This window comes from Oncorhynchus masou, chromosome 23 (genome assembly GCF_036934945.1).
Source record: "Oncorhynchus masou masou isolate Uvic2021 chromosome 23, UVic_Omas_1.1, whole genome shotgun sequence".
NCBI lineage: Eukaryota > Metazoa > Chordata > Actinopteri > Salmoniformes > Salmonidae > Oncorhynchus > Oncorhynchus masou.
Window position 1 is genome coordinate 41,552,832 of NC_088234.1, and position 54,349 is coordinate 41,607,180.

A 54,349-nucleotide genomic window follows, 5' to 3' on the forward strand; every position below is an offset into this window, starting at 1 on the left:
GACTGAAATCATGACTTTGTTTTAATGACCCTCTGCGTCATAACATCTCCAAATTCCAAAGCTGTATTTCCTTCCAGATGAATGCAGCCTGTTCAGAGTAGTCAACACTGCGTGGTAGTGTTTAGGCCCGGCACCATGAGATAAATGTGAGATTTAATTCATTTGCGAGACTGCAGAGGAGGAGAGAGAGAGGCAGACAAGCTGACTAATAACATAGGACTCAAAGGAAACTATTTCTCAAAGGAAACTATTTCTCACTCCAGAAATACCCATGTCCCTACCAAAAGGACTTTCATCCCGTTGCAGGGGGAGGGTTTCAATTCATTACTAGCTTTTCTTGCTCCAAAACTGGAATAAAAAATATATTCATTGAAATAAATGACGGATTAACATGTAAGAGAAATGTTGACTGTGAAGTTATAAATAGGGCTGTGGGTGAAATGAAGTATTTGACCTCGGGAGGAATGGACATTGCACTAATCTTCAATATCATTCTATGCCAGGGCAGACATAATGTACCTGACCTTAAAGGGGCGCTATGGGATTCAAAAGACACCCCGCCATTTTGATTAAACAGCTGAGGAATGAGACTGGAGAATTGCAATCACTCTCAAATTCGGAGACAGATCTATGGATGAAAGGACTGACCATCCATGATATCACAATTATAGTTTTAACCATGTTTTTGGGCTATACAGTGTTTGTTTACAATTACGTCGTTTACAAACAATGGGAGTAAAACAAGCTTACATTTTGGGTTCTGGTGGTGTACGACTGTTGAACTAAGCACACGAGGCACATGAGGCATTTCTAAGTTATATTGGGTATATGTCATCACACCCATTATACCAACAACAAAAAATAAATTCCTGAAATGTATGTAGCAATTCCAGATTTCCCCTTTAAAGACATACTACTATGTATATCGACTTGGGAAAGGGTTTTAGTATTATTAAGGTAGGCCTATTCAGTATTTTTTAAGTCACATGCGTCATTTGAGACACCCTTGAGTGAACCACACTGTTAGAGACAGGCAGTGTCATTTTCACAGCACCGGTTATCAGAATAACTCTAATGAGGCTATTTTTGACACCCTTGAGTGAACCCCACTGTTAGAGACAGGCAGTGTCATTTTCACAGCACCGGTTATCAGAATCACTCTAATGAGGCTCTTTTTTTAATCACAGCACTTTTAACATGTACTGTTCTTGGGGTGTTTACATTAGCTAAATCCAGTCTGAGTAAAAACCATCCATCATCACTATGACAGCCTAGATTACAATGAATTATCTCGCAAGAGCATCAATAGGCCTACATTTGGCCACAATGAACAATAGTGATTGAGATGACCATATCATTTATAAGATACTATTTAATATGGAAGAGTTTCAATTTATTTACACAAACCTTTACATTTGAAATGGTATGTGATGTATCCAATGTATTTTTGCTCCACTGCACACAACGAAACAGCTCTTTGCAAGCAGCACAACAACATCACCAGATCACCAGTCCTTCACAAATGAGCTATCCTTGTGTATCCAACTGACATTTTTTCTTCAAATTAAAAGTCAGCTATTTTATATATAGTCTCTTGTGTCAGCACTATCTTTGATTGAATATTCAACATGCAACAACTTCAACTGTATTATATTATTGTCCCCATCCATAGTTGTTTTGTCCAAGAAAAGGGCTTTGGTAGTATCACATGTCCAAGTCCTAATTGTAGGCCAACGTGTACTGTCAGGCACCTGACTCCATCTAGTGATCATTTCTAAGTATTGCTGAACGTAATGCACAAATTCAAAGATAATTCAGTAAGAAGGCACACTGTGCAGTGTGCAGACACACTGATGTGATCACATGTAGTACAGGCCTAGTTTTGAACACATTTTCTTATTTAGAATTTCCTACAAATTACAGGGGAGGTCTTTTCTCCCAATTCCCCTTCCTTGGCATAGATACTTTTTGTTCAATGTCAAAATACTTATTTTCCACCATAATTTGCAAATAAATTCATTAAAAATCCTACAATGTGATTTTCTGGATTTTTTTTACTTCTCATTTTGTCTGTCATATTTGAAGTGTACCTATGATGAAAATGACAGGCCTCTCTCATCTTTTTAAGTGGGAGAACTTGCACAATTGGTGGCTGACTACATACTTTTTTGCCCCACTGTATACAATTGAAATAAATTGTATCTTATTATTATTATCTCTCTCTGATTAAATCAGGTAGCCTAGTGGTTAGAGAGTTGGGACAGTTACCACAAGGTTGCTGGATTGAAACCCTGAGCTGACAAGGTAAAATCTGTCGTTCTGCCCCTGAACAAGGCAGTTAACCCACTGTTTCCCAGTATGCAGTCATTGTAAATAAGAATTTGTTCTTAACTGACGTGCCTAGTTAAATAAAGGTTACATTTTATTTTTTATTTTTTATCCTTGACTTCATTAAATACTTGAAAGGCTGCTCATCTTTCCAAGTCGATAATTTGACCCCAGCAACTAACAATACCAGTACCCAGGAAACAAGAGATGCAGAACAGTTATACCTGCCTTGACTTTGTCATAGTTAACCAACAAAGGCTCTGTGGCTCAAGCGAAAGTGGGACTAATTCATGTTTTCTACCGGTCTGTCACCCGGTGTCTGACTTGATCGATGCCTGGAGTGTGCGTTCCATCTGCGCCATCCTCTGCGGACTCGCACCAGATCAGACTTGTGCGATCAAATGTAAACTAAGCTGGTGCGAGATGGATGCAGAGGCAAAGGAACTTGTCCTCGATGGGACAATATGACTTTAACAGCTTACTAGAAAAACCGGGTAGTACATTCCTGAAATTCAACCCACTGGTCCAGCCATCTGCCCGACAATGCTCTCTTGGAACCTTTACGAGATGAGGTCTCTCTGATTGATTCATGCGATGGGCATCTAAGGCTGCGTTTACCCAGGCAGTCCAACTCTGATCTTTTTTTCCCCTCACAAATCTGACCAATCAGATCAGCTCTGAAAAAGATCTAATGTGAAAAGATCTGATGTGATTGCTGATCAAAAGACCAATTAGTGGAACAAATTGGGCTGATGTACAGGGGCTGAGGTGGATTTGGCAACTTAAGGAAGATATCGATTTATAAATATCCCTTAGAAAGGCCCCAGACACCCCCAGTCAGGCCATCATAGGGACTTGCGACCTGTCAGAAAACAACACCTGGACATAAAATTTGAATTTAAAGAAATTTAAGGCTAAATGTGAAGTACACTTATAAGGCTGGTAATTACCTACCCATAGGATTTCTCAAATGTATTTATTTTTGTTATTAAGATTTTATTATATGTACATTCAACATTTCACTGTAGCTTTTGCCAAATAGGCTTACAGTTTCCCACACTTGAATAGCCTATAATGTCGCTATGCAATCTGGTCTCAAATAATTTCATTTTATCCCGAGACACTCCATGTAGTATGCAATAGCCCATCCGTGACAAGGATTGACGAGTTGTGCATTCCAAGGTGCCGTTCTGCACACCACTGTTGTACTACGCCGTTATTTGTCTGTTTGTGGCCCGCCTGTTAGCTTGCACAATTCTTGCCATTCTCCTTAGACTTCTCTCATCAATAAACTGTTTTCGCCCACAGGACTGCTGCTCACTGGATGTTTTTTGTTTGTCAAACCATTCTCAGTGAACCTTGGACAACTGTTGTGTGTGAAAAGCCCAGGAGGTTGGCCGTTTCTTCGATACGGGATCTGACGCGCATTACACCGACGATCATGCCGCGCTCAAAGTTGTTTAGGCCTCTCATTTTGACATTCTAACGTTCAATCAAACAGTATCTGAATGCCTCGATGCCTGTCCGCCTGCTTATGTAGCAAGCCACGGCTACGTCTGTAGGAGCGATCTATTTTCGTGGAACGGGGTGGTGTACCTAATAAACTGTCTGGTGAGTGTAACTAGGAATTAAATGAAACCGCAACAGGATAGACAATAAACAGTAGCAGCAGAATATGTGATGAATAAAAAAAAGTTAGTGCTAAAAGGGTCAATGCAGGTACTATTTAATGAAGCTGCCAGTTGAGGACTTGTGAGGCGTCTGTTTCTCAAACTAGACAATCTATTTATCTCGTTCTCTTGCTCAGTTGTGCACCGGGGTCTCCCACTCCTCTTTCTATTCTGGTTAGAGCCAGTTTGCGCTGTTCTGTGAGGGGAGTAGTACACAGCGTTGTGCAAGATCTTCAGTTTCTTGGCAAATTATCGCCTTCATTTCTCAGAACAAGAATAGACTGACGATTTTCAGAAGAAAGTTCTTTGTTTCTGGCCATTTTGAGCCTGTAATCGAACCCACAAATGCTGATGCTCCAGATACTCAACTGGTCTAAAGAAGGCCAGTTTTATTGTTTCTTTAATCAGAACAACTGTTTTCAGCTGTGCTAACATAATTGAAAAAGGGTTTTCTAATGATCAATTAGCTTTTTAAAATTATAAACTTGGATTAGCTAACACAACGTGCCATTGGAACACAGGAGTGATGGTTGCTGATAATGGGCCTCTGTACGCCTATGTAGATATTCCATAAAAAATCTGTCGTTTCCAGCTACAATAGTCATTTCCAACGTTAACAATGTCTACACTGTATTTCTGATCAATTTGATGTTATTTTAACGGACAAACACATGTGCTTTTCTTTCAAAAACAAGGACATATCTAAGTGACCGCAAACTTTTGAACAGTAGTGTGTATAATTTTGAGTTTGTTTTTAGGTTCATGTGTAGGCTAAATCAGTGCGTCTATGGAATAGAGAATGTGTCTCTTAGTGTGACTGGGCTTGCTTTGGTGTGGGTCGTCTTTACTTCATTGCTGTGATGAGGCGGGTCCCAAGAACATGTACAGCATAGATACAACGGGAAATGACTACCCTTGGCTATGCAGCAGACCTCCTAGCCCCCATACACTCCCACAGCACAGTATGTATCTTCATGTTGTACCTTCACTGATCATTATACACCACACTGCCCAATATATATACAGTATATATTTTTTCACCTTTATTTAACCAGGTAGGCTAGTTGAGATCAAGTTCTCATTTACAACTGCGACCTGGCCAAGATAAGGCAAAGCAGTTTGACACATACAACAACACAGAGTTACATATGGAATAAACAAGCATACAATCAATAATACAGTAGACAAATCTATATACAGCATGTGCAAATGAGGTAGGATAAGAGGGGTAAGGCAATAAATAGGCCATAGTGGCAACGTAATTGCAATATAGCAATTAAACACTGGAATGGTAGGATGTGCAGAAGATAAATGTGCAAGTTGAGATACTGGGGTGCAAAGGAGCAAGATAAATAAATAAATACAGTATGGGGATGAGGAAGATTGGATGGGCTATTTACAGATGAGCTATGTACAGGTGCACATACCTACAGTGGGCTACATGCGATACTTAAATAATGTGCAAATGCACAAAACTTGATTCTCTAGCATTTTTGTCCCAACCACCCCACCATCCCTTGAGACAATTGAGACATGGATTGTGTATGTGTGCCATTCAGAGGGTGAATGGGCAAAACAAATGATTGAAGTGCCTTTGACTGGGGTATGGTAGTGGTTACCAGGCGCACCGGTTTGTGTCAGGAACTGCAATGTGGGTCAGCTTTCAACACCGTGTAGAGGGGAGTGCAACTCAGTATTAGGAAAGTGTTCCTAATGTTTGGTATACTCAGTGTATGTGAAACAAGTGTATTCCCCCCCCCCATTCACATTGGACAAGGCTTACCACTATAATCCATTAGAGGGCATCCTAAACTCAATAACATAATGTGCCTCAGGCTATGACTATGACTGTAAACCCCAGGGCATCCATGGACTTGCTCAGGATTGCACTGACAAGTCCTTGAAAACAAAATGAACGTTTTTAGGAGTGTACAACCAGCTTGTGAGGGACCTATGGTACCTTTATTGCACAAATTGATATTGTGTTTTCCCCTTGAGCTATATCAGTTCAGAACCACGGCAAGTAACAGAAAATTATGTTTTTATTTCAATAATAATCCTGCAAAACATCTATACATTTTCTGCTTGAAATAAATGAATAACTGCCGTAGGTTATTCTGACAGGTGTGATTCCAAATTAGTTCCGAAGTAGAAACGACAAACGTGAAATGAAAATAACTTACATTAATGTTTGTTAGTGAACTGTGGAAATTATGTCTCAAATAGAGTTTACTGCCTTCCTTTTAATCTGAAAAAAGCCATATTACAACCTGTGTGTGGTGATAATTGCGTTGTTTGCTCTATAACCTGCTACTTCATATGCCTTGCAACTGTGATATATACAGGCCTAAAGGCCGAGACAATAAGATGACACAATGGCAAAGTAAATTCAACCACACCTTTGTTTTATCACAAAACCGGATAGCACCCTCTGCCAGTGAAGTCCACAAAGCATATTGCATGTACAGTAACAGACAGCAGCTGCCTCCACTATTCCAGTACCATTTCAACAACAGTGACAACTAAAAGATACCATAAACAAGCTAAATATGATGTGGCTCTCCATGGGTCTGATTTGTATGTGTGTGTGTGTGTGTGTGTGTGTGTGTGTGTGTGTGTGTGTGTGTGTGTGTGTGTGTGTGTGTGTGTGTGTGTGTGTGTGTGTGTGTGTGTGCGTGCATGCGTGTGTGTGTGGGCATTCAGGAAAGTAAAAAACATGTTGACTCACCCTACTTGAAGAGAAACACCAATGCCATCCTCCTCTCTTTCATGTTTTTCATGTTAACAAAACAGTCTTTCACAGTCTGTCATACAGTACATGCTTTAATTAGTTGTTGTCCTAGGCTACCTGGCTAAAATGCTTGCTCGCTAGCCTAACTTCGATTCATGGGCAACGTTAGCTTTTTAACATTAGCCCTCTACATCTAGCTACATATTGAACTTCCATCCTCTCAGGCCAGGGACACAACAATGTATGAATTAATGGTTGGATCAGAATCATTGTTATAATCATTTGCCAGTACGGAGAATTAAGTAAAACCACAAGTCCAAATCCCTATCTCCATCCATGGCTAATTTAGGAAAGGGACAATTTTAGCTAGCTGGCTAGCTAACCACCAGAGGACAACAGCACAACGAGATGCAACAATTCAACTGTTTCTGTCACTGACGTATGCTCTCAATGGGATTTGATAGGAGTGATGCCAAATCTGAGTTGGCTTCCCTTGACACTTTTTTCTAGTGTGCCAGGACCAATCAGCCCAGAGCTGATTGGCACATTTTTTATGCTTGTTTTGTTAATGGAGGCCAGATGCTCGCTGGCTTACTTTGTCTTCAATGCTATGGGTGGCAACAATGTCATACTTGTTTGGACCAGACTGCATCAGATAGATGGCATACAGGTACAGTAGGGAGACAGAGGGGCGCTGTTTCGCTCTCTCGGATGCTTTCTCTTGTGATACATTCAACTTCTTGCGAATTGAAGATAAATTATGAAACAGAGAGAGAGACAAAAAATACATTATTATTATGAATTATTTTTTTTTACAATTTTTTGGGGAAGCCTGGCTTCTCTTGGCATCCATGAATATAAGCCACTGGATCTAAGCAGCTAGCTGCCAGTCGTATCACACAGTTTTTTGGAATCCACAAGATTGGATCCTACATGGCTACTTCTTTATCTAATGGAGAATTTGTATATTGTCTCAAGTTTTCCAAGTCTTGTCATACCATAGCAATTAGCACAAAGCAGATTTTGGATTTCAGAATGTTATAAATGTTTTCCAAAGGTTCTCCGTGGTGTTTTTATAGCTTTCATAGTAATGTTGCCAGAACACAATCTGGATGTTATGTACTTGAGTGAAGACCCAAAAGCGGTTTTAACAGAAAACAGAGTTCTTTAATGAAAAACAGGAATGGCATAAATCCTCTTCCAACGTAGTCAATGGAACAAAAAGAACGTTAGTATAATGCAGGATGCACCTGCCAGGCGGACTCCGACAGGATAGGACAAGGTGGAAGCAAACGGGACGACAGCTTGCTTCTGGCATCAAAAACACAAACAAGAATCAGACACTGAAAGTAGCAGGAACAGAGAGAGAAATAGAGACCTAATCAGAGGGGGAAGAGAGAACAGGTGTGAAAGAGTGAATGAGCTAGTTAGGGGAGATGTAGAACAGCTGAAGAATGAGAGACAGAGAAGGTAACCTAAAAAGACCAGCAGAGAGAGACAGAGTGAAGAGAAAGGACAGGAACAGACATAACAAGACATGACAGTACCCCCCCACTCACCGAGCGCCTCCTGGCGCACTCGAGGAGGAAACCTGGCGGCAACGGAGGAAATCATCGATCAGCGAACGGTCCAGCACGTCCCGAGAGGGAACCCAACTCCTCTCCTCAGGACCGTACCCCTCCCAATCCACTAGGTACTGATGACCACGGCCCCGAGGGCGCATGTCCAAAATCTTACGAACCCTGTAGATGGGTGCGCCCTCGACAAGGATGGGGGGGGGGAGTCAATCAATGACAGCCTGGACCTTAGCGGGATCCATCTTAATGCCCTCAGCGGAAATAACGGAACCGAGAAAAGGGACAGAGGCGGCATGAAAAGTGCACTTCTCAGCCTTCACATAAAGACAGTTCTCCAAAAGGCGCTGGAGGACGCGTTGCACGTGCTGAACATGAATCGAGAGAGACGGTGAAAAAATCAGGATATCGTCCATGTAAACGAAAACAAAAATGTTCAGCATGTCTCTCAGGACGTCGTTAACTAGTGCCTGAAAGACAGCTGGAGCGTTAACGAGGCCGAAAGGAAGAACCCGGTATTCAAAGTGCCCTAACGGAGTGTTAAACGCCGTCTTCCACTCGTCCACTCCCCCTCCCTGATGCGCACGAGATGGTAGGCGTTACGAAGGTCCAATTTGGTGAAAAACCTGGCTCCCTGCAGGATCTCGAAGGCTGAAGACATAAGAGGAAGCGGATAACGATTCTTAACTGTTATGTCATTCAGCCCTCGATAATCCACGCATGGGCGCAGGGACCCGTCCTTCTTCTGAACAAAAAAAAACCCCGCTCCGGCGGGAGAGGAGGAGGAGACTATGGTACCGGCGTCGAGCGAAACCGACAAATAATCCTCGAGAGCCTTACGTTCGGGAGCCGACAGAGAGTATAATCTACCCCGGGGGAGTAGTTCCCGGAAGGAGATCAATACTACAGTCATACGACCGGTGTGGAGGGAGAGAAGTGGCCTTGGAACGACTGAACACCGTGCGCAGATCGTGATACTCCTCCGGCACCCCTGTCAAATCGCCAGGCTCCTCCTGTGAAGAAGAGACAGAGGAAACAGGAGGGATAGCAGACATTAAACAGGTCACATGACAAGAAACATTCCAGGATAGGATAGTATTACTAGACCAATTAATAGAAGGGTTATGGCGCACTAGCCAGGGATGACCCAAAACAACAGGTGTAAAAGGTGAACGAAAAATTAAAAAAGAAATGGTTTCGCTATGATTACCAGAGACAGTGAGGGTTAAAGGCAGCGTCTCACGCTGAATCTTGGGGAGAGAACTACCATCTAAAGCGAACAAGGCCGTGGGCTCCCTAACTGTCTGAGAGGAATGTCATGTTCCCGAGCCCAGGTCTCGTCCATAAAACAGCCCTCCGCCCCAGAGTCTATCAAGGCACTGCAGGAAGCAGATGAACCGGGCCAGCGGAGATGGACCGGAAAGGTAGTGCGTGATCCAGAAGGAGAGGCCTGAGTAGTTGCGCTCACCAGTAGCCCTCCTCTTACTGATGAGCTCTGGCTTTTACTGGACATGAGGTGACAAAATGACCAGCGGAGCCGCAGTAGAGACAGAGGCGATTGGTGATTCTCCGTTCCTTCTCCTTGGCCGAGATGCGGATACCCCCAGCTGCATAGGCTCAGCATCCGAGCCGGCGGAGGAGGGTGGCAGTGATGCGGCAGGTGGCAGTGATGTGGAGAGGGGAGCAACGGAGAACGCGAGCTCCTTTCCACGAGCTCGGCGACGAAGATCAAACCGTCGCTCTATGCGAATAGCGAGAGCTATTAAGGAGTCCAGACTGGAAGGAACCTCCCGGGAGAGGATCTCATCCTTAACCTCGACGAGGAGACCCTCCAGAAAACGAGCGAGCAAAGCCGGCTCGTTCCAGTCACTAGAGGCAGCGAGAGTGCGAAACTCAATAGAATAATCCGTTATGGATCGATTCCCCTGACATAGGGAAGACAGGGCCCTGGAAGCCTCCTCCCCAAAAACAGAACGGTCAAAAACCCGTATCATCTCCTCCTTAAAGTCCTGATACTGGTTAATACACTCAGCCCTCGCCTCCCAGATTGCCGTGCCCCACTCACGCGCCCGTCCGGTAAGGAGAGAAATGACGTAGGCGATGCGGGCTGCGCTCCTGGAGTAAGTGTTGGGCTGGAGAGAGAACACCACATCACACTGAGTGAGGAATGAGCGGCACTCAGTGGGCTCCCCAGAGTAACACGGCGGGTTGTTGATCCTGGGCTCCGGAGACTCGGAAACCCTGGAAGTGGGCGGTGGATCGAGGTGGAGTTGGTGAACCTGTCTTGTGAGGTCGGAGACTTGGACGGCCAGGGTTTCAACGGCATGTCGAGCAGCAGACAATTCCTCCTCGTGTTTGCCTAGCATCGCTCCCTGGATCTCGACGGCGGAGTGAAAAGGGTCCGGAGCCGCTGGGTCCATTCTTGGTCTGATTCTTCTGTTATGTACTTGAGTGAAGACCCAAAAGCGGTTTTAACAGAAAACAGAGTTCTTTAATGAAAAACAGGAATGGCATAAATCCTCTTCCAACGTAGTCAATGGAACAAAAAGAACGTTAGTATAATGCAGGATGCACCTGCCAGGCGGACTCCGACAGGATAGGACAAGGTGGAAGCAAACGGGACGACAGCTTGCTTCTGGCATCAAAAACACAAACAAGAATCAGACACTGAAAGTAGCAGCAACAGAGAGAGAAATAGAGACCTAATCAGAGGGGGAAGAGAGAACAGGTGTGAAAGAGTGAATGAGCTAGTTAGGGGAGATGTAGAACAGCTGAAGAATGAGAGACAGAGAAGGTAACCTAAAAAGACCAGCAGAGAGAGACAGAGTGAAGAGAAAGGACAGGAACAGACATAACAAGACATGACACTGGATGTTTTTAGGGCCAAGTCTCTGCGTCTTTTTGTTTTTTCCTTTCAATTAAGACCTAGACAACCAGGTGAGAGGATTTATTTAGTAATTTGTGACCTTAATTCATCATTCAAGTACAAGGGGACAAGCAAAAACACGCAGACACTCGGCCCTCCGTGGAATGAGTTTGACACGTGGTTTAAGAGATAGTGCGAGATTCTGGCAATTAAGCCATTGTTCTACTTATCCAGAGCATGCTAGCAGTACCCATAGACGTCCAGTCATTGTGCTAATGCTAGTTAGCATTGCCGATCGAAACTACCTCCAACTTTCTTCAAACTGCACGCAGAGACATACAAATGGTATGCACAAGTTCATCTGACTCTGGGTATGCAGAAAAATGGCTTAATTGCAAGAATCTTGCACTATCCATTTAATGTGTCCCCAATATACCTATAGAAACCATTTTTCCGGGGGTGGTTTGTAAAAGTTTTTTTAAACAAGTTTTTTTTTTCATTTCACTTCACCAATTTGGACAATTTTGTTTGTGTCCATTACATGAAATCCAAATAAAAATAAATGTAAATTACAGGTTGTAATGCAACAAAATAGGAAAAATATCAAGGGGGATGAATACTTTTGCAAGGCACTGTAGAGCTCACCAGTAGTGGGTTTGGTGTTGAAAAGAGGAATCATATACAGAAAAGAACCCCATGCCTACTGTAAAATATGGTGGAGCTTTGAGGTTTTGGGGCTATTTTGTTTCCACTGGTGAACGTTACCCATTACCAGAACATTTTAGCCAAAAACTTGGTTGTGTTTGCCAGGAGCCTGAAGCTTGGCCACAAGAGGATCATCCAGCAAGACAATAACCCCATGCACACATCAAAATCCACAACGAAATGGTTAATTGTGTCACGCCCTGGTCGAAATATATTATATTTATCTTCATTTATTTGGTCAGGCCAGGGTGTGACATGGGTTATTGTGGTGTGTTTTTGTCTTGGGGTTTTAGTGGGGCGTATAGTATAGTCTATGGCTGCCTGAGGCAGTTCTCAATCAGAGTCAGGTGATTATCGTTGTCTCTGATTGGGAACCATATTCAGGCAGCCATATTCTTTGAGTGTGTCGTGGGTGATTGTTCCTGTCTCTGTGTCTTCACCAGATAGGACTGTTTAGGTTTTCACGTTCCGTTTGTTATTTTTGTATTGTTCGTGTTTTTTCGTTCTTCATTAAACATGTCTCATAAATACCACGCTGCATTTTGGTCCGCTCCTCCTTCATCAGAAGAAAGCCATTACAAATTGACCACAAAATCTAAAATTGCACTGGCAATGTTGCCTTCTCCAGACTTGAACCCCATTGAAAACCTGTGGTTTTTATTGGCAGTCCATAATATACCAAAGGATATCAAGGATCTAGAAAAATGATGTAGCCTATATATTCCCATAGATTTACAAAGTAGCCTGCTAATTACCATAATTTCCGACAATTCCTGTAACTATGGTCAATTACCGGGAGTTTTGCAAACCTACGATTGCAACATTTCCTAAACAAAAGTGGGTTCCTCAAATGTCTATATTAGTCTTTCAGGAAAATTCATAGTCCATTGTTCAGATGAACTCCATGTGAAGTTTTGCTTCCCATGTTTCTGTTAGATCAACTGTACAAGTTAACACTTGTCAGCATTTGTGTCGCTTTGGAAATACAGTTGGTGGCTAGCACATGACAGTGTCGCCTAAAAGACTAACAACGACAGTTGTGACACAGGAAAAACAATGGTTGACATTAGCACAGAGGGAGCAGAACCACACCACGAAAAGAAGGAAGTCTGGGAGAAAAATCAGGAAGAAAGAATCATTCATCATACTGCCAAACGTATCCAAGTTGTTTAAACGTTTAAGCGTTTTTTAATACTTATACATACTTTCAAACTTTATTCATAGTGACCAAAACATGTATGCACTTTGTATGTGGAAATCAACATGAAACTCAGGTACACAAGCTTAAACTGTACTCAAATGACAAAAGAAGAAGGCCTGAACACAAATAATGATTAGGATTGGAACCTATATAGAAGTATCAAATGGAACATGTATTGCACACTTTAGGCTACAATTATAAATAAGCAGAGGAAAACCATCCCCCCAAAGTCAGGGAGTCTTGTGTGTTGTCGAGGATGTAAAACCTGTTTCCTAGTTGGGCCCCAGTTGAGCGAATTTCACCGGCTTTTGGAGCACCTCTCTCCAGATGGTTGAATCCAGAGCAGCTCGTGGTAATGGTGGTTTTTCACAACCCAGATCCATTTTCCTGGTGCCCGACACCCTGTGAGATCTGTTTCCTCTACTGATTAAGCTGGCCTCCCATCTTTTTCCCACAAAACGTTATCAGATGACTGATTATCAACGCCAACATTCAGAGGCCTCTGGACTCTGGCCTATACTGTTGTTCTGATGTGCTTTTCCCCTCCAATTCTTTTTACAGTTTTGCTCAATTGTGTACAAGTGAACAATGTTGTCGATTTTTTGTACCAAAACACAGAACTCTGTGGCTTTTTGCCAAACAGTAAATGCATTTTCAAAATGTACAGTAGTTGCCTTCACAAAACATAAATGCATTCATGAAAACTACATGATATCATGTAAAGAGCAGAACCAACTCACCTGCTTTTTACACTGATTTGACTATTGGATGTGCAATATTATTTTGGGGGAAAAGGAATTACAAAGGAATACTTTTACCACGTTAGAGTTCAGTTCAGGTCACAGGGTTGACCTTACACCTGAGATGTCAATGTCCAATGTTGGTGAAGTGAGGACTGTAAACTTAAGATGAACTCCATGTGAAGTTTTGCTTCCCGTCCATCATAACAATTGATTATCCCTTGAATTGTGCAACATTTTAATTTGTATGGTCAGAAAGAGTCACAGTTAAGGGAGTATGTGTTAGCATTCTGCTGTTAATATTATTTATGCTCTAAAACTAACTGCCTCGGTGTTGATGTGTTTCACAGGACCCTTCAGGATCGATGGAATCCTCCCGCTCATGCTCGCACTGCACCCCTGTCCAGAATGGTGACCACTGTGCCTCCACGAAACCCATTTATGCACCCCACACAACCAGTGTTTCCTATCTAATGCTTCCTCAAGAACACATGAGAAATATTAAACAAAGCATATGAGAAAGTTTGGAAGGTGTCAGTGGCTCTTTTATGCCATCCAATCTGTATGTGTGAATAGATCTATAATGATGTGATGTAAATGACTGATTCTGGCTGAGTTGGAGAATAATGAGAGGCCTCATTGGCATAATATCCCTGATTTAGATGAGTGGTTTTGTGAATTCAGGGCTGTGAGATTTTTCCCATCTTTTTCCCACAAAACGTTATCAGATGACTGATTATCAACGCCAACATTCAGAGGCCTCTGGACTCTGGCCTATACTGTTGTTCTGATGTGCTTTTCCCCTCCAATTCTTTTTACAGTTTTGCTCAATTGTGTACAAGTGAACAATGTTGTCGATTTTTTGTACCAAAACACAGAACTCTGTGGCTTTTTGCCAAACAGTAAATGCATTTTCAAAATGTACAGTAGTTGCCTTCACAAAACATAAATGCATTCATGAAAACTACATGATATCATGTAAAGAGCAGAACCAACTCACCTGCTTTTTACACTGATTTGACTATTGGATGTGCAATATTATTTTGGGGGAAAAGGAATTACAAAGGAATACTTTTACCACGTTAGAGTTCAGTTCAGGTCACAGGGTTGACCTTACACCTGAGATGTCAATGTCCAATGTTGGTGAAGTGAGGACTGTAAACTTAAGATGAACTCCATGTGAAGTTTTGCTTCCCGTCCATCATAACAATTGATTATCCCTTGAATTGTGCAACATTTTAATTTGTATGGTCAGAAAGAGTCACAGTTAAGGGAGTATGTGTTAGCATTCTGCTGTTAATATTATTTATGCTCTAAAACTAACTGCCTCGGTGTTGATGTGTTTCACAGGACCCTTCAGGATCGATGGAATCCTCCCGCTCATGCTCGCACTGCACCCCTGTCCAGAATGGTGACCACTGTGCCTCCACGAAACCCATTTATGCACCCCACACAACCAGTGTTTCCTATCTAATGCTTCCTCAAGAACACATGAGAAATATTAAACAAAGCATATGAGAAAGTTTGGAAGGTGTCAGTGGCTCTTTTATGCCATCCAATCTGTATGTGTGAATAGATCTATAATGATGTGATGTAAATGACTGATTCTGGCTGAGTTGGAGAATAATGAGAGGCCTCATTGGCATAATATCCCTGATTTAGATGAGTGGTTTTGTGAATTCAGGGCTGTGAGATTTTTGCTATCATTGTCCTCTTAGATTCCAGTTTGTGTGTGTGTGTGTGTGTGTGTGTGTGTGTGTGTGTGTGTGTGTGTGTGTGTGTGTGTGTGTGTGTGTGTGTGTGTGTGTGTGTGTGTGTGTGTGTGTGTGTGTGTGTGTGTGTGTGTGTGTGTGTGTGTGTGTGTGTGTGTGTGTGTGTGTGTGTGTGAATGCGTATGTATGTGAATGTGTGTGTCTGTCTGTCTGTATGCCTGTCTGAAAAATAATAGCGAGGGAGAGAGGAATAGGAAGATTTTTTTGTTGTTGCAATTTCCTTATCCTAATTGTGGGGTGAAACCAAACGCATTTAGCCTACATCATGACAACATCACATGTAACATGTAGCCTAGCCATGTCTACACATTGCATTTAGGCAAAACCATCTGCGTTTAACCATAAATAACATGCAACTGTTGTTTCCCTTCTCAATGATCATACAACACTGAATCATTGATTAACACCTCATTGCAATTTGCCATGGTAGCCTGTTCCACCTCTGGGCAGCCTAACTAGCACATGTGCAGAAGGTACAATTGTTTAGCTATCGGGAAGAGGCACCCAGAGAATACAGTCAACACAGCTACTCAGAATTGGGAAAAAACGTTAATGTCATGTGCACAAGTACAGTGAAATGCCTTTCTTGCAAGCTCTTAACTCAACAACTCAGTAATAAATGTCAGTGTGGTATTAAAAATAACATAAGGTAGAACAAAAACACACAAGAAATAAAAATAAGAAATAAGAAGAACACTAAAAAGTAAGAAGCTACATACAGGATCAGTTCCAATACCATATGTACAATGTGCAGGGAAACTGTGGATATCAGTGGAGGCTCCTCAGAGGAAGGGGAGGACCATCCTCCTCAGTGAATTTCATAAAAATAGTGAAATATTTATCCTTTTTAAATAAAAGTATACTAAATATATTCATGTCACCAAATAATTGTTTTGCAATGAAAGTCTACAGTAGCCTCAGCAGCACTCTGTAGGGTAGCACCATGGTATAGCCGGAGGAGAGTTAGCTTCTGTTCTCCTCTGGGTACATTGACTTCAATACAAAACCTTGGAGTCTGATGGTTCACACCCCCTTCCATAAACTGACACAATAATTATGACAACTTCCGGAGGACATCCTTCAATTTATCAGAGCTTTTGCAGCAAGAACTGACATGTTGAGAAAGAGAGAGAGATTCCTATTTCGTAGTATATTTATTTTCACTTTCACTTACTTATCTACCATTGGATGCAGCTACGTGTGATCAAGGGTGTATTCGTTGCGCCGATTTTGTTTGAAAAATGTTTCTTAAACGGAAACAAACAGATTGAAACAGGGATAAAAATACCTGAATTTGTCCAATAGAAACTCTAGATCAGCTAGATGCAGGCAAGAGTGTGCAAGGTGGTACTGAATGTGTCACTGTCTGTCACCTTGATTACTCAAAATCCTCTTGAACTGTGCACCTACGTTGTAAACTTTCATTCATAGGCTAGGTTGTAGCAACCTCATAATGGGTTCAGGGAAAAATTGTAGTAGCCTAAACCTATCAATATTACATTGAGCTGGGTGTATGGAATATGAATGACAGTCATCCAATAGGCTGTAATAGAAATAAGACCATGTTAATTAATAAAAATTATATTCCTCCCTCATCGTAATAAGGATCTGACCATTTTTTTCAATTTTCGCCTAAAATGACATACCCAAATCTAACTGCCTGTAGCTCAGCACCTGAAGCAAGGATATGCATATTCTTGATATCATTTGAAAGGAAACACTTTGAAGTTTGTGGAAAAGTAAAAGTATTGTAAGAGAATATAACACATTAGATCTGGTAAAAGATAATACAAAGGAAAAAAACATGTTTATTTTTTATAATCATCTTTGAAATGCAAGAGAATTCAATTCAGATAGTCCGTATAACCATTTTGTTAGCTATTTAGCAGTCTTATGGCTTGGGGATGAAAACTGTTCAGGAGTTGATGCACCTGTACCACTTGCAGTGCGGAAGCAGAGAAAACGGCTTGGGTAGCTGGAGTCTTTAACAATTTTCCGGGCCTTCCTTTCACACCACTTGATATAGATATATAGTGAGAACACTAACCAAGACTCAGTTCTTTAGGAAGTGTGTCGTCTTCAATGACATCCCCAAAAGTGATGACTTGTACTGTAGGTATATCATGCAGGCATACCACTTATTCGGTTAAGAGTGATACAAGGATAGGGGTTAGTTTTGAAGTGCGTGCAGTAAGATGAAAAGGAGACAGAGTGCTGGTGCAGGTTCGTGTGTTGACAGGAAACTGGGATGTGCTGCTTTCCTGTCTCTTCTCCATTGTCTACCGTATGTTTCTGCGTTTAAAATCGTCTTGCCAGGATTTGACTTAGTGAGAGTGACTCGAATGTGCATGTTGCTACGTCTCCAAAGTAGTCCAATCATCCAAAGCAGTCTGTTGCACAGGGGTAGAAGAAATTATAGGAAGGTTTTGAAGAAAATCACTGGGAACGCACCCCTAAAAAAATTGAGAACTCACCATAAAAAACAACACACTTTTACACATCAAAATGATTTTACTCAGTTTCTACATGTTCTGCCTCAATACCACCCATGGTTATGCTCCATAATAAATTAAAATGTTTTTCTATTCAATAATCAAACAGTACACAAGGATAGTTTTTGATTTAGATCCCCATTAGCTGTTGTACATGCAGCAGCTACTCTTCCTGGTGTCCACACAAAACATAAAATACATGACAGAGTAAAATAGTTATAGACAAGAACAACATAAGATAATATTACATTAAATAAAACATTTCAATATTTTAAGGATTCATACATTGATTGTACAAAACAATAGGAACCCATGAGATGATGCCATAATGTGACATACACTGAGTGTACAAAACATTAAGAACACCTGCTCTTTCCATGACATAGACTGACCAGGTGAACCCTTCGATCCCTTACTGATGTCACTTGTTAAATCCACTTCAATCCGTGTAGATGAAAGGGGAGGAGACGGGTTAAGGAAGGATTTAAAATACTTAAGACAATTGAGACATGGATTGTGTATGTGTGCCATTCAGAGACTAAATGGGCAAGACGAAACATTTAAGTGCCTTTAAAAGGGGTATGGTAGTAGGTGCCAGGGGGCAATGGTTTGTGTTAAGAACTGCAACGCTGCTGGGTTTCTCAGGCTCAACAGTTTCCTGTGTGTATCAAGAATGGCGCCGGGGTAGATGGCTGCCGTTTTACGGGCTCCTAACCAATTGTGCTATTGTGTATTTTTTAGCGTTATTTGTAACTTATTTTGTACATCACTTTCTGCCACCATCTCTTATGCCTGAAAAGAGCTTCTGGAAATCAGGACAGCGATTACTCGTACTGGATGAAGATTGTTTCTTGAACGAGTCGGACACAAAGGAATTACTTCAGACACCGGACAAGGCCAAAATCTCTGTCATTCACAAGAAGAAGAGACAGAGATATCGGGGACGTAGGTTGGGGTGCCTTGTAAGGATCTGACGGCGAGTGAGTAATCCACCTCTACCATCAGTCCTATTAGCCAACGTGCAATCATTGGATGTTAAAATGGATGAGCTCCGATCAAGACTAACCTACCAACGGGACATTAAAAACTGTAATATCTTTTGTTTCACCGACATGACATGTTTCACCGACACAGACATGGATAACATACAGCTGGCTGGGTTTTTCGTACATCGGCAAGATAGGACAGCTGCCTCCGTTAAGACAAGGTTTGGCGGTCTGTGTCTATTTGTAAATAACTGCTGGTGCACTAAATCTAATTAAGGAAGTCTCAAGGTTTTGCCCGCCTGAGGTAGAGTATCTCATGATAAGCTGTAGACCACACTATTTACCAAGAGAGTTTTCTTCTATATTTTTCAGTGCTGTCTATTTACCACCACAAACTGATGCTGGCACTAAGACCGCACTCAACGAACTGTATAGGCCATAAGCAAACAAGAAAATGCTGATCCATAGGCGGCTCTCCTAGTGTTCAGGGATTTTAATAAAGGGAAACTTAAATCTGTTTTACCTGATTTCTACCAACATGTTATATGTGCAACCAGAGGACAAACAACTCTAGACCCCCTTTACTCCACACACAGAGACGAGTACAAAGCTTTCCCTCGCCCCACTGACCAGAATTCTATGCCCCGAATTCTATGCGCCGTCTGGAAGAGCACCAAGTCTTCCAGACGACTGTGTGATCAAGAGCTCCGCAGCCGATGTGAGTAAGACCTTTAAACAGGTCCACGTTCACAAGGCAGCAGGACCAGACAGATTACCAGGACATGTACTCCGAGGATGCGCTGACCAACTGGCAAGTGTCTTCACTGACATTTTCAACCTGTCCCTGACCGAGTCTGTAATACCAACATGTTTCAAGCAGACCACCATAGTTCCTGTGCCCAAGAACACCAAGGTAACCTGCCTAAATTACTGCCAACCCGTAGCGCTCACATCTGTAGCCATGAAGTGCTTTGAAAGGCTGGTCATTGCTCACATCAACACCACTATCCCAGAAATACTAGACCCACTCCAATTTGCATACCGCCCCAACAGATCTACAGATGACTCAATCTCACTCCACACTGCCCTTTTCCACCTGGACAAAAAGAAAACCTACGTGAGAATGCTATTCATTGACTACAGCTCAGCGTTCAACACCATAGTGTGCTCAAAGCTCATCACTAAGCTAAGGACCCTGTGACTCAACACCTCCCTCTGCAACTGAATCCTGGACTTCCTGACGGGCCGATACCCAGGTGGAAAGGGTAGGTAACAACACATCTGGCACGCTGATCCTCAACACGGGGGCCCCTCAGGGGTGCGTGCTCAGTCCCCTCCTGTAAACCCTGTTCACCCATGACTGCATGGCCAAACACGACTCCAACACCATCATTAAGTTTTCCGACGACAAAACAGTGATAGGCCTGATCACCGACAACAATAAGACAGCCTATAGGGAGGACTTCAGAGATCTGGCAGTGTGGTGCCAGCATAACAACCCCATAACAACATGATCAAGACAAAGGAGTTGATCATGGACTACATCCCCCCTTTCTACGGGGCTGTAGTGGAACAGGTTGAGAACTTCAAGTTCCTTGGTGTCCACATCACCAACAAAATATCATGGTCCAAAGAGGGTAGTGCGTACAGCCCAGTACATCACTTGGGCCAAGCTTCCTGCCATCCAGGACCTCTATACCAGGCGGTGTCAGAGGAACCCCCTAAAAATTGTCAAAGACTCTAGCCACCCTAGTCAGAGACTGTGCTCTCTGCTACCGCATGGTAAGTGATACCGAAGTACCAAGTCTAGGTCCAAAAGGCTTCTTAACAGATTCTACCCCAAGCCATAAGACTCCTGAACAGCTAATCAAAACGGCACACATACTATTTTTATTGACCACCCCACCCCCACCTCCATTTTTACGCTGCTGCTACTCTCTGTTTATTATCTATGCATAGTCACTTTACCTCTATCTACATGTACATATTACCTCAATTACCTCGACAAACCTGTGCCCCCGCACAATGACTCTGTACCGGTACCCCCTCCATATAGCCTCGCTGCTGTTATTTTATTGTTGCACTTTAATTATTTTTTTATTTATCTATTTTCTTATTTTACATTTTTTTATTTGATTTATTACTTCAGTTAATGTTAGTAAATACTTTCTTACACTTATTTATTTTTTAACTGCATTGTTGGTTAAGGGCTTGTAAGTAAGCATTTCACTGTTGTATTCGGCGCATGTGACAAATAAAAATGTGATTTGAATGGTCCACCACCCAAATGACATCCAGCCAACTTGATACAACTGTGGGAAGCATGGGAGTCAACATGGGCCAGCTTCCCTTTGGAACACTTTTGACAACTTGCAGTCCATGCCCGGACGAATTGAGGCTGTTCTGAGGGCAAAAGGGGTACAGCTCAATATTAGGAAGGTGGTCCTAATGTTTTGTTACACTCAGTGTATGCTTCAAATGTATGCGTAGGTAGGCAAAAACACTTGACCAATATTGCTAGCCACATGTACTGTAGGAATGGCTATAAACTCTTCCCGCAATCTCTGATTCATAGCCTGTTGCTACTACAAAGGTGGCATTGTAAGTCTGAAATTGATTGGTCGTGTCGTACCGGACCAACTTCCTCAATGCAATTAACTGTTCTGTTTCCCTTCATCATAGTGACATACAGACTTTGTCCGAAATCTGGCTTGCATTCTCCTTACTTAAACTGCATACTGTGTACTAATTGTACTACATACTATTTAGCACGTCATGTTTATAAAATGATGCAGTATGCCAAAACGAAAACAAACGAGATCAGACTGGGAAAAATCTTGACATCGGTGTCATTCAGGTTGGAAAAGTCGTGGCTTTAGGATGATGCCCGAGTTTCTGACCCAAGATTTAAGTGCATTTCAATGGGGTATGGTAGTAGGTGCCAGGCGCACCGGTTTGAGTGTGACAAGAACTGCAATGCTGCTGCAACGCACACAGTTTCCCGTGTGTATCAAGAATGGTCCACCACCCAAAGGTTATCCAGCCAACTTGACACAACTGTGGGAAGCCTTGGAGTAAACATGGGCCAGCATCCCTGTGGAGCGCTTTCGACACCTTGTAGAGTCCATGCCCTGATGTTTGGTATACTCAGTGTACTGTATATTGTCAAGGCATCAAGACAGAACAACAACAAATGTCTTATACACTATTCATATAAACATATTCATACAGTATTAGATGTTTAGAAAGAGGAGAGGTGCTGTGATACAAGTGCTGTTTTTTTTAAAGATACACTTCCTTTTTGTCTGAGTAACCTCTGGTGGCCGAGCATTCCATGATGTCATGTCTGATGAGGTATGTCTGTTTGAATTGTATGCAAATAGATTATACAAGTGGTTAGGGATTTTCAACACACAAATGTTTTTCAAAAATATTCCAAGGGAAGTAGTCCATTTCTCCTCAACCCTCAACCAGGAAAGACATCCATTCTCACTGAGACAGTGTTTCCAAACCCTGGTCCTCGAGCACCCCCAACACACACAGTTATGTTGTAGTCCTTGACAAACACCCCTCATTCAACTCATTGAGGGCTTGATGATGAGTTGACATGTTGAATCAGGTGTGCTTGTCCGGGGTTACAATAAAAATGTGTACTGTTGGGGTTACTCGAGGACCAGGGCTGGGAAACACTGGTCTATATCATGCTCACACTGAGGTAGCGCATGTATCTTAGTGTGAAGACGGGTGGGTCCTTAACCGCTTGACCAGCCTCAAGCACTTTTTGTCTGTATAGACTTTTCATTCAACATTCCCCATTCACCCTTGTGTATACTTGTTACTGAGACACTAATCTTGGTTAACCCAGAACTAAGATCTTGCGGAATTTGGTCAGATGCTCGATTAAGGTACCAGAATGTTTACCTAGTCTGTCCACCAGAGATCACTGAGGCAGCGAAAGCAAAAGTCTTCCTCTGTGCAGTCTTCTGTGCTTGATGTTAGTTAATAGCTGTGCCACTCTGGGTGTGGGCCTGTCTGCTGGACAGTTAATTGACACGTTTTAGCCATCGTTCAACTGTAGGGTTCTGCTCTGTTTCTGTCTTTGACTGAGGGAATCAGATGTCTCTGACTAGCCTGGTCCCAGATCTGTTTGTCTTGCCAACTCTTATGGTCATTGTCACAAACAGACCTGGGACCAGGCGTCTTTGACTAATCAATATAGCTCAATGTCACAAGTATCAGTCTATCTTACTTGTATTTGATAGAACCGCCTACCAATCACAATTTCACAGCTAGAAATGTAAAGTTTTGAAATGAAAAGTTGAAATGAGTTTCGACTCTGTTTTCATACCCAGTTTTTTTACTGTGCAGTTTGTTACCAACCGCCATAGTAGCAGTTTAGCAGCAGACACTACAACTTTCCTAAGGCTTCATATACCCAGGCATGCTTGAGAGGCTGTGTGCTGAGATAATAAAAGCCCTCCAAAATTGAGATAAAAAAAAATATCAACATGCCTCTTCATTGCCAAGGAGCATATTGATATTTGTGCTTTAGATATAAAAACAACATTACTTTCCCACAAGGTTGCCAATGGACTGAATCTCATTATTGGTCCTCTTTTCAAAACAGGGTTACAAACACAATGACTGAATCACCCACTATCATTCAGGATCTCCTCAATGCCTGCCTAGCCAGGAGATTCATTTCTCTAACCTCATGTACATTTTTTTTGTCTTCATTTCTCTATACAGAGGCTAAATGTCAAGCTTGCCTGACTCCTTCTAGTGACACATCCATTCCAGCAGATAATTACCAAAAGGAAAGTGATGCTTTAGTGTGCCGAGGGGAATTTAATTTACTCTGAAATAAAGAGTTTTTCACTTTCCAATTGACGTTTTAGATACATGTGACTATTTAATTTGATTAACGGTCTTGAACATCTTTGACTTATTAAGGTGTTGAAACCAATTAAGGGCTACATGCTGTTCGTGCTTCCAGATTATAAACTGTGAATACTGCTTAAAGATCCATGAAATAAGAAACAGGCTGAATATTTTGTTCATTAGTCTGTTGGCCACATAGAGATGCAGTTATTATGAGGCAATCCAGGTAATGATGTTTAATTACAGCAAAATGCTTTATAAAATGTTGAAGAGCCTAAAGCAGTGTAGGATTGTGTTTGGTGTATATCGTCAGGTCTATGATGATCATGTATGTTAATGAAAGCCACTGTGTGAAATAAAACATTGCTATGAATCAGGGTTTCCCATTTGGCAGCACATGGTTCAAATTTGGCCCTTGGGTGATATTATTTGGCCCCCCAAGTTTTCTGAGCAAAAAAAAAATATAATTTTTTTTTTTACATCGTTGTACACCAACAAATCAGCTCCAAGTGATTTTCATTTGTAAATATTTTCCCAAGGATACTAGAGAGATACTGTATATGTGATTGTATACAAATGTAAGCAAGGTTTGAAATGATTGTGTTTTAGTGAAATATTATAACTGTTTGGGCTTCTTGCGGTCAATTTGCAGTCTAAAATTTTTGGGGTAATTATGTTCCAGGCCACTGACCATCAGCGCAAGAAAAAATCATATTGTCACGTTCTGACCTTAGTTCCTTTGTTTTGTCTTTATGTTATGTGTGTGCGTTTTAGGTAGAGGTGTGTCTTTTCTGGACTTGGCACCCCTGTGTTTTGGGTGGTCACTTTTACTGTCCGCGCCCTGTGTTGTTGGGCTTGTCTAATTTGGTGTGCCTTATGAAAGATCACTTTTTTCCCAGTGGAACTCTCTGCGCCTGACTCCTTCCTCACCCACCGAGCCCCGCGTGACACATAAGGTATAGAAAATGTTTAACTGACTGAAAAGGGCTTTTATCCAGTCAGGATCAAAAAAAAATTTAAATACCCATGCTTATTCAAAGTCTTTACAATGCATTATAACCCCATCATAATGCATTATACCTGTTGGCTTTATTAATGTTACTGAAAGTTTCAAAAATAGTGGTGTTCGAAAACAAAACCGTACCGCCTGCAAACATTGTGACACAACATAAAGCACCGTTGGATTCAACCTCTCTTTAAACTAGACTGTGTCCTTGTGTCCTGGTGTAAGCCCCACACACGTTGAGTGAGAAGATCTGCTGTGTCACTGGGATAGGGTGGTATCTCTACGGCTGGGAAGACCATGCTCCTCTGCTGGTTATGATTGGAGCGTGCGTTGTCATGGGTCACGCCTCTGATCCAGGATTCCCTCTGTCTGGCCTCAGGTCAGGAGTTGGGCTACGGGGGGCCTTTAACGCCATGACACAACTATTAACATTGGCTTCTCACTCACAGTAAGTTCCTTACTTGACCTGTACTGTAGCTAAAGATACTTTTATAGAGGCTGGTTCAAGATAACTCTTTTGATGACTTTGTAATACTGACATGTGGAAACAGCAGACCAAAAAACACACTCCTGCGAAAAGTTCCTCTTTTGCACCATGACCAGACCAACTGCCTGTGAATGTTATGCTGTTTTGTAGATAAGGGCTGCCTTCCACTGTAGGTGACTCAGCTATCCAGAACACGCTGCATCTCCACAGATAATACCACTCAGAAAGGTCAGAAAATAATGGGATAATGGGGAACAACTGTCGCTTTTCTCCTAGCATACTTGCAGCAAAGATTCCCTGTCCCCGAAACGTAATTTAAGGTGTTATAATGACAAAACATGGCAGACAAAATGAGCCCACTTGTTTGAATAAAATAAGAGGTACATTACTCATTATTTATTGACAATTTCTATCATTATTAATCCACAAAAGATTTGGATTTGAATAATTTGAGGCAATATCCAATTTGTGCATTCAACACTGTAATAAACCAATGTTCTGAACAACAAAAAATATACATTTGACAAACTACTATGAATTCTGAGAAAAAGAAGAAAAGTTCATGGGCCCTAAACTATGTTGGCTGAAATGTTTCTACTATGTTGGCAGAATATGAATTCAATGCACTAGAAACAAAACAGTGCAATTATTGAGCGAAGAGAAAGGCAGTACTTCAGGAATTCATTCACCCTTTTGTGCACAGTCTGCCTGTGAAGGGACATGCCGAGGTATCCCTCAACAAGGACGCAGCTGATTTACAGAGACATAGTATCATTGCGTTAATGGGATGCTTGTCTTTAAGAGTCTGATTAAATTGTAATTAGGTGTTTTCGCACGTTACTTTTCTTCCCGTTATTCTAATGGCAGTGCTGCTTGGAAATAAATCATGTCAAATGACACTTCTAGAACAGATCATTGTCCTCAAACCCATCGCCTGATCTAGACAGAGCTCCCTTTTCTCTCTTTTCCCTATTTTACCAAAAAAGCATATGTCCTACAGAAAGGATGTAAACAACGTGAAAACTTGGGTGATAGCCTTTTCTGGCATATAGGCCTATTAGCTTACGTTCCCGAAATGTCATTAAATTATGCATTTTTTAAATAATGAAATAAGTGTTCAAATAGTATACAAGTATAGGTAAGTATATGAGACTGTATTCATTTGTTGATACATATGCAAAAGGAAGGATGCAACTTTCTACAATGATTTTCGGCTGTTGTCAATGTAAGCAGTCACCACAGTTGTTCGAATATAATCGGGAAACCAACACAGTTTGTTATTTTAGTCGCACTGTGGCTATTATAGCATGCCAGGACAGGTGACTGAAGGGACGCTGCCAATGCAAGTGAGGAGTCCCCATCCTTCTCTACGAAGTAAATAAATAAACAATGAATCGTCCAGTCTCCTGTGCGCCCAGCCTGGTGCGCCTCATCCCATCTCATGCATGGCTGCCAGTAATGGTCTACTGGGTGTCAGCTTTTATTTTGCAGGACACAAAGCAAGTGCCAAGGGCTGCTGCATCGACTCCCCGAGCAGACTCGGCCTCTGGATAAAAGCAAGCAAAATGCTTCAGTCGAGCACAGAAACATAGAAATGTTAGGCTGGAAAGAGGAAGTACAGTGGAGAGGGGAGGGACCGAGGGCAGAGTTCCATGGGGCTGCCGCGGCGCTTCGAACTTCTGCACATGGAGCGGGGGGGAGTTGGAAGAACTTCATATTGCAAACTCAAGGAATAGCAGGTAGAGTAACTTTCACGATGCTTGTTAAGTTCAATGTCATTTAAAGTATTTATTCGTATTTCTAAATGGTAAGAAATGAAATATCGTTACTCTTTAAAAAATGAGCTATGTTAAACAGATTGGAAAACATTGTCCTGACGTCTGGGGCAGGTGCGTGAGTGTGAGCGTCTGAAATCCTGTGACGCGAGTGGTGAATGTAACCGAGTTGACTAAATTAAGGAACATTTTAATGTTACATGAATGTTATACAATTTTGATACGCATTATAATTAATATCGAATGTATTTTCTTTGGAAAATAATGGAATAATGGAATATTTTCCTCCTTTCCCAAACAAATTTTAGGAGATCACAGGAATTGCTCACAATTATCTTAACCATATCGAAGCAGTAGGCTATATGTCTTGTCATTGACAATTAAGCCTATTAGAATTAGGCTAAACATAAAAACAAAAAAAAAAATACATTTCCTTGGTTTCAAAGTTTTCTATAGACTCGTTTCACTTTTCGTGCCAGATTGCCACCTGTTGCAACTGTGCGCATCCAGAATGAATATCTGAAGTCTACCAACCATTTTACATCATGACATTCAAGCTGGAGTTCTTATTTCAGAAGTTCACTTTCCATTATTACAAATGAAACCAAGTCAATTTAAATAGCATGTATAAAATTGATCTGAACAGTCCTCAATGAAAGCGACAGGAAATAGGCTATAACTGCGTTGCCGAGAGTATGAAAAACGTAATCTGTTTCTATACCCTTTTCAAAGTTACATGAAAAAGACACACACTTCAAAATTCCTTTTCAAGATAGCCAAGACGGTCTGAATTATTGGTTGATCTGATCCGAACCTGACATGTGTGTTGATAGTATTGGTGGGCAGGGCTCAAGTATAGCCTACTGTTAACATGTTGTGAAACTGACATCAACAAGAACACCATAGAATATTAATTGTAAGAGAAATAATGGGGAAACAACTCCACAAAACTTTCCTCACACATTTGTGCGCTGGGACAACATTTTACAAGCTTCAACACGTATGATATTTTATTATTGTTATGTAGAACTATAACCATAAACAATGAAAAATCCTACTCAAGTCGGCTAATTAATTTGGTTAATATGGAATAATAAGATATCATATTTTCATTACTGCATTGTCTAGATTGTCCTCACAAAACTTCAAAAGCAATGTTGATCTTGTTTTAACTTAATTTTAATTTGTTGTTAACAATAGTATTTCCATTTTGTTGACAGTCCAAACTGCCCTACAAAGGCCAAACGCAGTAACTACGTTTTTTTATTTATTTTCTACTGCAAATCTGATTTCAAAATCTTTTTATGTCTAGACAGACAGCAGTTCCATGATATATTTTAATCAACTGGCTTGTTCTAGTGTCAGGAAACTATACACCACATGAATCAGAAAACACCCTTGGCCATTTCTGAACAACTCAACATTTATGACCAAATTCGTAGTTACTGCGTTTTGCCTTTATAGGGCAGCATAGCCTACCTCCTCATTCAGTATTGACATTGACAAGGTTAGGCTACTCACCTTTTTATATATATATATAGGGCAGCCAAACACTTGCATTTCAATTTGATAGCAAGGTTTGCTCTTTTCAAGCAAACCACTGCCACCTCAAAGGTTTCTGTTCTACGGAAAAGATGAGAAAACAATGTGAAAACTTGGGCGATGGGCCTTATTATGGTAGGAATGTGATGAGTTATTTTTTGAATGAAACGTTCATTTTAAAAACGAATCCAAAATTAAAAACACAGCAACCTGTACAAATGGACTCACCCTCAAGAAAAAAACATGATATATTTCAATTACTATTGGTAAATTAAGCAATGAATTGCAACCCACCCCATAGCACAATGACATTTGATGTATCTGCTTCTTCCTATTGAGGAGGGTTGGAATGCTGCAAATACACGTTTGTGGACACATCAGCATCCTTGTTATTAGCATAATGAGGAAGGAGACAGAGAAAGAAAGGCTGTATTTAAAATGATTCTCACTGAATACCGGTGTAATGAAGTGTGTCAGATGCAAATGAGGACAGTAAGGAAATTCCTTTCAATGCCCCTATACTGTAGCCCCTCTAACCCACAATAGGTGCCAAAACATCAGCTTAGTACGATTATCATCTTTCAATTTATGGCTGCACGTTTCATTAATTGCTAATGACTATTCTCTCTATAATTTTCAGATTAAAAAAAATGAAAACGATGACTGTTTTGAGTGTTATGTTACGTGGTATAATGTAGTAGGGCATGGTTCCCCAAATGGTGGTTTGGGACCCACAGGTGGGTCGTTGCTAAGGCATGAGTGAGTTGTGGCACAAATACTGTTTTGTTTCACACTGGAATGAAAGAGGTGGGTCTCAATACACAAAAAGTCATTAATATTCATTTTTACATCTCAGTATCAAAATATATGTAATGAATCAAGTTGATTACATTATTTTGGGGGATAAATTAGAAACAACAGTCACTGTTCTTAATTTGTTGTCCAAATTAATGATTTTCTGGAGAAACAAATTATGATTTTCGAGTACCGTCTTTAATCACACTTCTCACAGAAGCAGCATATACTTACAATAGCTTGAGGGGGAAAAAAACTTTTCAATAATGATACCTGATATGATATAATTCTTGTTTGACTTTACTTTGAAAAAAAGTTATTAGAAACTTAGCCTAATGTTCTATATCACCCCTCAGATTGTATTGATTTTCATATGACTGTTTTATTCATTCATATAGACCCCATATTATTCACATATGTTTTATGTTGATATTCCTGACATTTAAGGAGAAATATGTGTTGCCAAATTATAGTTTACATTATAAAATCCTGTCAGTCGGTTTTTACTTCCTCCCAGTATCCAAAGTTTGCTGTTGTTGTGCACTTTGTCTGTTTAACGGTTTGACTGTTTCAGTCTCCACCCTGCTCCCTGTCGTGTGTTCGCACCCTGCTCTGCACAGCCCTTCCACCCCACCCGCCATCCATCCCACACACACACACACACACACACACACACACACACACACACACACACACACACACACACACACACACACACACACACACACACACACACACACACACACACACACACACACACACACACACACACACACTCCCTTGAGTTAGGACTGGGGGTGTTGTGAACCCACAGCCCTCATCCTGCCTCTCCTCCCCTTACTGAGCGCACTCAGAACCACTGCCATGACACTTTCAGAAAGCAGGTGTTGCCCTTAGTGCCTTGTTTTGTCATATTTGACTAAGGTGGTGTCATTCTGAAATAATGTCTGAATGAAACCATCCACAAAACACAAAATATATTGAGAATTGTCAACAAGAAAAGAACTACAACATAACATATCATTAAGATATCCAACTAATTGGGTTTTGTCACAAACACCTGTGGTTTATAATGAACCAGGAAACAAAACGATGATAAAATATATATATATATTAAAAAAATGTAATCTAGCTTAACTAAGAGTAATAACAGTGTTACTTTGGGTGAATATACAGCTTCCTGAATGCCTTAACAACTGTGTTGTGGTTAAATATGGGAATGCATTTCTCACTTCTGTGAAAGTCCCCCACCAACACGATCAGTATTTCCCTTCGCACCATCCGCCCAGAAAAAAAGGCACATGAGAATTACCACCCCCTCCCGACCTCCAAACTCCAGATGCTAAAGAATGATGGTGGCGGCAGAGCCTCCTAGTCCTGTATCGACACACCAGCATGCAACACCCACTGTGCTCGCTGCGCCAGCATCTTCTGCACCAATGACCCCTGCCCTTCCTACCCCCTCCCCAACCCACCACCACCTCCCCCACTTGGGTCCTGGGTGTTCGTGGGTTGTCGAACCTCTGACTTGACTCGCCTGTCCGCTGAACATTGGGCGTTGCGACCGCAGCAGGGGCTGCTTGGTGGCTTCCCACTATTTGTTCCAAATGTGTGGAGCCATCTGTCAGTAAAACAGGAAGGCCTAGGTTCCCCTTCTCCCTCGGGCTCGCTTCGCTATTTTAGGGAGCTTCACTTCTCCCTGTGTGGCTGGCTGGGCCGGGAAAGCGGCTCCACCAAGGGCCTTCTTGAAGTGGCGGAGCCGAGGCTGAGGCTGTTGTGCCCATCTGCTGCAGGCTTGAGGCGGATGCATTATTAATGGGGCCACGCGCACTGGTGACTCCTCAGATATGCAGCAGGCCCCTGGCCAGGGGATGTGCTCTTCTTCACTAAATTCCCTCCTCTTGTGCGAAAGAAACTTACTTTGGTGCCCCTTGGCCTTCTCCTTCCTCTATCTCTCTCTCTGTCCTCTGGTTCTCTCTCTTTACTTTCGCTCTCTGATACACTCCCTGTCCTTCTTGGTTCCCTCCCCTCTCTATCTCTGTATCCCCCCTCTCTCCATCTCTGTCTCTATCTCTCTCTCGGGGTCCCTCTCTTTATTATCTTTCTCTCTCTCCTCTCTCTTTGTTTCTGATGGTTGCACCTCTCGCACACGTCTTTGCTCGGGTAGTGGCGCGCTCAGCGGTGCATGCTCAGTAAATTAGAGTGAACATGAGCGTCGATCAGCTGGGCACGACAAACAGCCGTATCCTCAGTGACCTTGGGCCACTGAATTTTCTGCTTAATTTTGCGGCAGTCAGTATGCGTTTTTGGATGATTAGGTGGCAGGAAATTAACAATAAATAACAAATGTGGTCTGAAAGCTCCTCATCACCATAGCCCGTCATGCAGGGCCAAGCCACTCTCCCAGCCCATCCTCTCTGTCAGACATGTAATGAAAATGTCTGTAATTCGTTGTAATGTAATGGGACAGCGGTGTGTCTTTTGGTGTGACAAAAGGGATCTTGCCAGGGTGACAGAGTTGTAAAGAGAGAGGTCATAGCTTTCGTCAGTTGTGGCTTTTTATAATGTTGTCTTTTTCAGCCCTGCTGTGCCGTTGATACAATTGAAACACATCTACATCTCTGTCTCTCTCTATCCCATTAGAGTACCTGCACCGAATGGAGACGGAGGAGGCACAGGAGATGTCTCAGACGCCAGGTAAAAGCCACTGTTTTCAGACCTCAGAGTGAGTTGCACAGAGCCCAAGCCGAGTGGCACAATTCACAGTACATAAAATGGATTATAGATGATTACAGTTCTACCATATGAGCAATAACGAACCATGTTCTGGTGACTAATGGGTGTTTTCTGGTGTTTACCCATGCAGGCAGGGACAGCCCCCCTCCCAATGATGTGTCTGAGGACCAAGACGAGGCCATGCCCGTCCCAGAGGACCTGTCTGCCAGCTCCAATTTGCAGCACAACAATAGGGGTGACAAAGGAGGCATGGGTGAGTGACAGTTCCTATAAGTCTGTGCCACATATGTTTAAATGTGCCACTCCCACATCAGTAGGCCTATAACCAGTTATTACACCTAGACCAGTATAGCTATCAAACCTTCACCCGTGTGCCCCAAAACCTAGCAGTTTCCATAGGAACTTCAGAAATATGTATACCGTCACAAGGACAAAAGCAGTAGTATGGTCCATACTACTCATAATGAAAATGAAATGATTTAAAAAGAGCAATTATCATAATATATTAATAAATGCCATATGATGAATACATCATTTACATTTACATTACATTTAAGTCATTTAGCAGACGCTCTTATCCAGAGCGACTTACAAATTGGTGAATTCACCTTCTGACATCCAGTGGAACAGCCACTTTACAATAGTGCATCTAAGTCATTAAGGGGGGGGGGGGTGAGAAGGATTACTTATCCTATCCTAGGTAGTCCTTGAAGAGGTGGGGTTTCAGGTGTCTCCGGAAGGTGGTGATTGACTCCGCTGTCCTGGCGTCGTGAGGGAGTTTGTTCCACCATTGGGGGCCAGAGCAGCGAACAGTTTTGACTGGGCTGAGCGGGAACTGTACTTCCTCAATGGTAGGGAGGCGAGCAGGCCAGAGGTGGATGAACGCAGTGCCCTTGCTTGGGTGTAGGGCCTGATCAGAGCCTGGAGGTACTGCGGTGCCGTTCCCCTCACAGCTCCGTAGGCAAGCACCATGGTCTTGTAGCGGATGCGAGCTTCAACTGGAAGCCAGTGGAGAGAGCGGAGGAGCGGGGTGACGTGAGAGAACTTGGGAAGGTTGAACACCAGACGGGCTGCGGCGTTCTGGATGAGTTGTAGGGGTTTAATGGCACAGGCAGGGAGCCCAGCCAACAGCGAGTTGCAGTAATCCAGACGGGAGATGACAAGTGCCTGGATTAGGACCTGCGCCGCTTCCTGTGTGAGGCAGGGTCGTACTCTGCGGATGTTGTAGAGCATGAACCTACAGGAACGGGCCACCGCCATGATGTTGGTTGAGAACGACAGGGTGTTGTCCAGGATCACGCCAAGGTTCTTAGCGCTCTGGGAGGAGGACACAATGGAGTTGTCAACCGTGATGGCGAGGTCATGGAACGGGCAGTCCTTCCCCGGGAGGAAGAGCAGCTCCGTCTTGCCGAGGTTCAGCTTGAGGTGGTGATCCGTCATCCACACTGATATGTCTGCCAGACATGCAGAGATGCGATTCGCCACCTGGTCATCAGAAGGGGGAAAGGAGAAGATTAATTGTGTGTCGTCTGCATAGCAATGATAGGAGAGACCATGTGAGGTTATGACAGAGCCAAGTGACTTGGTGTATAGCGAGAATAGGAGAGGGCCTAGAACAGAGCCCTGGGGGACACCAGTGGTGAGAGCGCGTGGCGAGGAGACAGATTCTCGCCACGCCACCTGGTAGGAGCGACCTGTCAGGTAGGACGCAATCCAAGCGTGGGCCGCGCCGGAGATGCCCAACTCGGAGAGGGTGGAGAGGAGGATCTGATGGTTCACAGTATCGAAGGCAGCCGATAGGTCTAGAAGGATGAGAGCAGAGGAGAGAGAGTTAGCTTTAGCAGTGCGGAGCGCCTCCGTGATGCAGAGAAGAGCAGTCTCAGTTGAATGACTAGTCTTGAAACCTGACTGATTTGGATCAAGAAGGTCATTCTGAGAGAGATAGAGGGAGAGCTGGCCAAGGACGGCACGTTCAAGAGTTTTGGAGAGAAAAGAAAGAAGGGATACTGGTCTGTAGTTGTTGACATCGGAGGGATCGAGTGTAGGTTTCTTCAGAAGGGGTGCAACTCTCGCTCTCTTGAAGACGGAAGGGACGTAGCCAGCGGTCAGGGATGAGTACATCTACAATAATACATGCCTGTTACAGCTGCCTGCACTAGATATATACAACAGCAAAAGTTCCACCCCCTTATTTTTTTAACGGTGAAATAAACCAAAACTACATTTCATAAAAACAAATGTGTCGGTAACTTAACTATTTTCTGTTAGTAAAATAACTATTTTGTAACGGTATCCCAACCAGTAGTTAGCACATGAACAACAAATCCCTTAGTTCCACTCATTAGCTGCAATCTAGCGCTTAATCGAGCTTAGTCCTTTTGAACATGTCGTCTTGATGCATTTAGGTCATTGGCAGGAACGGTTGGACATTTCTCTCATCCGTCACATGATGTGCAAAACCTTAAGGAATGGCTAATGTGGCCTTGATATGAGGATGTAACTAAATTAAGCCAGGGAATACCATTATCTGATCTACAAGTTAATTGAAACTCGGGACATGACTGGCATGTCAGGGGACACCAGGCAGCATTTACCAGATGAAGTTTTGAAATTCTAATTTTTTGCTTCATGAGAACATCTGTGAACCCCCCCCCCATATCATGTTGTATAAGTAAAAGTACAGCATCTCATACAACCAATATCTATGGTAGGTTTATGGGACGTGTTCGTGGTTGTGATAACTAGAGTACACGATAAGTGTTACTATAATTTGTGGTGTAGAAATGGAACGTCCTTTCATATTAGCTCCAGATAGCTGTGTGGTGTAGTTTACCCTTGTGCGTCGAGGCTGCATTTAGTCAGAAACAACATGTCGGAGCAGAGGAAACTGAAATAGGATGTGCAAGAGTTTCCTAAGAAGAACTTGCCATCAGGCAGTTTCAACACTCCAGGAGATAAAGACTTCAGGAGCAGAGCCAAGATCGGAGATCAGCATTGCACATCACCAGTGCATCTCACCACCACACAGCCAGCGCACCTGCAAACACACTCACCACTTTCACTTCAACTGTCAAGCTTTTAACTCAGCAGCACACATAAGGAACTCCAACCCTCGCCAGCATGCCATAGTTTACGACATGCGCCAGGAATCTATTGTAACTGCCCTGCTCACCATGAAGTGCACATTTATCCTCATTAAAAGTCACTTAGTCAATGTGACAACGTCTGTCAGCATTGAGGTGAAATTATCGTAAAATATTTTGAGGCTTTCACCTCCTGCAGCTGCAGTTCCAAGGTTTATCCATGAGCCACCAATTGATTGACTTTCTGAAGCATCACATGGACTATACTTATTTTGTTTATCATAAATGCTCCTTTTTTAGGGCTTTGTGCAAGTTTGCAGTTGAGCTAGCGCTGGAAGAGGAGGCCATAGGTTCAGTCCAGTCAGGCTGTTCTTTCTCCATATGACTGTCTTTGTGGTTGAGCCTATGATTAGTCATTTCACTCGCCCAGATTTGACATAACTAGGGAAAACTGCTCAAATGACTAAAATATTCACTGATGCACAATGGGGACCATGCCATAGGGATTTCAGTCAGACAGTCAACATTTTTTACATGCCTAAGAAAAATGAATGACAATTGTCAATCAATTCGGGAATGTGCTTACAGACATTATTCCATATTCCATCAGAAATAAAATGTTATAGTGTCTTCTTTAGCGAGTTAGTTTTTTAAGGATGTGTTGTATGATTCCTAACCTCTTTATCTGGTCTTATAGTATTTTGAAACACAGGAAGAGGTCCTGAATCAGGAGAGAGGTCTGCAGAAACATAGACAACACCGTGTGTGTGTGTGTGTGTGTGTGTGTGTGTGTGTGTGTGTGTGTGTGTGTGTGTGTGTGTGTGCGTGTGTGCGTGTGTGCGTGTGTGCGTGTGTGCGTGTGTGCGTGTGTGTGTGTGTGTGTGTGTTTGTGTGTTTGTGTGTTTGTGTGTTTGTGTGTTTGTGTGTGTGTGTGTTTGTTTGTTTGTAAGTGTTTGTCTTCGAGTGTGGGTGAGTGTAAGTGTTTTTGCGTATGTGTTGCTCTGCACTCCCTAAAGATCTAATCACCACTGTGAGAGGAAGTGGCTGTTATGCTGTATCTATGCAATGCATCACTGGCTCTCTGATAAACCCCAAATGCATCAGGGAGTTATTATTATCTGTTAGGATCATGTGGTACAAAGGCTATTGGCCTGAAGTACAGGACGCAAGCAGGACTGTGTAACTGAGACAAGGAGGCTGCAACTATAACGGAAGCTCAATATCTCAAAGCCAGGTTGTTTGTTGCAGTTTTCCATTCACTTTTCAATGCTAACATATTGTAGGTTTGTCCTACACAGCTTCTCTAGTTTCATCCTACACAGCCTTCATCATACGATTCAAAAAGCCCCAAAAGGATTTCCCTTGTGTGGGAAGGACAAGACACATTGTCACAAAAGGTTGCCTTACTGAATGAAATTGTCTGAAAATATTTTTTGTCAGTACAGTCACACAGACACCTAGTTTCCTGAATCGGGGTCGCAAATGACATGTCACAGTATGTCTGTCCGGTGACACAATTTCTCTTTCAGTAGGTATGAGTAATTAGGTCTGTCCAGTTTTCACTACAATCCTGTCTATTTCAGACTGAAGTGGTAAGCTTTTGAGTTCCCGAAAATGCTAGGTTAGAGTTTCGAAAGAGTGGGGAAAAGTACACTTTGTTTTTGGGGCTCCTTCTCGAAACCGACACACCCAATGGAATTGTGTTCAGTATGGCGTCTACGTGGATTTACACACATGTGGTTGGTCCCACAGCGGAGTTAGCACACACTGGGCTATTTTCATCAGACACTGAGAAAAGCAGCTCCGTTGCAGAAACCTCCAACAGGCTCTTTTTAACTTCCACACTGCATAACTGAGCCATCATCAATGGCTTGTTATCAGTTACTTGTGTTTCCTTTTTTTGTTGTTGCTAGTTCTGTCAGAGTAGATTGTGCGTTTCAGTGGGTGGTCTCTTTTGTACCTGTGAGTCCAATCAATGACACTGGAGCTGTCACTAAGTATATGGTAGCCTACAATGTTGAAAATGATGTCTTTAGTTAAACTTTTTATTTATTTGATTTTTTTTTTTACTTCCAAGCAAAGTAAATAAGCCTAGGGTTTTGTCACATAAGGTCTCTGTGGAAGATTCTTCTGTTTCAGTGGTTGACACCAACGCTCATGTTGTCATTCTGGCCCCTCTTTAACCCACCTCTTCATAGCTGAGCTAGACAGCATTGACATCGGCAAGGCCGAGGGAACGACTGCTGCTGTGCTGCAGCTTCTCATGGATATATGGGGAAGTTGTGACTAAATTGGGGATGGGAAGAAGGGCTTGTACTTTATATCATGCTTGTCACACATCCTGATTTACTCGTTTTGGGAAGCAAGTGTCAAATCTCACAGGAAAGGACCAAACAAAGAGGTAGAGCAATAAACCAACAACAGTGAATCACTAGATCCGACTCTCGATTTCAACGCCAGACATTTAAGTCGAATGAACGATCCGTTTTTTACTATGAATAATATTGAACCAAAAGGCAACTGAAAGTCTCAGTGAGATTCTAAAGGGTAACACCACTGCAACAAGAGCACTTTCTGTGAGTGAAATCTTTTTTCACTCTCATTACCGTAATCACATAGACGTTTAAAAAGAAAATGGTTGTGTTCATGTTGTAGCCAAACAACCCAGTAATCCTCAGGTCTATGATTCTGGCTGACCAGTAGGTCTAACATGCTTGGGGAGATGCAGGCCTTAACTCAGCACCTGTGGTCAGTGATAATATGCTCTTTAAGGTTATCAGTTATCAGGTGTTCTCTCTATGTCAGTAGTAATCTGTGCCTTTTCTGCTTTCATCTAGCTAACTTCCTTTGTGCCGGATGTGCAATTTCTATAGGCATATGGTTTGTGTTTCCTTCATCTCGCCTGCTCGACAGAAAGACATGTCGTGGTCTATGTGTCCACTCACAAAGAAAAGTCGCAACAGGCAAACAGACAAAATGTTGTGTGGTGAGGGAGGAGCAGTTTTTTTTCTCACAAGGCTGCCCTGGACCTAGAGTATTTCAGCAGTTAGCATAACGTAACTAATTCTCAAGTTATTCTGGTCTTTGGTCTGTCCACTATCACCAAGGTGGCGCTTAAGTGTATTATTTGAGTAGTTAGCATAGTACTGTATACCCAAAGGCTGATTTTATCCAGTATCACCAAGATGGTATTCAGTTAATGCTGAAGTATCATCTGAGAGCAACAAAAAAAGTCCAAAAGAGTTCACCCAAGTTGCCTTTCCTATCTCACTGGATGAATCGTGCACTACGGGAGCTTGTTCCCTAGGAGTGTCAGTGAAAACAAGAGTCCCCACAAAAGACGGTTTCAGTTACACTGTTTTACAATTCCTTGTCTGTGCTTCCCTTTCTGTCACTTCACCATAATGATTGGTATTTCAGTTAGGTAGGCCCTGTGTCTGAAGCTTCTTCTATTTCCCTATAGATTCCTATATTTCATTATTTCCACTCCTTCCTCTTCGGGTGTACAAACAAGTTAGACACATGAGGAAATCAACCATCATGACATGCAAATCACAGGCTAATAGTTGAGGGATTGTCGAGGCTTTAAGTGGTTAAAAGTAAAGTCCAACAAATTGAGGAACCAGTCACTTGACCTGATATCCCTCCAATACTCAATCAGATGCCTGTCATCACATTTCCTTTACATCTGCTACTTTTTTATAGTTGTGCTTATTGAGATGATAGATGTTGATTAAATTATGGTTAAACAAAATATTTGTGCAAATGGATTGTCATGCCATAGTCTGGTTACAAAGTTAGTGAAAAGAACAGTTCCCACTGGACAAAAAAACTGGTTGAATCAATGTTGTTTCCACATCATTTCAACAAAAAAATTGAACGTGAGGATATTGAATCAATTGTGGGAAACGAATTGAATTCGCAAAATGTTAGCAGCGTAAGGGCATTTCATATTTTTTTCACCCAACTTTTAACCTAAATCCAATGACATGGTGAATTTCTTTGTTGATTTCACAGTGAATTCATGTTAGTTGACAATTAAACCAAATGTAAATCAAAACTAGATGTTGAACTGTGCCCAGTTAGTTATATCTATAAACCAAACATTGATGGTGTTACACTTAGAATGCAAGCGTTTTTGGATTATCACTGACTTGTGTTACATTTATTATTTCTCCCTTAATTGTTTGGTGTGCGAGTGTTAGTGTTTGTGTGATTGTTTACCGTAGTTTGTTGGACTAGTTTACACCGCTGCCATCCCTCGTTTCACACAACTTCCTGTGTCTCTGTTTCCTGTTTATCTTGCTGTCATTTTCACAGTGTGTGATGATGAGAGATGCAGTATGAGTTTCCCTATTTCCTTTAGCAAAAAGTAAAAATAAATTATATATATATATTATCCATCTGTTATGATTGATCTGGAGCACTGATCACAAGAACCCACTGCATGAGTTCACCAAATTTGTTTCAAGGTTTTGCCCTAGTGTGCTCAGCCAATCAAGTTGAATTGAGGATAGCTGCACAGAAAGTGCTGATTTACATGCTCTCACTCTGAAATTAACTTTTGCTATCAGTAAGGTCATTGGAGGTGAGGCCTACCATCACAGATACATATTCATAGACTAAAACAACCATTCAAGTAGAGGGAGAAACAGACACATGCCCTTAAACGAATAGTCACATATTGACCCATACAGTCAAAGATATACATGTACTCCAATAGTAACATAGTAATGTACTCATATTTCTACACAGTAATGTAGGCTATAGTCCCCCAGAAACATGCTCCTATTCTAAACAGTGGCCCACTGCCCTCTTTTCCAGCCTGTAACATTAAAGTTGAGGCTCGCAGTGACGAGGAGAATGGGCTCGCCTTTGACATGATGATGAATGGCGAGGAGGAGGAAGAGTGTGCGGAAGACTTGCGCGTGCTCGATGCCTCGGGGGCCAAAGTGAACGGCTCCCATGCAGGCGGCCCCGACAGCAAGGGCCCCTACTCCTCGGCCGGGGGTATTCGCCTGCCCAACGGGAAGCTCAAGTGTGATATCTGTGGGATAGTTTGCATTGGCCCCAATGTGCTGATGGTGCACAAGCGAAGCCACACTGGTAAGCCATCTGCGATACCCATCGCCCTTACTTTGCACCCACGCTCACTGGTAGGTAGCCTTACAGAGAGAGATCATGTGTATGTGGAGTGGAGAAGCTGAGATGGATTCTGTGTCTTTATCTTCACTTCAGACACTGAGAGCAGTAGACAGAGCACCGTTAGGGTAAATCTTTGCTCAAAAGTTTTACTCCAAAGTTGTCCGCAAAGCATAGGCTACAACACAATTCATTGGGTTTTCACACTATTTTACAGAAATGAATTACATGCTTATCACCTAATAAGTATGTTTTTGTATTTTGGAGAGCTAAGCACCACTAAGTAGGATACCATGCTACAGTGCTAGGTATCCACCGATTGTGTTGAATTCTGTAAAATAAGGACCTGGAGGTGCTAACTGTTACCATGTACTTTCTCAGTAAGTGAGGTGCAATGAAGCAGTTGAATACTCATTTGGTAAAAGTTATTGCTTAACCAATAGGAGTTAATTGATGATGGAGGAGCTTAACATGAGGAGATCAATTCCATTTAGTTGATGTGGATAATATAGAGCTTTCATTGGTTTATAGTGGTCCAATGGGTTTCAGAGGTGTATTTTCACATAGTTACTGTGCTATAGTCAATATATTGGTCTGTAATGTTGGCAACAGGAGTTTTAGAGTAAAATATGGAAGTATTAGTTAAGTACGTCATGTGTCATGTGTAGTATCTAAATATTCTGTATGGGTGACATTTGGGTGACTCATTCTCTGAGTGTCCTTTTAAATTATTATAAGAGAGAAAATGCTTGTGGTCGGTCTATTTGTTGTGTGATAAAATAAAAAAGTAAGATGAATATAGTCCCTAAACATGACCTTAAATCACAGTTGAAAAACAGGATATCAGCAGCAATGAAAAGGAATCTCCACAAAGTGGCAATTATGCAAGTATTACAACTTTTTCAAAATTCAAAATTGATATTCTATTGAAATGAACCCAAACCAGTGGGGGGGAACACTTTTTAAAAAGGCACTTAACTGCCAAGCTTTAGAAACTAATGAAACCCAAAATGGAAGAAAGGAACACTAGACTAAATGTAAATGCAAAAAAACGTATAATAAAATATATAATGAAGTGCCTCCTATTTAAATAGAAAATATTCTGTGGTGAGTCTGCTCCTGAAATGCATTTTTAATGAGTTTCCTTTTTTCTATATTTTTGCTGCTTCACTGGTGAGTCTTATTTTATGGGGGCCTTTTGAGAAAAAAAAAGCCATATTAAAACCTTCTCACAGAATGCCACAACACACGGAGAGGATGGATATTGGTTTATTCCAGAACCACTGATCAGGAAGACTGGCTCTCAACACAAAGTGTTTCCTTCGCTTTATTCAAATTAGCTTGAATTTGCATTGTGATGGGCCGCTCTTATTTTAGAGCCAAAGAAGAGGAGGAAAAAAATGAGATTTTCAGATCAAATTGACCCAGGCACTGGTGCATTACGAAACTGGCAGCCTTAGTCGGAAAGGCTCTTGTTCGATCAGAGTGGTACTCGGCTCTGAGGTGCAGGGCCAGGGAGAGCACGGAGAAATGGAGTGTCACTCCGCTTTCAAACCCTCCTAGGCTGGTTGATTGGGTTGTGCTCCGAGTTCCTCCATCATCCACTGTGTTCAAGTACTGGGGATTCTTTTAGTACAGTGACCCCGAATTCACATCCACATCCATGGCGCTATTTGGGATGCTTTAGTTCCTGCATCCACATAGAAAAATTCAGACAATGGCTTTTATACCTAGCCTATTATTGTCTGAGGAGTATCTGTTCGCGTTGAGCTGAGCTGACATTGGTGTATCTCAAAGCAAACTAGAAACTCCCAATGGTTGATAAACTGATGCAAACTACAAATTGGTCCATCTCATGCTGTAGGATGACAAAAAAGAAAGCCCATTCATACATTCACCTTACACTGTCAACACTCTGCATTAACCCTCGTTTATCTAAAACAAACAGAATTCCATTCATATAGGCCGACTCTTACAAATAAAATACTAATTTGCTATATTATTGTAATTTTGTGTCTGAGCTCACAACACAAGATTTTGCTGAAAATGTTCCTATTTAATGTTAGCACCTACATAACTTACAGATGCCTATACTCCGGTTGTGTGTTTGTGAGATTACAAAAGTGTGCTTGTTAGTGAAAAATATCCAAACACTCATTTGCAATCTGCCAATTACATTGAAAGTGTTGATACTGTAGATGAGTGGCAGCTGTACCTGTGTGAGGGCCCTCACAGCATGCTGTGTGGTGTTTCGTGTCCTCAGGAGAACGTCCGTTCCAGTGCAGCCAGTGTGGTGCTTCTTTCACCCAGAAAGGCAACCTGCTGCGCCACATCAAGCTCCACTCAGGAGAGAAGCCCTTCAAGTGTCACCTGTGCAACTACGCCTGTCGCAGGAGAGATGCCCTCAGCGGTCACCTGCGCACCCACTCTGGTGAGTTAGGAGGGTAGGAGAAGTGGTCAGTGTGCTGTGGAAATGGGCTGTGTTCATTAGCATTTTTAAAACCATTTTGCAACAGAAAATGAATTTCTCTTATTGGACAAGTCAATGTAGTCCCTCCCTGTTTCAGTCAGTTTTCTTCTATTTAGGGCCAAATTAACACAGCCATGGTAATTACCAGGTGGAATTGTGAGAGAACACCTGCAGTGTACTCTGAGATGGATATCTTGTCTTATTGTGGAGTGGGAGACATATCTGTCATCTGCAAAGAAAAGATTGTAAAACCATTACATTTATCATGTGAATGAAACATGTGCCTGGGTGTATTGGGGAGTGAAAAACAACCCAGTCATAACTCAAAATACAACATACAGTACACACCACTCCACAATATGGACAGTACTATGGAACTGCTCACATGCACTTGAACACCGCTCTCAATGCATTGCTGCCAGTGCTCACCGCTCTAGCAATGTCACACCTTACAGTTGGAAAGCCCCACAAGTGTGCCTACTGTGGGCGGAGCTACAAGCAGCGTAGCTCTCTGGAGGAACACAAGGAGCGGTGCCACAACTACCTCCAGTGTATGGGGCTGCAGAACAGCATCTATACAGGTTAGTGTCTGTCTCTCACCTCCGCCCACGCTGTTGACCTACTGTGCACTGTAGTTGACTCAGGACTCTCTCTGGTAGCAACGTTAATGAACCAACAATGTTGCAATTAGAACAATGCTCCGAGCAGGTCAGGACAACATTTTATGACATGTATCTGCACGATAAATGCTGTATCTCTATCAGTAAGGCTTCCATAATGCATTGGACAAGGGCTTTTGGCTGTTTCTGTTGACTCATAACCCAGTTATTCTAAAAGGGGGAAAAAATAACAATAATTCAGTAAAGAATACATTTTCTTGGATGCCGGATAGGGTCTTTTAGTTTTACTACTTCATTCTGTGAATGAACGAACCATAAATAAGAGTCTGACGTCTTTTCCCTTGTAATTTTTTTCAGTTCGTGTTTTGTAAAAATAAATAAAAATGAATGGACAGTTCTGCTTAAATCTAATAATAATTTCCTGAATGTGGAACACGGCTTAAAGTTAAATATAGTGAGAGAACGTCGCTTTTGCTCACGTTAAAATACCTCTTATACAAATGATCCATTGAAGGTGGATGTACATGTAACCTACTGATCTGACAACATTAGGAAGTGGGCCGAGAGAGCAGAGGTTTGTATTATTATAAGAAGAAATTATCAGACAGGTTTATCACTCTCCTTTGCTTAGTCAGTGTGTGCCTTCAGAAAGTATTCACACTCCTTGAATTTTTTCACATTTTGTTGTTTTACAGCCTGAATTTAAAATGGATTAAATTGAGATTTTGTGTCACAGGCCTACACACAATACCCCATAATGTCAAAGTGGACATTTTAGAAATGTTTACAAATTAATCAAAAATGAAAAGCTGAAATGTCTTGAGCCAATCATTTGGAAGGTGTATCAATACACCCAGTCGCTACAAAGATACAGGCATCCTTCCTAGCTCAGTTGCTGGGGAAGAAGGAAACCGCTTAGGGCCAATAGTCCCTTTGAAACAGTTGCAGAATTTAATGGCTGTGATATACTATTCTTGAGATATACAGTTCGACATATTCTATACATATACTGTCCATATTATCTATACATCCCATCACACACACATATACAATGCATTCGAAAAGTATTCAGACCCCTTGACTTTTTCCAAATTTTTTTACATTACAGCCTTATTCTAAAATTGATTAAAGTAATGTTTTTCCTCATCAATCTACAAACAATACCCCATAATGACAAAGTGAAAAACGTTTTTTAAAACATTTTTGTAAATGTATTAAAAATAAAAAACAGAAATACCTTATTTACATAAATATTCAAACCCTTTGTTATGAGACCTCGGAATTGAGCTCAGGTGCATCCTGTTTGCATTGATCATCCTTGAGATGTTTCTACAACTTGATTGGAGTCCACCTGTGGTCGATTCAATTGATTGGACACGATTTGGAAAGGCACACACACCTGTCTATATAAGGTCCCACATTTGACAATGCATGTCAGAACAAAAACCAAGCCATGAGGTTCGAAGTCTGAGGTTCGAATTGTCTGTAGAGCTCTGAGACAGGATTGTGTCAAGGCACAGATCTAGGGAAGGGTACCAAAAAATGTCTGTAGTATAGAAGGTCCCAAGAACACAGTGGCATCCATCATTCTTAAATGGAAGAAGTTTGGAACCACCAGACTCTTCCTAGAGCTCGCCGCACGGCCAAACTGAGCAATCAGTGGAGAAGGGCCTTGGTCATGTAGTTGACCAAGAACCTGATGGTTACTCTGACAAAGTTCTTCTGTGGAGAGGGGAGAACCTTCCAGAAGGACAACCATCTCTGCAGCACTCCACCAATCAGGCCTTTATGGTAGATTGAATAGATGGAAGCCACTCCTCAGTAAAAGGCACATGACGTGCCAGTTTGGAGTTTCCCAAAAAGCACCCAAAGGACTCCCATACCATGAGAAACAAGATGCTCTGGTCCGGTGAAACCAAGATTGAACTCTTTGACCTGAATGCCAAGCGTCATATCTGGAGTAAACTTGGCATCATCCCTACGGTGAAGCATGGTGGTGGCAGCATCATGCTGTGGGGATGTTTTTCAGCGGTAGGGACTGGGAGACCAGTCAGGATTGAGGGAAAGATGAATGGAGCAAAGTACAGTGAGATCCTTGATGAAAACCTGTTCCAGAGCGCTCAGGACCTCAGGCTGGAGCGAAGGTTCGTCTTCCAACAGGACAACAACCCTAAGCACACAGCCAAGACATTGCAGGAGTTGCTTGGGGACAGGTCTCTGAATGTCCTTGAGGGGCCCAGCCAGAGCCCGAACTTGAACCCAATCGAACATCTCTGGAGAGACCTGAAAATAGCTAGGCAGCAACCATCCCCATCCAACCTGACAGAGCTTGAGAGGATCTGAAGAGAAGAATGGGTGAAACTCCCCAAATCAAATCAAATTGTATTAGTCACATGCGCAGAATACAACAGGTATTACAGTGACGAGCCCCTTACGAGCCCCTAACCGACAATGCAGTTTCAAAAAATACGGACAAGAATAAGAGATAAAAGTAACAAGTAATTGAAGAGGAGCAGTAAAAAAGAACAATATATACAGGGGGGTGCCAGTACAGAGACAAATACAGGAGTGCCAAGCTTGAAGTGTCATAACCAAGAAAACCTGAGGCTGTAATCGCTGCCAAAAGTGCTTCTACAAAGTACTGAGTAAAGGTTCTGAATACTTATGTAAATGTATTCCCGTTTTTTTGTTGTGGGGTATGTCCTTTGTCATTATGGGGTATTGTGTGTAGATTGATGAGGATTTTTTTATTTAATCAATTTTAGATGAAGCTGAAGCATAACAAAATGTGGAAAAAGTGAAGGGGTCTGAATACTTTCCGAATGCAATAAATGTATTCAGTATATACAGTACCAGTCAAAAGTTTGGACACACTTACTAATTCTGGGAGTTTTCTTTATTTTTACTATTTTATACATTGTAGAATAATAGTGAAAACATCAAACTATGAAATGACACATATGGAATCATGTACTAACCAAAAAAGTGTTGTGTACTAACCAAAAAAAACAAACCTAAATATAGATTTTAGATTCTTCAAAGTGGCCACCCTTTGCCTTGATGACAGCTTTGCACACTCTTGGCATTCTCTAAACCAGCTTCATGAGGTAGTCACCTGGAATGCATTTCAATTAACATGTGTGATTTGTTAAAAGTTAATTTTTGGAATTCATCAGTTGTGTTGTGACAAGGTATGGGTGGTATACAGAATTTGGTAAATGAACAAGTCCATATTATGGCAAGAGCAGCTCAACCCTGGAATGAGTAGGTGTATCCAAACTTTTGACTGGTACTATATATATATATTTATACTCTTACTTTTTAGATTTGTGTGTATTGTTGTGTATTAGATATTACTGAACTTTTGGATCTAGGAACACAAGATTTTGCTACACCCGCAATAACATCTGCTAGATATGTGTATGCGACCAATAAAATTTTATTTGATAGGAGAATACAGAGGATGGACTAACAACATTGTAGTTACACCACAATACTAACCTAAATTACAGAGTGAAAAGATGGAAGCCTGTACAAAATAAAAATACTCCAAAACATGCATTTTGTTTTCAATAAAGCACTAAAGTAAAACAAAAAAATGTCCTAAATTTATGTCCTAAATATACAACGCTTTATATTTGGGGCAAATCCAACATATTATATCACTGAGTATCACTCTTCAAATGTTCAAGCATTGTGGTGGCTGCATCAGGTTATGGGTATGCTTGTCATCTGCAAGGGAGGTTTTAAGGATGAAAATAAACCAATAAGAGCTAAGCACAGGCAAAATCCCAGAGGAAAACCTGGATTAGTCTGCTTTCCATCAGACACTGGGAGACAAATTCACCTTTCAGCAGGACAATGACCGAAAACGCAAGGCCAAATATACACTGGAGTTGTTAACCAAGGTGACATTGAATGTTCCTGAGTGACCTAGTTAGTTTTGACTTAAATCGGCTTGAAAATCTACAGCAAGACTTGAAAATGTCTGTCTAGCAATGATCAACAACCAACTTGAGTGAGCTTTAAGAATTTTTCTAAGTTGTAAATATTGTAGGAACCAGGTGTGCAAAGCTCTTAGAGTCTGACCCAGAAAGACTCAAATCTGTAATTGCTGCCAAATGTGATTCTAACATGTGTTGACTCAAGGGTGTGAATACTTCCAGTTGAAATCGGAAGTTTACATACACCTTAGCCAAATACATTTAAACTCAGTTTTTCGCAATTCCTGACATTTAATCCTAGTAAAAATTCCCTGTCTTAGGTCAGTTAGGATCACAACTTTTTCACAAACTGTAGTCTGGTGTTTTTATGGCAGTTTTGGAGCAGTGGCTTCTTCCTTGCCGAGCGGCCTTTAAGGTTATGTCAATATAGGACTTGTTTTACTGTGGATATAGATACTACTTTTGTGCCTGTTTCCTCCAGCATCTTCACAGGGTCCTTTGCTGTTGTTCTGGGATTGATTTGCACTTTTCGCACCGAATTAAGTTAATCTCTAGGAGACAAAACGCGTCTCCTTCCTGAGCGGTATGACGGCTGCGTGGTCCCATGGTGTTTTTCTTGCAGACTATTATTTGTACAGATGAACATGGTCCCTTCAGGCATTTGGAAATTGCTCACAAGGATGAACCAGACTTGTGGAGGTCTACAATTTTTTCTGAGGTTTTAGCTGATTTCTTTTGATTTTCCCATGATGTTAAGCAAAGAGGCACTGAGTTTGTCAGTAGGCCTTGAAATACATAATATGTCTGTAAAGAATTTTTGGAAAAGTTACTTGTGTCATGCAAAAAGTATATGTCCTCTCCGACTTGCCCAAACTATAGTTCGTTAACAAGAAATTTGTGGAGTGGTTGAAAAACAAGTTTTACTTGCTCCAAACTAAGTGTATGTAAACTTCCGACTTCAACTGTATGTAAATTTGATATTTCTGTATTTAATTTTCAATACATTCGCAAAAAAATCACTTTGTCATTATGGGTTACTCTGTGTTGATGGGTGAGATCGCTATAATCAATTTTGAATTCAGGCTGTAACACAATAAAACGTAGAATAAGTCAAGGGGGATAGATACTTTCTGAAGGCACTGTACACCAACTGTCTCTCAATAAAAGCATCCTCATCATTGCGCCCTGTAAGAAATCAACTTTCAGGGATGCATAAGCCAATATTAGCAAGATCCTGTTATACAATAATCCTACATTTGATCGGGTCAGATTTTACTACTTTGATTCTGAAACCTAATTTTCTGTCTTGCTTTCCAGTAGTAAAGGAAGAAAGCAACCAGAATGAGCAGAGGGAAGACTTAAGCCAGACGGGATCTGAGAGAGTCTTGGTGCTAGAAAGACTAGCTAATAATGTAGCCAAACGTAAGAGCACTATGCCACAGAAGTTTGTAGGTAAGGGATATAGTCTGCTTCCTTTGTATACCAACAAACATTGCTTTAACTGCAAAGCACACGACTTCGGTTCCAAATGTGAGAATTGCGTATTTCAGTTTGATGCATTCTGATTTGCCACGATTGCGCTGCAGAATATGCTATTTAATAAAATAACACATATTCAGCATGATCACCCTTGTGCCTGGAATCTGTTATCATTAGAACAATGTTTGAGCTTTATTTAAGTTGATCAAACATAATATTTCCATTGAATTCAATTTTAACGCTTTGTGTATTATACATTTATTTGAAGATGACTCTTACTTAAATTAAATTAAGTAAATATATTAATAAAAATATGCTGACAAAACATGTAAAAAATTACAACAAATAAAACAAAGTAATCAGCCAAGAGACACTAAGGAGAACAATGTAAAGAATTGAAAACTCGAAATAAGGAGAATCACCAATCAATATCAGTAAAATTGTGACCAAACCATTTTGGGGTGGCAGGTAGCCTAGTGATTAGAGCATTGGACTAGAAACCGAAAGGTTGCAAGATCAAATCCCTGAGCTGACAAGATAAAAATCTGTTGTTCTGTCCCTGATCAAGGCAGTTAACCCACTGTTCCTAGGCCTTCATTGAAAATAAGAATTTGTTCTTAACTGACTTGCCTAGTTAGATAAAAACTAAAAAACTTTGATCCCTAGAACTACAGAGAAACATTAGTGTTTGATATAAGGGATCTGAGGATTTTATATTTGAATTGTAACATTGGTAATTAATCTGTTTTCCCTTTCTAATCCTCAGGTGGGAAGCGTCTCTCCGACCTCTCCTTCGAGGGCAACCCCGGGGAACTGATGCAGCCTCATGTCATCGACCAGGCCATCAACAGCGCCATCAGCTACCTGGGTGCCGAGTCCCTGCGACCTCTCATCCAGACCTCCCCAACCTCCTCTGACGTGGGGGTCATTGGCTCCATGTACCCCCTCCACAAGCTGCCTCCAGAGGGACAAGGGGCGGGGGGCCATGGCCTGTCAGCCAAGGACAGCGCAGCTGAGAATTTGCTGCTGCTCGCCAAGTCCAAATCAGCCTCCAGCGAGAGGGACGGCTCCCCCAACCACAGTGGCCAGGATTCCACTGACACGGAGAGCAACAATGAAGAGAGGGCAGGTGGCGGGGCATCGGGCCTCATCTACCTGAACAACCACATCACGCCTGTGGTACGTAATGGCGTGCTGCCCCTGGCAAAGGAGGAACAGCAGCGGCAGTACGAGGCCATGCGGGCCAGCATCGAGATGGCCTCGGAGGGGTTCAAGGTGCTGAGTGGAGAGGGGGAGCAGTTGAGGGCATATTGCTGTGAACACTGCCGCATCCTCTTCCTAGACCACGTGATGTACACCATTCACATGGGCTGCCACGGCTTCCGAGACCCCTTTGAGTGTAACCTCTGTGGCCACCGCAGTCAGGACCGATACGAGTTTTCCTCACACATGACCCGAGGGGAGCATTGCTACTGAGTGGCCCACTGAACACACACTACCACACAAACACACACACGCTCACACAGACATACCCCCACACACACTTGCTATTTGAAAGTGGTAATTTTTATACATTGTCAAGAAATTGCATGTTTGAAAAACAAAGAACAAGACTAGTTTATGTTAACTTCACATGTTCAGGAGGAAAAGGGAAACGATTCCTCCATCTGCTTTTTAGAAAACAAAAGGTGGTAAAATAACTGTTCAGTGAACAAAACAAACAACTTAAAAAATGATTGTGCTTCAGCAGTAAGTATCATGTGTCACATACGGTATCGTTTTAAGTCTTTGATCTACCCTTTGATGTCTGTATACATTAAATAAATGTCTCTGTTTTCTGATAGCCTACCTGGAGAAATATCTGATAGCCTACCTGGAGAAATATCTGATAGCCTACCTGGAGAAATATCTGATAGCCTACCTGGAGAAATATCTGTATATTTTATTCTAAAGAATACAATCATACAACAAAGTTGGTTTTTAAATGGCAAGGTATTGCTTGACATTTACGTAAGGGATAATCAACAAGATGCTATGCGTTATATGGAAAATAATGAAAGATGTGGAAGGTGTGTTCCACAACGCGGCAGAGGAGTGGAACTAAACCTTCCACTGAGTTGCATTATTATCCAGAGAACGCATAGAGCACCAAGTTGAATATCTCTTTTATACCATGGCTGTAATTTAGCACATTTGACACAAGACGTGTTACTTTGCAGGAAGAAATGTGTTCGACATTCACTGTAGATTTTACTATAACTACAGTAGTTGCTGTGGTAACTAAACAAACAGACTTTTAAAATTTAACCAGGCAAGTCAGTTAAGAACCAATTCTTATTTACAATGACTGCCTACACCGACCAAACCCAGACGACGCTGGGCCAATCGTGCACCGCCCTATGGAACTCAAAATCATGGCCAGTTGTTATACAGCCTGGATTCGAACCAGGGTGTCTGTAATTAGACCCTGTGCCACTCAGGAGCCCATGCCTGTTTATCTAACCAAACCATCAGTCCTAGCTTGCTATTATGAAAATTGGGAATTCAACAATACCAACATTGTTTTCAATTTGACTTTTGCTTTCAAAATGAGCTCAAACCAAACATGCAAGAATGAACTATAGAATGAACTACATCCATAAGCAGTATATGTAATATACCGTGCATTATTTAACCAATAACAAAATAATTGTGTGTTATATATGGTCAATATACCACAACCCCCAAGGTGCCTTATTGCTATTACAAACTGGTTACCAACATAATTAGAACAGTAAAAATAAATATTTGGTCATACCCGTGATGTACCATGGCTTTCAGCCAATGAGTATTCAGGGCTCGAACCACCCAGTTTATAAAGGCAATTATAAACTGGGTGGTTTGAATGTTGATTGGCTGACAGCTGTGGTATATCAGTCTGTATACCACGGGTATGACAAAACATTTATATTTACTGCTCTCATTACGTTGGTAACCAGCTTATAATAGCAATAAAGCACCTCTGGGGTTTGTGGTATATGGTCAATATACTGTACCACGGCTAAGGGCTGTATCCAGGCACCCCGTGTTGCATCGTGCTTAAGAACAGCCCTTAGCCGTGGTATATTGGCCAAATACTGTACCACACCCCCTCTGGCCTTATTGCTTAAATAATGCACGCTCTAGAATGCCCTTCAAGCCAATCAGAAATGAGAATTCAACAATGCCATGGTATAAAGTTTTTTATACATTATTTATGCTGTGTACACATGCATGTGTTTCTTTTTTGTAATTTATTAGTTGGTGTTAGGGTTTCCTATGTTTGATTTGTTCAGTTCAAACGTTCCCTACCATTAATCAAATGTGATAGATGGATTTGAGTTGAATAAATTAATGACTGAACTCGAGTGTTATTTACTGAAATATATTTTTGTTTGATATAAAGTATGGATGGTATTCAGTTTTGTCCCAGCTTTTGAGAAAATGTTACTCTCAATTTGATCTGAACTTTTAAAGTAACTTTACTCATACTGTATATCATGCTTGCAAATATCAATAAAGGATATTTTACATACCCCAAAATAATACTGATATTTGGTATTTGTTCATAGTAAGATTCACCAGTGGCAGGTAAAATAGAGTATGCATTGTATTTTCCCGCTGGACTCATGTCCATAGCAAACGTTTCACACTATTCCATTTGTACACGTGGATATTTGAATGAAAATGAATTGTAGTTATTAAAAGCAATTCAGAATCATCATGGTGAAACATCTGGTACATTTATACATTTAAAGCAAATAATATTGATCTGACAATATACCGTGGAATAGAGAAGTGTGTTTGCTCTGTACATTTCACTCATTGAGAATAGCCTATAGGCAAAACTAGACGTGCAGTACATGACCCAACACACTTGAGTGAGCAAACCTCTCAATACTTTCATTACTGCCATGATAACCAAATGGATAAATACATTTATAGAAATATGAAATGTAATTGCACTTTCTCAAACGTTCCTAAATCGTTAAGTTCACAACGTGCCAGTCATTCAAAATGTAGCCTCTACTTGTCACGGAAAAAAAGACTGAATGATTGACATTCATATTTCCGGTGAAAATATATATATATTTTTTCAACACAAAAACATTGCAGCCAAGTTGAATTAATGCTGAATAAATGAATGCTTACTGTATTTAAACTACGCGTAAGATACTTTTCATGACTTCTAACTCCAACATGGGCTTGCTAAAGGGTCCTGACTATCAGGTTAAAATAGATGAATGATATAATGAAACCACATGAACACCAAGCGGTACACTAGGGCTTGAAGGACAGAGGATTTGATTAGGTAATTTACTGTTGTTCAAAAAGATCTAGCAATAGAGGAGTAAGGCTCAGAATTCAGGAAAATATCTACAAGGCAGGGCACTGAACACTGGACATGATCACCTGAGAGACACAAAACCAGACAGAATGACTGCCGGGGGGGAGGGATGCTAACACACAGAACCAGACAGAATGACTGCCGGGGGGGGGGGGGATGCTAACACACAGAACCAGACAGAATGACTGCCGGGGGGGGATGCTAACACACAGGACCAGACAGAATGACTGCCGGGGGGGGGTGCTAACACACAGAGCCAGACAGAATGACTGCTGGGGGGGGGGATGCTAACACACAGGACCAGACAGAATGACTGCCGGGGGGGGGATGCTAACACACAGAACCAAACAGAATGACTGCCGGGTGGGGGGGGGGGGTGCTAACACACAGAACCAGACAGAATGACTGCCGGGGTTGGGGGGGATGCTAACACACAGAACCAGACAGAATGACTGCCGGGGGGAGGGGGATGCTAACACACAGAACCAGACAGAATGACTGCCGGGGGGGATGCTAACACACAGAACCAGCCAGAATGACTGCCGGGGTTGGGGGGATGCTAACACACAGAACCAGACAGAATGACTGCCGGGGTTGGGGGGAGGGGATGCTAAGACCCAGAACCAGACAGAATGACTGCCGGGGTTGGGGGGAGGGGATGCTAATACACAGAACCAGACAGAATGACTGCCGGGGTTAGGGGGGGGGATGCTAACACCCAGAACCAGACAGAATGACTGCCGGGGTTGGGGGGGTGCTCACACACAGAGGACCAGAGAAAGGAATGCCAGGCCAGAGAGAAGATGTGGGTGAATGCTACATATAGCACAGAGATAACCTAGAAGAGTGAAATACATGACCAGAGGGGGACACATAACAAGAGAGTGGACAACTAGCTAGCTAGCACACTGAGGATGAGGCAGTGGAGCATGAGGCTAGGGCCAGGGCTCAGAGGACC

The 54,349-nt window shown here is 41.9% G+C and overlaps 1 protein-coding gene across 4 annotated transcripts; it reads left to right on the plus strand.

The window, feature by feature from the left end:
• The first annotated feature begins 27,022 nt into the window (after positions 1-27,022).
• LOC135510853 (DNA-binding protein Ikaros-like) lies at positions 27,023-52,589 on the plus strand. 4 transcript variants are annotated; one of them, XM_064932142.1, is made up of 8 exons: positions 27,023-27,178; positions 32,195-32,248; positions 32,418-32,540; positions 40,195-40,476; positions 42,776-42,943; positions 43,438-43,563; positions 48,864-48,998; positions 49,792-52,589. In XM_064932142.1, exons 1-8 carry the CDS (start codon positions 27,034-27,036, stop codon positions 50,499-50,501), a joined length of 1,743 nt encoding a protein of 580 aa, XP_064788214.1. In that variant the 5' UTR covers positions 27,023-27,033; the 3' UTR covers positions 50,502-52,589. The 4 variants fall into 4 exon arrangements, with proteins under 4 accessions (XP_064788214.1, XP_064788215.1, XP_064788216.1 ...); XM_064932145.1 differs by lacking the exon at positions 27,023-27,178 and adding an exon at positions 28,097-28,214; XM_064932143.1 differs by lacking the exon at positions 48,864-48,998 and having other exon boundaries at positions 27,024-27,178.
• The last annotated feature ends 1,760 nt before the right edge of the window (positions 52,590-54,349 follow it).

What these genes read in the sequence shown, in the direction of transcription:
- LOC135510853 (XM_064932142.1), top strand. Translation starts at nt 27,034, where the DNA reads ATGTTAGGCTGGAAAGAGGAAGTACAGTGGAGAGGGGAGGGACCGAGG. An exon ending in GGGTGACAAAGGAGGCATGG is followed by an intron (nt 32,541 to 40,194) that starts GTGAGTGACAGT and finishes CCTCTTTTCCAG; the next exon opens with CCTGTAACATTAAAGTTGAG. An exon ending in TATGCCACAGAAGTTTGTAG is followed by an intron (nt 48,999 to 49,791) that starts GTAAGGGATATA and finishes TCTAATCCTCAG; the next exon opens with GTGGGAAGCGTCTCTCCGAC.